General features: G+C 45.3%; 4 protein-coding genes across 4 annotated transcripts in view; 1 reads left to right on the top strand and 3 right to left on the bottom strand.

The window, feature by feature from the left end:
* Positions 1-15,504: 15,504 nt before the first annotated feature.
* Positions 15,505-18,970, top strand: lgals2b (lectin, galactoside-binding, soluble, 2b). Its single transcript, XM_062544969.1, has 4 exons — positions 15,505-15,590; positions 17,463-17,539; positions 17,802-17,973; positions 18,579-18,970. The coding sequence occupies exons 2-4, from the start codon at positions 17,463-17,465 to the stop codon at positions 18,723-18,725; spliced, it is 396 nt and encodes a 131-aa protein (XP_062400953.1). The 5' UTR covers positions 15,505-15,590; the 3' UTR covers positions 18,726-18,970.
* A 3,202-nt stretch (positions 18,971-22,172) lies between these two features.
* Positions 22,173-24,746, bottom strand: uts2r4 (urotensin-2 receptor 4). The gene has a single exon (XM_062530875.1). It carries the CDS (start codon positions 24,032-24,034, stop codon positions 22,814-22,816), a length of 1,221 nt encoding a protein of 406 aa, XP_062386859.1. The 5' UTR covers positions 24,035-24,746; the 3' UTR covers positions 22,173-22,813.
* A 690-nt stretch (positions 24,747-25,436) lies between these two features.
* On the bottom strand, positions 25,437-44,296 carry zgc:92360 (uncharacterized protein LOC436988 homolog). The gene is made up of 11 exons (XM_062544981.1): positions 43,855-44,296; positions 38,242-38,372; positions 37,300-37,391; positions 32,942-33,024; positions 32,728-32,840; positions 30,589-30,735; positions 30,218-30,301; positions 29,704-29,766; positions 28,462-28,533; positions 26,744-26,975; positions 25,437-26,142 (listed from the first exon to the last, which is right to left on the bottom strand). The coding sequence occupies exons 1-11, from the start codon at positions 43,940-43,942 to the stop codon at positions 26,114-26,116; spliced, it is 1,134 nt and encodes a 377-aa protein (XP_062400965.1). The 5' UTR covers positions 43,943-44,296; the 3' UTR covers positions 25,437-26,113.
* A 20,453-nt stretch (positions 44,297-64,749) lies between these two features.
* The window catches only part of LOC134079069 (voltage-dependent T-type calcium channel subunit alpha-1I-like), a 163,026-nt gene continuing 155,686 nt past the window's right edge, over positions 64,750-72,089 (bottom strand). Inside the window, exons 38-43 of the mRNA XM_062535242.1 lie at positions 69,421-69,555; positions 67,980-68,184; positions 67,129-67,400; positions 65,509-65,881; positions 65,188-65,445; positions 64,750-64,877 (exon numbers count right to left, since the gene is read on the bottom strand). Of these exons, the coding sequence (XP_062391226.1) occupies positions 64,750-64,877; positions 65,188-65,445; positions 65,509-65,881; positions 67,129-67,400; positions 67,980-68,184; positions 69,421-69,555 (1,371 nt within the window). The remainder of the gene's footprint in view (positions 64,878-65,187; positions 65,446-65,508; positions 65,882-67,128; positions 67,401-67,979; positions 68,185-69,420; positions 69,556-72,089) is intronic.

Here is a 72,089-nt window from a genome sequence, read left to right on the forward strand (position 1 = left end):
AAGTGAAAATATGAATTAAGTATGAAAATTAATATATTATATCTTTATTGCTATCACTGTTCATCTTCAGGTGCCCCCCAAAAACAGTGTTGGGATGTGACCTACTCATCAACCAGCATATGTGCATTATTGAATTCATCAGTGGACATTCCCTGCACTTACAAATATCCCCAAGATCACAGAATAAAGACAGCGTTCTGGTTCAACAATCAAGAATCCCACTTACAACCTAAAGACGTAAGCCTGGACAAAGTGTACAAGAATCATGTGCAGTATCTTGGAAACAAAGGGAACAATTGTACTCTGAGACTGAAAGACATCAGAGAGAGCCACTCTGGAGAATATGCCTTCAGATTTATAACACAACAGGGAGAGGGCTACTCGGGATTACCTGGAGTCACCATCATAGTGACAAGTAACTTCTTTAACCTAATTTTTAGCTATGGACACATCCTGTTTTGGGCTTCAGCGTATTTATAAGCACTTTAACCCCTTTATATCCTCTAGCTCTGCAGGTTCTGATCACTCCTACTTCAGTGAAAGAGAGAGACAAAGTCACACTTACCTGTAATACTACCTGTAGTCTGAGTAAGAACCCCACCTTCATCTGGTTTAAGAATGAGCAGCCTGTGACCCATAAACACTCAACTGGAGACAACAAGCTGCATCTAAACCCTGTCAGCAAGGAGGATGCAGGCCATTACTCCTGTGCTGTAAAAGGACATGAGAGTCTCCCTTCAAAGGCCGCGTTTCTCAACATCAAATGTAAGTACTCATGCAGAGCTGCACTCCTACATATTTTCCCACACTGTCAAAGTTCTGAAGAGGATAATCTGCAGTGTTTCTTATTTGTTGCACTGGTTGTTAATACAGTTTCTTAACTCATTGAGTGCCAACAACGTAATATTGCGTTTTTAGCTCCCATGCGTAGAGTGCCAAAATCGCAATATTGCGCTTTTCGCTTAAAAAAAAAAAAAATTACGAAACTAGACACTCTAACTCACCTTGTGTGTGATTTTTGGAAGTCTATCATGAAGAGAACTGAAGTAGATGACTATTGAAAACCCAAGAAATCCTACAATCCGGACATTTTATCTGTCATTATATCACAACGCAGCATTTGATTGATATTGCCACATGAATTGTGTCAAATCAGGCACGTCAAGTCAATACAAGGTCATTTCGTAATTTTGTGGGTTCGTCACAAGGTGGCAGTCTCAACAATGGGATAGTCTATCCAGCGTTAGTTATTAGCAGAGCCATAGATAGAGAGAGTTGCGACACTCTTTGATGTTGCCGCCACGATCAAAAGTTCCAAAAAAACCTGTGCTGAATGGCTGAATCGCAGGAGGGTGGGATGTACTTCGGATGCTGGAAGGTGTAATCAATTAACTCATTGACTAGTGACCAAGAGATTGGCTGTAAACAGTTCCAAAAGCCCCATAACGAGGAAATAGCCTGGAAAAAGCACTGCCATTTTTTCCTATGGAGGTCTATGGGAGTGTCGCCACTCTGTTTTATCTACCGCTCTGGTTATTAGGCCCTAGATCAGTGGGACCGAGTATCGAGAATCGAGGAGAGAGTTTGAGAACCACCCCAGGAGTAGCCTATAAGCTATGGCATGGCATGAGTTTTTCAAGCTGTGAAAATGAAATGATTTCTAGGTGACAAAAGCACGGATTAGTTTTTCAGCATCTGGTAAGGATAAGGACATCCTTATCTTTTAAATATTTCTTTAGTGGTAAAATGAGGTTTTGGTGATCTATTTTATGTGATTATTTAGTGAAAGGTCCTGGGCAATTATAACTCCTAGATTTTCAGCACTTGTGGATGAGGTCAGTGGAAGATCACGACAGTATATAGCCTTTGATGAGGATAGGATATCCCTCATCTTTTTAGGACCTAAAACCAACTTCTGTTTTTATCTGAGTTTAAAAGCAGGAAGTTGTTTGTCATCCATGTTTTTTTTATATCTCTTATACATGTGTCAAGTTTGGCTGATGGGGTTAATTCATCAGCCTTTATGTAATTTCCCGACTATTAACCGCGGCTTATTCATTGATATTGCAAAATGTCTCCAGCTATGAGGTTAATACAGTGGGGCAGTTAATATGGTGTTGATATGGTTTTGTTTCTTTTAACTTGCATAAAACACTGTCCTGCGGATTATACACAATGCGGCTTATATGCGGGAAAACTGCATAAAAATGGAAATTAATGCCATGTTTCCTGATTTCAGAACCAATGGAAGCATACAGTATAAAAGGAATATAACAGGGGCCCCAGTACTAAGCCTTGAGGCACTCCATATTTTACCATAGTCTGTGTAGATGGTTCATTATGGACCTGTACAAATTGTCGACGGTTAGTAAGGTATGATTTAAGTGATTGCTGAGTCTTTGATGCCTATGGGATGTTCAAGACTATGGGGTAGTAGCATGTCATGGTCTATGGTGTCAAAGGCAGCGCTGAAGTCCAGGAGGACTAATATTAATACATATCCATTATCAGCAGCAATGAGAAGGTCATTAACAACTTTAACTAAGGCTGATTCGGTACTGTGGTGAGCTCTAAAGCCAGACGGGTATAGTTCCTGGATTTTGTTCATATGTAAGAAGGCACCAATTTGTTTGGACATTATTTTTTTGAGCATTTTTGACATTAGAGATTATAAGGGAGATTATATGTAGACCTATAGTTAGCCAAGTTGTTAGGATCAAGGCTAGGTTGAGGGATGGCAGAAGCATTATACAGTGAGTAGGAATAGAGTCTAGCAGACTACAGATTTGGATGAAAACTGGCTGTAACTTGGAAAGTATTGATCTTAGCACAAACACATTTTACAGAGTGTCTCCTGGGTAACATAGGTACACATGGTATTTTTTTTCAGAATTGTTTTTGTCGCAAGTGTGTGCGCTCTGGTTGAACTGACGTGGAATGACCCACATGCGTTTTTTTCATCCTCATGTGATGAAGACATTCTGTTTTGGGTTGAGTTTATAAAACCGTATAACCCCTCTACATCCTGTAACTTCTCTATAATATATCATTCAGTCTACAACCTCTATTTATTTCCTGTAGATCTACAGGTGTTGATAACTCTAGAAGCCGTGAATGAGGGAGACAGTGTCACTCACCTGTAATAGCAGATGCATTCTGACACTGTGTATTCTCTAGATCTGCAGGTGTGGGCACATCCTGAAGCAGTGAAAGAGGGGGACAAAGTCACCCTCACCTGTAGTACTACCTGTATTCTAAGTAACAACACCACTTTCATCTGGTACAAGAATGGAGAGCCTGTGACCCATAAACATACAACCAGAGACAACAAGCTGCATCTGAACCCAGTCAGCAGTGAGGATGCAGGCAATTACTCATGTGCTGTAGAACATGAGAGTCTCTCCTCAACTGCTGTGTTTCTCAACGTCAAATGTGAGTAGAGCTACTTCTGTTCTTCCATGAGTTTCATATCAATATCAAAATGAAATGGAAAGATTTTGGTTAGCTGTGATGGGAGAAGCCAGGACAGGATTTGCAAGCATGTGAAATGGAGAACACTGTGTTTAACTGATAACTGTGTTTTAACAGACTCACCGAAGAATGTCTCTTTGGTCTATCAGTCTATCAGTCCTGAAGAAACAGAAGAGGGCAGTTCAGTGACTCTGACCTGCAGCAGTGATGCCAACCCACCAGTGCACACCTACACCTGGTATATGAAGAGTGGAGATGAATCTCTTATGAGGGGCACAGGGGAGAGTATCAGCTTCATTGTGTCCTCTGTTACCAGTGGACTTTACTACTGTGAGGCGCAGAATGAAGTAGGCTCAAGCAACTCAGAATCAGTCACAGTTGAGTTTGAAGGTGAGTTCAGCTTTTCTGTTCTATTACTCAATTTTGCTAGTCTTTTATGGTCTGCTCTAGTCCAAAGTGACTTATAGTATGAACATTGCAGTTAAAAATAATAGTTTAAAATGAAGTTGAAAAGCCTACATTAAGCATAATAGTAATAGTATTAGTAGTAGTAGAAAACATGGAGATTTCTGTGACATCGTCGCAGAGAGAGAGGGAAAATTTTATGAAAAACATCCAGATTCAAACTAAATACGATGTCAACCTCGCCCATGTATTAATATGCAGTGTTTGTAGGTGGTACCCAATGACTGAAAAGTTTTGCTGACAATCACCATTTCTTCCTGTTTTTTTATTTGTATTCCTTTTCTTCAGGCAAACAAGCTGCTGCCATGACGGTGCCAGCTGGAATCACGCTTTTTGTCATTCTAACAATCACACTAGTGCTCGTAACTCTGTGGTTGAGGTAGCTCAAATCTGTACTTTTGAAGTGCAAGTGCGCATAGAGTATTATCATTGGAAAAGTACAGAACATGTACTGTAAACACATGTGCTTCCTGCAGCGATTTTCCTGCCAGAGTGATAATTCAGTAATACTACATGAAACCGAAAACAAACTGGGCACATGGAAGTAATCTCTCTATTCATTTCATTTCAAAATAGGAAGAAGAAGAAAAATAATTTATCCTCAAGTCCATATACCATAGAGGTGAGTAGCCTGATGGTCAGATACAGGTGCTACTACCTAGGATATATCTATAAGTTAATTTACTCTTCTGACTCTTCAGGCTGTTTATGCCAACTTCACGCTAACAACCATGACCTCTGACCCAGAGCAGAGAGGGGACTCTCATGGGAATGAAAATGATGTCCATTACGCCAGCATCCAGTTCCAACCGCTCACTAAAAAACAAAAGTCTTGCTACAGAAATAGTAGACCTCAGCAGCTCAAACAAGATGAGGATGTTGTCTATGCCTCTATTATTCAACCAAGCCAATCAAATACTGCCACCTGGTGAGATTATTCTGCTACTACAAGACATTTTTTCCATTTCCTCCCTCTGATGTCACAACATTTATCTTTTCTTTTAAAGATCTCAACTTTTGATATAGCCTACTGTAACTACTACACGCATGCACCCTTGACCCACACAATGTAACACAAGCATGATTCACATTCTCTGCAGGACTGATGGTGGTTTTCCAATCTACAGTTCTGTCAACAAAATCAAAGTCAACAAAGCTGTTGGTGTCTAAGCACTACTGTGTGTATAAATTTACAGTAGCCTAATAATATCAAGACATGTACTAAAGCATCACATCATGTGTTCAATTTGCTATTTCCTACAGTGAATTCACTGCAGGTGTAAGTCACAAGTCACAACATTGTGAAACATTTTGAATTTTGAAGCGATGCTGGATGATAAACACATTTGTTTATGCTTGTTGGGCTATATATGAACCAAAGACCAAACAAAACACACCAAAGAGATTAGAGCTTATAGATAGCTGATAGAGTGGTGGTGCCTGAATTCAGGCTTGAGCTCGGCCATGCACGATGTCAAGAAAGGCTATTCTCTATATTGTCTGTGAATGTACATTGTACAGTATTCATTTCAGGCAGAGATAATATCCTGTGCCTCCCTACAGTGCTCCCCAATAAACTCCACACTGTGTTTTGTTATTGTTCTGGGGACAGGCTGGCAGTCCTGAGTAAGAAGAGGGTTTTAACTCAGAGAATGGAGGGCTAGCAGATCATGAGGAAATGTTCACTGATTGTTTCAAAAAGTGTTAGGTGTCAGAAATCGGTTAGTATCACTTTCAGTGCCTTTAATGGATAATGGTTATTATGGAGATTTTTGTAGTTGTTGTTTTTGTTGCCTATTTACTGTTGACTATATTACTATTGTATTACCGTTTTAATTTCTATTTATACAGCTTTGTTATCGAAATAAATTGTATTCTTCAGTTGATTCTATGAGAGCGTTAAGTTACATCTCACTGCATTATGGTTCACTGACGTCTGTGCTACATACAGATTATTGGCCTTTTCTCTTGCACCACTTTGGGCAAACATTCACCAAGAACAACCATGAAGTGCACAAGCCTGAGGTCTCAGTCCTAAGAGATAAAATGTGATACAGTAGATGATATAAGGAAGCACACAAGCACACCAACAGCAAACGACAGCTATAAGGAGGAGACTGGATAACACTGATTAACCTTGCAGAAGCCCCTTTTATGTGCCAAAAAAATATACCCGTTTAGAAACCAATTTTCGAAAATGACCACAATTTCTGTGTAATGACCTTCTTCTGTGTAATGGAATATTCTTACCATGCCTGTCAGGTCAGATTTAAGGGGGGGGGGGGGGGGGGGGGGGGGGGGGAAAGAATGATCCACAGCAAAAAGTTAGTCCCCAGAACAAATAATAGATTAACGAAACATGGCAGTATAAATCCTTGCAATACTGGATTGTAGGAGCTGGTAGGGAGAGGAGACAGTTGATAAGTGTTCTTAACAGTCTTCTATAATAAACTCTGGGTTTGCTAACAACTTTGTTTTACGTGTAGGGACCCTGAGCAAGCTACTGATGAGGTTTGGTGCTGTCTTTAACAATTCCTGGTTCACTTCACTCTTTGTGAAGTGTTTAGCTCTCCGCCCTTAGTAGATCCCCTGTTTGCCATTAGGGGCTATAGCGTATACCAGGCACACTCTGTAGTGGTTGATCAAGAAAAAATACGGTCTCCATGGACCACGGTTTATTTGATGTGTTTTAACGCAAAAAAAGACTCTGGGGTCAATTTTCGGTGGAGTTATGCTTTAATGCCATCACTGAACAATCTAATGTGATGTCACCACAGACGCTAAACCTCTAGTTTAATGGATATACTGACTTTAACATTATTTCAACACAGGATGGCACTGTTTGACTGTGAGAGAGGGTGTGTTTAAAAATGGCAAATTTCTAATCTTTGTAACTTCTAATCTCTGAAAATCTAGATAGCTATCAACTTGGTGTTGGTCAGGGAAACTTAATATTTCAAGCTAAATAGTACTCTTTGATATTGAAGAAATTGTTTGTCCATTGCTTTTATCCATCAATGCATACATTGTTTAATTTATCAGAACTTATTTTTGTTGCCATGTGGTTGCATCAAATACTCTTGGCCTGAGATATCCTCTAAATGCATAAAATTACTGTTGACTGATAGTAATGCCATATTTGGTCTTGGAAGTATATTACAGGCCTAACTATGTGACTTATTTATGATTTTATGACCATAATGTTCCCATGGTTAATGTTCCCTTCTGGGTCATAACATGGTCTGTGTGCTCCCAGTATAGCTACATGTTCTTTATTTTTGTGTGTAGTTTGTGGGATGGTCCTCCTGTATAATGGCAACTTTGTCTTTTGTTCATGTCGTGTATAAACAGTGAAGTCTCAGTGAGTTATCCAGCTGACAAATAACTGATGTTGGATGTTATCAGCCTTTAAATCAAGGGTCACTTTACATTTAATCCTGGAAAGTGTTTGAGTCTGTGGGACCTGTTTTCAATGTTTGCTAAAAGAAAAATGATGCTCTTTATTATCTCTTCTCACTCTAAAACTCATTGGCCTTGGCTGAAGAACATTAGAAATAACTTATTTTCATCAACTGCACAAGGTACATCCACCTGTTCTCAGAAATAAGCACCAATAATGATCAAAGATCTTGTTTATATATTTTTTTCATCTTTTTGATAATGGAATTTCCTAATTTTCTAATGACTAACAGTCTAACAGTCGTGATTGCTACAGAAAGCGGCGGCCGAGTATCTCTGCAGAAGATGCTCAGCGGTTGGCTTCTCAATCCGTCTCACTGACTTGACTCGAAAGTCAATTCCTTAGAAAAAGTCAGTTATAGCTAAAACATTTTAACATGAATCTTGCCTATGTGAAGGGGGGCAACGATTGCACAAGACCTGCTTTGACCAGGTGGAAAAATCCGGACACACAGCTCTGGCTGTTATCTCCTTCGGCCTATTGTTATGACTGATGCTCTTGAGAGGCTATGCCTCTGTGGTAAACAGGCCTAAATGTGCACTTAATCAAGTCAGCCTTTCTGGACACAGAAAGCAATGTACAATGCTATACCTTCACACACACATAGCCTAATATTATATGGCTAACATACAGTATGAACACATCAGAAGTAAAGTAAGAATAGCCTACCCTAGAATTCTACAAAATGATGATCATAAATGTGATCTCACAGGGGTAAATGGCAAGTATGAACCAGAAATTATGTCTATATTGTTGGTGATTGAACTAATGTAAACATCTGTAAAGCAATTGTTATGGCTGTATTAAGCCTACTAAATTGGAGGGTCAACCAGACCCGGGAACATCTGCTGTGTAACACAAATAATGGGTTAAATATTTGTCGACATGTGTTATTCAAACATAAAGGCAGTTAAAAATGTTTCCAACGGCAGTATAAGGCTAAAGTGCATGCTATAGGCCTATATGTGGTGCATTTCACTGTCTGATCTTAGCCTCCAGTATTATCTAGACTAGACTAGGCTACCTAAGACTACTTCGACAAAGGCAACTTGTAACCTTGACTACACTTTACAACAGTTTATGCCATGGATTTACAGTATGCTTGTGGTTTTATCTACAGTTGGGAGGCTAGATCCTGCATTAGTCTCAACTGATAAATGTAATGAATTTGCATCTTCTTTTTAAAGAGAAAATTGATTATATCAGACCAAATATCCTCTCAACTAGACTCCCTATTGGAACCATCAGTAACAAAAGGACGAGAACTCAACTTGATGTCAGAATTCAGCCTGATTGATCTGTATTTTATTTACTTGCTAATCTCAGAAAACAGTGCTTCTAGACCTCAGCACCACGGTTGATACTGTTGACCAGAGCATACTGTACTTTTAAACAGATTTAAACATTGGGTTGGCCAATTCTCGATGTCAGGTTCCTACGTCACAGCCCTCCGCCATATTGGAATGGGGGAAAGAACATCGTCTCCGCCATAGGAACCCATTCAATTTAGCGTCAAAAGGTATTAGTCAAACTTTTAATTAACGTGTCATTTTTTAACTTTGAGTCATTATCTGGAGAGACGAAGGCCTGATATATACACAAATCGATGTCAGGTTCATGGCCGCAGCCATATTGAAATGGGGGAAACAAAACATCTCCGCCATGCCGCGCCATAGGAACCCATTCATTTTTTAGTGAAGATCCACCGGTCTTCAGGTACCTCGTACAGGCATCTCGTATAATCCAAACCGACCTAATTCGATTTGTGTATATATCAGGCGTTAGTCTCTCCAGATAATGACTCAAAGTATAAAAATTACATGTTAATTAAAAGTTTGACTAATACCTTTTGACGCTAAATTGAATGGGTTCCTATGGCGGAGACGATTTTCTTTCCCCCATTCCAATATGGCGGAGGACTGTGACGTAGGAACCTGACATCGAGAATACAGTTTTAAACTGGTTCATATCTACGCTGGTAACACACAGGACACGAGTTACTTTGTTGCTATTGGTTACTGTGCCCCTAAGACAACGCCAACACCTGTGGTGTCCCCCAGGGATTGATCCTGGACCTGGGGCCTCTGTTTTTCAACCTCTATGCTGCCACTCGGACAAACAATCATGAACAATTAGATTCCTTACCACAGTTAAGCTGACTATACCCAAATTTGCCTAGCCTTATCACCAAATGACTATGGTCCCCTCGACTGTGAATGCATCAATAAAATCAACTATCAACTTGCTCCAGCTGAATAAGAAGATGGAATTAATTACATTTGGCAAGCGTAACAAAAGTATTATAGTTTACACTCTTCTTGAATCCAAAGGGCTTACAGCAAAAGACTCACAGCAAAAATTCATAATTGACAGTGATCTTAGGTTTGACAGGCATATAAAAGCCATCACTAAATCAGCTTTTTATACCTCAAAAACAAAAACAATACATTGGCCCCAACCTAGTCTCAGATCTCACATGTAGCAGCATTGACTAGCACCATAGTTTTTATATCCTCTGGAACCAACTTTCAGAACATATAGCCTACTGTAAGAGATGCTTCTGTTTTAAATCAAGACTCAAAACTGTTCTCTGTGGCTTACTCTTAGTCTTAAATATGTTTTACCACTCACTTTATTACTTCCACTCAGGGGTTTCTTTTATTCATTTTATGACATTTTATATCTTATCTTTTTGTATGTTCTTATATGTTGTACTTACTATATATATAGGCTATTTGGGTGTCATAAGAACTGTGTTGTGGTGCGTGTTCTGCTCTTCCTCATCACAGTGGCAAATATTGCAGAAATTGCAGGGCCATATACTGTAGAGCTCATAGGTTACCTTATGACACTGTGAGTGTCGCATCCCTCTCTTCTCCTCCTCGCTCTTTCTCCTGAACAGTCTGATTTCTCTCTTGTCTCCTGTGTTGTGTTTTTGAAACAACTAAACAAAACCAATAACTGACAACTGACATCATTTGACAATGTTTGGGCCATGTTTAGAAAATATCATCACACCATTAAATATGCATCATAACTTATCTTGGAGTTATCTTGGAGTACTGTATATCATCCACTGAATTCCAGAATAACAGTACAGGTAAGCATCTCATTGGTGGCCCTACTGCATCTTATTTGTATTTAACCATTAGCTTAGCTCTCCCACTCGTTTTACGAGTCAGAGGTAGCCTAGGTCTATCTGAAACTACGTGTCACCTGTCAGTGCGTTGAGTTAAGGATAACAATCTGCACTTAAATTAAACGAAACTTCATGAAAGAAAGAAATACCGGTGTCGTCTGTGGCATATACTGTACGGTCATGTGACTGCAACTAGGCTACGTAACGGTGCATTCAGGGAATGTTGTCTCGTCATCTAGTTTTACTTCATAAATTAAACGGAACTTGAAGAAAGAAATACCGAAGACATGACCTCTGTGTCCTCCATGGTACCGCTATGCTCGCGGGTTGTAAGTGGGAACCAGATAACTCCAACATCTCCTCTAGCCTTCGCTTTGTTGCCTTGATTCACTTGACAAAAAGTTTGGTATAGGCCCAGGGACGTGCACAGGGGGGTTGCTCAGGTTGCTCGGGCAACTGCCCATATGCCCTTCTCGACTCATGTTGCCCTTCCGAGGGCAAAAAAATAATACTAAATCGTAGGCTACAATGGATGCAGAATTTCACGTGGGCCTAGATTTTTTAAAAAATCGCAAAGTAAAATTAGCCTCATTCACTCCATTGGGGCACCGAGAGCGAAAGTCAGGAGAGCAAATTCTGTTTACGTAGGCTACTGTAGTTGAAGCGCTGCACGCGACCGGCACCTGGGTTGAGCCTGCATGACAGTCTATCGCGGCCCTAGACGAAAGATATTATCGCGGTTGTCTGGTGAGACCGACTGCCTCCTCAACGTTGTCGGAAAAGGTTAGTTTGTGATGTACAGTATGACAAACGAACAATAGGCCTAATCATCATGAAGTTGTATGATATTAATTACAATCTCCATAAATCCAGGCTGAGTTTGCTACGTTTAGCCTAAATAATCAGACAGCCTGCAAGCAGACAAGCAGCCAGTTGTCCCACAGCAGGCTAGCCAACTATTTTTTTGGTATTAGGAATGAGCGAGCACGTGACAATTTGGGAGGGGGCTGAGCCTATCCTCCATCTTGGAAGGGTGTATCATTGGTTGCCAGGGGCAACGCCTTCCGAAGAGTCTTCTTCTTCTTCTTCTTCTTCTGATTTTATTGGCGGTTGGCACCTTTTCTTTGTGCATTACCGCCACCACTTGACTGGAGTACGGAACAGGATTCACTACTCTACAGAGATATTCAGGATATTCAAGGATCTTTGTCTGCACTAGTATAACCCAAATAAACAAATAAATAAAACAAACAAAACAAACAAAAACAAAACAAATTAGAACAAAAAAAAAAAAATTATATCCTTTTCAGGAGGTTTGTATCTTTCAAAAAAGAAAGTAAAAAACCAAAAATATCCCCTGAGTTACTTTGCAATACTGTCTTCAGATCAAAGGACACATTATTTGCTACCAGCTGATCATTCAATCTCTGTCTTGCTTGATGGTATTTATTGCAATGGAGAATAACATGATCTACCGTTTCTGGCGTTTGACTCTGGCAATACTCACAGAGACCACTATCGTGTTTTTCTTCCGAAGAGTCGCGTTTAGAGACTCATCAAAACTGTAGTCTAGAAGTTCTAGATTCTTGTCTACAAGGACCGTACAAGGACAAGCTTATACCAAGCGCAAAGCAGCGATATTTGGAGAAGCTCTCCAGCATCCAAAGTTACTACACTATGCAAGAGTTCAAAAGCCACAAGTCGTTAAAAAGTTATGAGACTTTCTGCTGTGGTTGCCATCTACAAGCCTCGAGGGGCCGGATTCACGAAGACAAAAATACTTCCTAAGTGGTGCTTTCTTCTTATCTTTTGTCTTAAGAGCAAATTTAAGAAGATTTGATATTCATGAATAAAGTTTTCTAAAGTATTCTTGAAAACAAAGATCTTAAATGTAGGCTTAATTTTCCTCGCAACTTTAAGACAACCCCGCACCTGTCTTAAAAACGTTACAGTGTAAAGTCGGGCCTCTTATAGTCATAAATAAACACATTTACCAGTTTTAGACAGCTCGTTTGAAATATCAGCCTTTATTATGTGTACTCACGATATATGAGCCAACCATTTATTGCTAATTTTAGCTTGCTGCTATTGTTTTCGGTAGCTCAGTCCTCTGAAAACTCGCATAGACCGAAGGGTTCCTGCCAGCATTCGGCGCACGTCGACGTCAGAGTAGAACACGTTTCATTTCTTAAATATCTAAAGTCCATGGAAATGGCAGTATTATCTAGTAAAAACGGCAAATTCCAAGAAAGAAAAGCGTTTCAAAGTTAAGATAACCAGGAGTGCCTGAAGGCATGACTTTTCCTCTTAGCAACGGTTGCCACTTGTAAACAAAACTGTATGATCGCGTTTAGTGTACGAATGGTGCAGGGCATTCTTATCTAGCTAAGATCTTAAGTGGGAAAACAAAGAAGAGGTAGCCTACGGGGGCAGTTATTCACACAGCAGTGATTTCCAATCATTGTCAAGTTGTGCGGAATTAGAACCTACCGGGTTAATAACACACGACTTTAAACAATTAGGTACGCTTTGCCGCCCGGTATCAGGACCATCCTTCCAACCAGGGGAGGAGCTCGTTTAGAGGAGCTCAGCTCACGGCTGTGACAACACTTTCTCATTCCTAATAGGGAGGGAAAGTGAAAACCAGCGCCCCAAGTGGTTGCGTTCCTATCGAAGAACAGCTCCAATGTTAAAGAGTTACTTCACCCCATAACTCCACCCACTTCACATTTCTGAAAACGGCTTTCAAAATGGGCGAGACGTTCTGAAATTTGGAGAGAGAGTGCAGCACTGCTGCAACCAATCAACCATGGTGATTTCGTGTCAATCTGGGAATGAGTGATGCAGACATGGCTTATCACAGGTAGGCTAATCAGGGCAGCAGGTGTTGGGGCGTTTCAGTCCTAATTTGTAACGACCCGGTGACGTAGTGTCGGACTAGAAGTGCAGGACAACGTCATCATTCCAATAGTATTTTGGACCAACATGCCATGGCATGTTTTCAAACGGTAGTGTGCGCGAGAGAGCAATATCTCCAATACAAAATCAGACGAAATGTTACGTTTGTCGAGAAACACGATTTTTGTCAATATTAACCCTGGTAATAGTACAGTTCACCACTTATGAGTATTTTCAATCAATCAACAGCTCAAAAAACCTATTTTAGGGTGCAGTGACCCTTTAAGTCCCATAGACCGACTTTTCAAAAAAATACTACGCAGCTATACCAGCGATCTTATCCACCAAAAATATTTTTCAGTCTGCATACTGTAATAATCTACTAACTGTGAAAATATCAGACCCTATTTCGCCTTATTTAAAAAAACCGTAATTGCTCGTTTCATTTCATAAAATGGACTACAACTTCAAGTGACGTGACACCCTTCCACGACGTTACTCGCCTAGCATGGTTTGTTTATTAGCCTGTTAGCTAGTTGGTTAGTTAGTAGACAATCACACTCACTGCCAGCTCTTGTGTGAGTAGGAGCACAACACAAGTTATCCCAACATAAAGGTAATTACCACGCGGTTTACATCGCTCTCTGTTATTACAAAAATATGATTGCCAGTTAAGCAAATTGCCGTTTTGATCAGTTGGAGATGAAGCGCCCAAACTGGTGACGTCAAATGCTACTGTAGCTAGCTACTGTAGTTCGTTATCACCATTACAAACAAACTCAAAACAATTAAACTGATCCTAAAAAATAAAGTATGACCACTCGAAGCAATAGAGCTGACCTACATGTATAGCATATTGAAGGCATTTAACTAACTTCCCATCATGGGCCGAGATATATTTTTTCTAGAAGAAAATCCCATCCACTCCTGCTAGCCTCTAGGAACGCAACCACCCGGTGGCGATGAGATTACTTTCCCTCCCTATAGGCATAATAGTTCGTTTCTCACATTTCGTTTTAGCAAGAAGAATGAATGATGGAAGTAGCCTAATGCATCACATTCATTATTTCATTCAAAATGGTTGAATGCCTAAATCCTATATTTGGGGTAGGCCTATTGAAGTAAAAATGATCACTGAAAAAATTCAGGAGAGGGAGAGACAACTCAAGTAGGCAGCAAAGGGCAGCACATCAATGCAGGGTTGGCTGCGAAAAAGCCAACCAGCAGGTGAGACAGAGACAGACCATGCACTGTGATAAAGATGACACAAAGATGACACTGTGTAGGTGAATTGATTAATTAATCAGACTCATATTTTAGCCTAGTAATGACAATTTTTCATAGGCTACGTTACATCAAAGATGAGGAGCAGCCACAAGCCCCCAGACCCTAGAAAATGTGGACCAGGATGAGGCATATAGGGCAGATAGGCCAAGAGATGAGTTGTGTATTTTTTTTTTTTTTTTTTTTTTTTTTAGGGGGGGGGGGGGGGGGAGGTGCCCTTTTTTCAGGTCCGAGCAACTGCCCCTCAAAATTCCTGTGCACGTCCCTGTATAGGCCTATCAAAATGGAGGTATCAATTAACGACAATCCCCTCTGTACAGTATGCGCGCTCAAGATGCGTTGGGTTCCAGGCTAAATGGAGCAGCATAACGTTTAAATAATATTTGCATAGTGGAGAGGAGGACCCGTCGTCATTCCACATAACATGCTGTATTTTGACACTGATTAATGAAAAGCAGTTTGAAGTAAAGCCACTTATATTTATTGGCTGAATGTTGGTGGCCTCTGACGCCTCTTGGTGCCCTACGCACAGTGAGATGCGCGTGGTGGTAACGGTGGAAAGGTCAGTTTAATATAATGTAGGATAGTAGCCCTAAAACAAGGCGTATTAATACGCTCATTGTAGAGACTGATGCTATGGAAAAATGAATAAATAAAGGTAAATATAATGTCAACTGTTCATTCATTGCCGTTGGGAACAGCGTTTCCTTATGGACCACGTGAACAATCAGGTGCAGGGCGACCCATGTGGCCAGATCCTGATTGGCCAAAATCACCAAAATTCCGCCCTCTGTTACGCTCTTACGCAGGAATAAAGCTGTTAGCGTGCACGAAAAGGACTTTGGTTGGGATACCTCACTGTACAGAACCAAGGTAAGTTTGTAGGTTTTAAAATGATAATAAGGAGCGTTTTGTCATTGAATTGTGTTCGTAGAGAGAGATTACAGTTAGCCTACAGTACCACTCGTTTTCTGAATAACTGTCCGTGAGACATGCACGAGTGGATCAACATTTCTGCTGTGAAATATCTCAAATGGTTATGAGTTCATGGCAGAAAAGTAACCAGCTGACGTGGTTAGGCCTATATGTCTTGACTTTTGTTAACTTAACTGTGTACACTTTGAAAACAGCTAAACGGTGAAAAACAACGACAGTTATGTTGTATCATTAATGTATCCGGATTTGCTTAGTGTTAATGCCCAGCTGGTGGATAGGCAGGTGTAGCGGTTATTTTGATTTCCGGAAATGTAATAATGTTATGTCTGCCGCTGTTATCATAACCTACATCTATGTGCAGAGAAAGGGATAGGGAAAGAGAAATACATTTAGTCACAATCAAGCAGTCATTCTATCTAATGGCATTGATTAGGGGTGAAGCCTGTACTTGCCCATAGACAGAATAATCATGTCCATTTTAGCTTTACAGGTGTAGTTTTAGAATAGATTTAGATTGGAGTCCTGAGCTGGAATAGCCTACCTTGACATTTTATGTGTTGCCATCTCCACAGGCAGTGGATGAGGGTGATACTCCACAAACTATTACAGGTCTTACAAATCCAACAGTATGATGTCCATAAACGCAGTTCCTGACCATAATAACGTACAGATAATGGAACAACACAGCTGGGGGACTATATTATCATGACACAAAATATTTAACTTACAAATTGCCTAAATTGGCAATAGTAATATTTTGGGGGCAGGGTTCCTCAAAGTATATTGGAATTGCAGGGGGGGGGGGGGGGGTTCAAAGTATATTGTAATGGTGATTGTAAAAGATCACCTCGCCATCTTTATGGTCAACTGGTCTTGTAAATCCGCATCTCAAGTGTGCACTCGTGTCCCTCTCCCACTTCACAAACAGAGAGGACATCCCTTGACAGCGATATGTGCCGTCAGCTCAGCTGGCGTTGGGTCGATGGCGATGGGTATCGGTTGAAGTTTCAGGGTTGCGCCACGCAGGCTGCCGAACAAACAGTCTTGGCCACCCACCCATTTTTATGGTTTTACGGCCTCCCTTGTGACTCTGCCATGCCAACCCGTGTGCATCACGGTGTTTGAGAAGGCCTTCACCCAGGAGAAGTTCAATATTCAGTTACCATCTCTTCCTGTCGTTTATCTTTGTGATAACCAAAGCTGGTTGATAGTTGGGTTTATAATTAACAGAAAGGGCTGGGCAAAGACGATAACAGGGGGTCTCTGTCCTAGGGCCTCATTGTTGTAAACCCACTTCCTTCTGTGTGACCGTTTAATGTGAGAAGTTAATGTTTAGATGTATGGCTTAATTACTGTCTAATTTACCGATTTTAGATGTGCTGTTACAGGTTATAGCTGTGGGTCAAGTTTTTCTTTTCTTATCAGGCCGGTAAAGCCATAGTCATTTAATTCTATTAGGATATCCGGGTTGAAACTAATGGTATGACTTAAGCTACTTGTATTTTTTCACATTGTCTTACTTTGGGAGGTTATGGTTTTCTGTTGCGTACAATGACACCTGTTACCAGTGCTTTAAACTTTAAGTGAAGTATAAACTTTACCTAAACTACAGTCACTGAATGTTGTGTTAATGGCCGCAGGTATAGGTCTGTATTCTGGTGCTGCTTGATCTTTGGAATTTTTATAGCCAGTTGAGATACTTTCTAGATTACTGGATTGATTGCTCTGTCTGAGGAGACTCTTGAACCCCAAAAAAATGATTCTGCTGAATATTGAATGACAATGTTTTTTTTGTCTTTATTTTGACAGATGGTTGTCATTAAGGATATGTCTTTCAAAGCTGGCCAGGAGCTGAAGATCTCTGGCAAAGCCAAAAGTGCTACCTCGTAAGTTCATGAAAGGCTTTGGTAGTGTACAACTGATGAAGCTCTTCGACAATATTACAATCTAGCAATGGAAGGTGGAGATGGCTAATTGAACTGGAGTGTATCTGTCAGCCACAATGAATAAGCAGTAGCAGTAATGTTATTTATCATTGTGTGTATGTGTGTTCGTACGTACGTGTGTGTGTGTGTGTGCGTGTATGTGTGTTCATACGTGTGTGCGTGCGCGTGTGTGTGTCTGTCTCTCCTGTGTGCATATCTCTAGGTTCTGTTTGGAAGTTGGCCATAATGAAGATAGCATAGCCATGCACTTCAACCCACGTTTTGATGAGCACGGCGATGTCAACACCATCGTCTGCAACTCCAAACACGGAGACTGCTGGGACGAGGAGTTCAGGGAAACCTGCTTCCCATTCCAGCCTGACGAGGATTTCAAGGTGTGTGTGTGTGTGTGTGTGTGTGTGTGTCTCCTATGAGAGAGAGAGAGACAGTGTATCGACAGAGAAACGGAAAGTGTGCATATGTCTGTCCAGCTTTCCCTAAAAATGAGGCTGATGGCCCTTTTTCCTAATCAGGGGAGCGTTTCCCAAAACCATAGGTGCTAACCTGTTAGCCTGCTAACCTGTTAGCAACTTAGTGGGTTGGCAATGGGAAATTGCAACCAACGTTACTACTGTAACATAGCTAGCATCTATGGTTTTGGGAAACGCGCCCCTGAATGTTAGTTATAGTATATGTGTGTGGCTACATCAGCAGGGCAACATACTGGTGGTGTGTCGCCATTGTCTTGACAACTTTGCTTTGCAGGGTCTGTATTTCCCTCTAGTGGCGCAATCCTACAGTGCATTCAGCTTAGGGTGATCAGCTGGACCTTTCAGTACTCTCAAGAGCACCTACAGTTAATTTTTTTTTTTTTAGTTTATCATTTATCTTATCTGTTTACAAACATCAATTGGTGAATGTTTGTGCATGTCCATGTGCAATTTTGGAATGTAATCACAAAAACAGAAATAGTTAACGACAACCTTTCCTTCTTTTGTAGATTGTTATCAGTTTCAATAACGAAACCTTCTACGTCAATCTCCCGGATGGCAACATGATGCATTTCCCTAACCGCTTCGGCGACGACAAGTTCAAGTACCTGTGTTTCAAGGGAGACTGCAAGATCTACAGCGTCAAAATCAAATGAGGCAACCGTCTTGGCTCACCCATCTCACACCATCTCAGCAGTGACTCTCCAGTGACTGTGTGAACGTTGTTCTGTCTCTGTCTCATTGCAGCATCACCACTAAAATACGTTGTGACTGAAGTCTGACTTTTATTATATCTGTGAAATCATTGACTGTGAAAAATGTTGGCATGTGCTCATGTCTTTGCAACCTAAGTCTTAGCCTTGTTCCACTGCTCATAACCACTAATAAAACATTCACAAGATGCTTTGTCTGTGGTCATTTGAAAATTAAATTGTATTTCAAGTGGTTACAGAGTTCACTTGCAAAAACATTCTACGGTCATCTGTGAAAGTGAGGTTCTCAAGATCTCAACTTCAGCCAGCCTGCCTCTTCTAGTACAATAGAGGGGAAAAAAAAAAAAAAAAAAAAAAAATATATATATATATATACATATTTATGCTGAGTGAACTCATTGCCATTGATACAAAAACGAGTAACTTAATATCCCCTCTTGGTGGTGTTATAAATCAAATCCTGATATTTACCCTCACTTCCTGGTAGGGGAATGAAGGTATGGCGAGTGGATGAGTCTATCTCTGTATGTATGTGTGTGTGTGTGTGTGTGTGTGTCCACTCTCAATCACATAACTTACAAAAGTACTAGCCAGACTTGATTTGTATACCAAGCAGAGGGACATTGAAGCTCGTTCCTCTGCATAACCCTGATCAGGCTCAGAACAGGCCTGCAGGAGTTGTAATTGGATCTGACAGAGTTGCAATTTGTCTGCTCTGGTTTGTATAGCAAGAGAGTACCAAGATATCTCATACAGACAGGCTCTGCTACATAATACTCAGGTTTTGTTTAAAATGTTAGAAAATATGTTGGAAAAAATTGTTAACTCTCCCAGCTGTGGAAATATCCATAATATCTCTTCTGATTGACCATATCAGCCCATTCATTACCCATAGTCTAATATGGAGTTCAAATGCTATAACAACTGGAAGAATACATTTTCACTGAACTGAAAATTATGAAGTCCCTGAAGGGCGGAAATGATTTTGTAGGTGTACATTTGTTAAAGGTCCTTTTGTATTCCCTCTCAGTACTTCAGCATTCCTTTGCAAAACTTTTCACTTTGAGAGGGAACGCAAACCCATTGTGAGGGAATTCAATCCGAGCTCAAAAAATTGCCACGTCCCTTTGGGGTCTCCGTAGAAAATAACTGGCACATAAAATACAAATAAAAAATAAAAGATAATAAATTAAAATAAAAATCAAAGAACTGACTGAATTAGGTTATCATGATGATAATTGATCGTATTTCATCTCTGACCCTAGAAGCTAATGTCAAACATGAACAACAGCACAGCACACTACTGTCCTCCGGAAGCACCACAATACACAGCAGCATGAGCTTTTTTTTTTCTCTCTCTCTCTCTCTCTCTCTCTCTCTCTCTCTCCCTCTCTACCCCTCCCTCCCTCTCTCTCTCTCTCTCTCTCTCTCTCTCTCTCTCTCTCTCTGTACACACACACACACACCCTGATTACCTCCGCTGACATCACCCCCGGTGGAGCCCTGCTGTTTATTGGGCTGACCGGGCCGTGCCAAACGCCTCGCCGTGGCCAAGTTCCGTCCCCTGTGCCCCTCTCAGCAGATTCGTCACCGTGCTGTGTGTGTGCCACTGACGTGGTGCTGATCTCACCTGCGATCGCAGCGCCCAAGATGAATCACCTGCTGAGAGTCTGTGAACTCAACGCTGTCCAACTGCCAGTGGCATGCGTATAAATCCCGGGAACTACTGCGCACACAGATGGGTAAAGGGAAAGTTATAAAAGTCACTTTGAAAGCTGCACACAATCTATTCTATGCACATAAGTTTTCATGTAGCCTTTACATGAATGCTAATGCTTAACAGATAGTATGCAAGTAAACCTTTTGTCAGACTTCAGAGAGAACTTGAGGAAGTTGTGATGTGAGTTTCTTTTATGGAACTACTATGCTTCTGATATTGCTATTCTAGAAAGAATAGTGTGTGTGTGTGTGTGTGTGTGTGTGTGTGTGTGTGTGTGTGTGTGTGTGTGTGTGTTATTCACATAACAGCCACAGAATCCTGACAACCTTGGCTGTTTTCAAAAGAACGACTCAATTAGCTCATTCGTATCAGCGCACTGACGAGCCAAACCGTCCCACTCCGCTCTCACAATTCTCTGTACGTCAACACAAGCAGGAAGCGACTGTTGCCATTTGACCTCTTTGTTTGGTTAAACGATTCAAACGGTATTATTCTGTGACTAATTTAGCATGCCATTGTTTGAAGATGGCCACCGCGTAGTAGACGGCTCCGCATGAGGGCGGCACGGTCCAGTGAGTGCTGTCCAGGCCAATCTTGTTCATGTATTTTTCTCATGCGGGTGAATAATGGCTAACCCGGGGAGGAACCACATTCTTGCGAACAATTTGTGGAGCGGCGCGAAAAGGCCCGTGCCTGCCGGCCGAGGAATGTGTCAGGCTGGGGACACATTCCACACACGGAGCAGGGTTCAGCGCAGACACTTAGCCTACGCGCGCACACACACACGCACACACACACACACACACACACACACACACACACGCACACACACACACACACACGCACACACACACACACACACACACACACACACACACACGCACATACACACACACAAGCACATACGTACACACACACACGCACATACACACACACACACACACACACACGCACACGCACATACGTACACACACACACACACACGCACATACACACGCACGCACGCACGCATACACATTTACACACACAGACACACACACAGAGGAAACGACACCCTCAGGCTCCCTCAATCCTTACGGCCAAACAAAATAAAATAGATACTGTATAAAGACACACACTTGATTGTATAATAGTCTCTGGTACACTACTGGGCCCCATGGTGTAATGAAGACGTAAACATATTTTTCTTTGTGGTGTGGTATAATCATATGAGGGCATTAATTATGATAGCGTATTTCATATTCTGTGAAACAGTTTACTTACTATAACCTTTAAAACCCTTTTTTCACTGGACCTAAAACACATCAAGAAAATTGGGCAGTGTTGATGATGAAATGAAGTTAATGAAAAAAAGTGTGTTCAAGTTCATCAAAAAGCGACTGTTGTGCTACCCATCTTACAACTTTGTATAAGGAATGAAAAGTGATGCAAAGTTTAAAAAAAATCAATTCAAACTTAATGAGGACAATTGGGTCTCACAAAATCTAAAGGTCATGTTACCTAAAATATACACAAATGAATACAAGAAGATACAAAAAATGAGAATATACAGAGTAGCTTCAGCTCACACCACTCTTGAATGAAAACAGGATTACAGACCAACATCAGATGTCAAAAAAATACCTCAGCCTCTGATAACTCAAACATAAACATTACACACACACCATTCATTGTGATTTACACGTTTACTATGACGATAGTAGAAGGAATCATTAAACTCAAAAAACTAACTGCCATATATCTCAATGTGCAAAACAATGACGAGGCACTATGCGTGTAACAATTACAGTAAATGAAAAAGTAAATTAACATATAGTTCAAAAGTAAGCACTTTGTTCGGTAGAATTGCATGTCAACATGGATCACAACTCAGTGATCTGCTGGTCTCTACACTTTCCCCTCAGTGGAGCTTTTTTCAATTCATTATCATTATCATCTCATATCATTCATTATCATATCATATCATTCATTATCATTTCAGTAACATTATCTTCCAGATACACAGACACAAAACCCATGCTGGTGTACTCGGTAAAGCGGTTACACTTGGATCAGATGTCTCAGGTGACCTTCAAACACTCCAACAACACCTGTCCATTCTGAAGAGACAAGACCGCTATCCACTAAAATGGGGTCAGGTGAATATATTCACTCAACGAGGGTGCCCCCAACCACTTGTCTTTAAGAGGGAACAACCAAAATCCCATCGGAGAAACATCCTTTGAGGTTCTCAGCAGAAAAACCGAGGTGTTCAAAGTCCCGTTACTCTCATCCGGCGATTACGACGAACCCACGAAGCGACTTTTTACGGTTACAAATCCTGGGTGTCGGCGGTGGCGGGGGCCCCGATGGCGGCGGGGACGGCCGAGGCGGCCTCTGTCCGGCTGGAGGCGGTGGCCTGGCTGCGCTGCGCCAGGTAGTCCTTGTAGTTGCGCGTGAGCAGCGTGTAGAGCAGCGGGTTGACGCAGCTGTTGCCGTACGTGAGGCACGTGACGAAGAAGTTGACGTAGGTGTGGGCGGCGGGCGAGAGCACGCGCAGCGCGTCGGGCGAGAAGAGCTTGGCCAGCTGCCAGCCCCAGAAGGGCAGGAAGCACGCCCAGTAGGCCACCACGATGCTGAAGATCATGGCCACCACCTTGTGCTTGAGGCTGCGCCGCCGCTTCCGCGACGACGACGACGCCACCGAGCGATCTCGACCCCCGCCACCGCTTCCCTTGGCCAAGTTGGCCTGCGCCGCCCAGTAGCGTCGCGCCAGCCCGGCGTACAGCGCCACCATCACCAGGCCGGGCACCAGCATGCTGGTGAAGAACAGCACGGTCAGGTAGGCGCGGAAGGCCTCGGGCGACCACGTGGGGAAGCAGATGCGCTTGACCAGGCCGGCCTGGCTGGGGCGCCCCTCGCGCAGCCGGATCATCACCATCATGGGCAGCGTCAGCGCCAGCGCCAGCAGCCAGATGCCCAGCGCCGCCAGCCAGTGGGCGCGCGGGGCGGCCGCCGCCGAGCGACGGGCGCGGAAGGGCGCGGCCACCGCCCGGTAGCGCTCCAGGCTCATGGCCACCAGCACGAAGACGCTGGCGTGCATGGTCAGCAGGTCCAGGCTCAGGAGCAGGCGGCAGCCCGTCTCGCCGAAGAACCAGTTGTGGCCGAAGTAGGTGCACACCACGAACGGGATGGTGCCCAGGTAGAGCAGGTCGGCCAGCGCCAGGTTGAGGATGAAGACGTACATGGAGCCGGCGCGGCGCAGCGCGGCCGAGCGCATCACCAGCAGCGTGTAGATGTTGCCCGCCATGCCCAGCACGCACATGCTCAGTAGCGTGGCGCCCAGGAGAGAGGTCATCCACGCGCCACCGCCACCACCGCCGCCGCCACTGGCACTACCACTACCACCACCACCAGCACCACCACTACCACCAGCACCTCCACCCGCGACAACGGTGATGTTGGGCGTCTGGTTCATACTGGGAGAGTTCCTCCAGGGGAAGGTGAAAAATCCGGTGCAGCAAAGCCTGGACAACTGGGGAGCTGACGGCATTCAGCTCACACACACCTCTGGATGAACTCACTTTTTTGGAATGAATGAATGAATGTTATGAATAAATGAATAAATGAACAAATGAATGAATGAATCAGCACTGACTTGAGGCTGACTGAGTGACTGACTAACGGAGTGACTGACTGACGCGAGTCGGAAAGCAGCGACGAGGCAAACAAAAAGAGAAGAGAAAAGCCGGCCGTCTCCCCCGTCAAATCCTTTTTTAAGCCGCGCGATTCAGGGCGGATATTAGCGGGCATAACTTTGGAGTTCTTGGTTCGCTCCACACGCACAGATACCACCACTCGGCCATGGCGCCGTTCTCCCTCATGCGGTCCGGTCCGACGGAAGAGAGGGGAGGAGGGCGTGTGTCCAGGCTCCCCCCTGGCGCGAGCTCCAGCGCGACGACTGCCCTCTGCAGTGGCCCTGTGGGTGGACGACGGGTGAGCGCGTGACCACCACCCCTCCTCTGCTGCTGCTGCTGCTGCTGCGGGCTCTGTCCCTCTGGCTCCCCCTGACCGCTGCTGCTGTGCCTGGTCAGTGCGTCCATGCAGGTCCGCGCGTCGCCGGGGTGACCTGTCCAGAGGCGTCCGGTTATCTCCAGAGAGTCTTCAGCTGTTTTTTGGGGTCTCTGGTGGAGTGTGTGACAGGAGCGGCGTACTCTTCTCTTGTGTTCGTCTCTCGCTATCAACTCTCCTCTTCACTCTCTCTCTCTCTCTCTCCCTCTCTCCCTCCCTCCCTCCCTCCCTCCCTCTCTCTGTCTCTCTCTCGCTGTATCTCTCATGTAGGTGCCACGCTGCGCGGCTTGCGCAGGATTTACGAGATTCCTGTTGGCTCGTCCTGTCGGCCGTTTGAGCACCAAGGTGTAGTTTTGCACACCACGGCTCGGAGGTGCAGAACGGCACATCTCTCAACCCTGCACTACTCCACCCCACCCCACCCCACCCATCAACACCACCTCCACCCCACCCCAATAACACCACATGCACCAGCCCACAACACCCCACCCATCAACAACACCTCCACCCCACCCCATAACACCACATGCACCAGCCTACCCCCCACATCCACCCCACCCCTCAGCACAACCGCATGCACTAGCCCACTCCACCCAACACCACCCCACCCATCAACACCACCTCCTGCCTGCCTGGATCCTCATTCCTCATTACTGTAAGATAGTAGACCTGACCTGATAGACCTGACCATTTACAAATGAGAACCAGCATTTATGAATCCTCAGTTAAGAATGAACTGAAAACATTGGTTTCAAAATACTGGCTCAAAAGAAAGTCCGCTTTCACTGTTTCACATGGTTTCCATAAGACTTTTTAGTTTGTTCTTAAGCAAAAAACACCCATACTTAAAGATAAAAAATGAAGTGAAAAGGTGAAATGGAAAATACATGGCAAAGAAACTAGTCTTTTATTATAAACCGAGACTCCATGTGTGAGACCCACCAACCTGTTCTCCTCTACACATTATACTGATGGTGAGCTCTGGCACAAACAAGATACAAACAAAACCACAATAAAGGCATACAACACTAACATTAGAGGCATAATTCATAAATCATGTGAGATAATCTAACAAAAATGGCTGCTTTGTTCAAGATTTGGTTTTACTCACTAGTCACCTTCCACAACAGTGCGAAACAAAAAATAGAAAGTTGTGGACATAAAATCACCACTAGGTGGCGACCAAAGACAAATAATTGTGAAAAAATAAAAAGAAAACACATCATCTGTTACTCAGTCTATATGTTCCCAGCCATGATTTTATAAGACAAAAATCTACCACAACACAATGTATAAAACACCTTTTTGAATGACAATGGACTATAGAGTACTCTTAAAATACTTATAGTGTAATAGTGTATAGCGAGCCCTGGGCTGTTGAATATAATAACAATGACGTGTTCATGAAATAAAGCTTTCAGTAGTGTTACACCAGATTGGCTCATACACAGTTCACCCTTTGCTAGGACCCCTGAGGGTTAAAGGTCAAGGACGATGAGCTGGTTGAGTCTTGCACACAGCCGATGAAAGGAAGGGGGGGGGGGGGGGGGGTCCAGCTTCATCAGTGCTTGTACTTGTAAAGAGCCTCCACTGGTGAGAGAGAGAGCACACACACACACACACACACACACACACACACACACACGGCGTGCGTTAAAACACAATGTGATGGATCTGTAACAGCAACAGCAGCAGCAGCAGCAGCAGCGGCACAAGAGTGCGAAAGAGGGATTTGCATCTGAACTCTTCATCAAGTGTAAGACACTTTAGGCCAGCGCATCGGCTAACTGCGCGTCCAGTGTGCGTCCACTGCGCGTGCGTCCACTTACTGCTGTACTCCTGCGGGGACATCTGTGAGCTCTGAGTGTGTGTGTGTGTGTGTGTGTGTGTGTGTGTATGTGCGTGCGTCCACTTACTGCTGTACTCCTGCGGGGACATCTGTGAGCTCTGAGTGTGTGTGTGTGTGTGTGTGTGTGTGTGTGTGTGTGTGTGCGCGCGTCCACTTACTGCTGTACTCCTGCGGGGACATCTGTGAGCTCTGAGTGTGTGTGTGTGTGTGTGTGTGTGTGTGTGTGTGTATGTGCGCGCGTCCACTTACTGCTGTACTCCTGCGGGGACATCTGTGAGCTCTGAGTGTGTGTGTGTGTGTGTGTGTGTGTGTGTGTGTGTGTATGTGTGTGCGTCCACTTACTGCTGTACTCCTGCGGGGACATCTGTGAGCTCAGCACGTCGTTGAAGTGCCTCAGCCAGTCCTGCTGCTCGCTCTCCGTCTCGCAGGTGAACAGGAAGCTGCGCTCGGGCGTCACTATGGTGATGCCGTAGTACCAGGAGCCGTTGCAGTGCGTGCCGGCGGGCAGACCGGCGCTGGCGCTGTAGCCCAGGTCGCTGTTGCCAAGGAACACCTCACCTTTGGCAAAGGCATCCTGGGGGGGGGGGAGGGCACGACAGCATGTAGGTTAGACAGGCTGGGGTGTTTCAGCATGTAAGACGGGCAGAGCACATGGTCATGGTCCACTCTGGCAATGAGGAGGTCCACACTGCCCATAGCAGGTTTATGCACTGCTCAACTGTGGCCACACACACACACACACACACACACACACTGTACTAATATGGTCTGAGTCAGTGCGGAACAGTATAAGAGGAAGAATGTACTGTAATAGGTCCAGAATATAATGTGACATGTCTTCCCATATCTCCCCACATCCCACAGGAGCACAGCGATACCATTTACCTGTTGACATAATGTCTGTATTCTCTCCACCAACCAGCTGCTGTTATTTTATATCTTTAATCTCACACGTGCTACAGAAATAAAGTGACTTGACTTGACTGAGAGCTTCACACACACCACTGACAGGAACTTAATGAAGGCCATAAGACAGGGAACGCATTGGTCCCACATGCCCCATTTCCACCCCTCCTGCTCCACGACTCTTATCTTATTCTCTGTGACATGCCCCCTCTGGGGGGGGGGAGGCAGCGGCGAAGACAGAGCGGCTCTGCGTCCACTTTACCTCGAGGACAAACGACGCCGCCGTCCGTCTGTCTGTCCGCCGCCTCGAGACGCCGGGCGGCCCCTCCCTCGCGGAGCCACGATGCCGTCGGTCGGAGCGATCGACCGATCGGCCCGAATAAAGTGTGGTCATGGGAGAAGGTGCCATGGTACGGAGCTCATCCATCACAGTAGAGTCATAACACTGTCATGAGTGGGGCCCAGTTCAACGCTGATAAGCTAACTCAGCAGTCTAGCCAAATGCAGAACTAGCATTGGTGCCGCCTGCCAAGATCACAGGGAAACTAGGCCACCTCTGGGCCAATATATTCTTATCTCACTATGATCCCTTGGACTTTTAATGGTTTCTTCTTTGGCCCCCATACTACAAAACCTCCACTAAGAAATAAAAAAAACAAGGCCGACATATATTTGAGGAGCTTTTAACTTAGCTGTTCTAAGATCAGTGCAAACGACAGCCTCCGGCGGGCTTATTGCTTATTGGGCTTATTGCTTACGTTCCTGCTGACAGACACACAAAAGATGTAGCTGAACGACCTCCTTGATGAAGGTGACAATAAACTGGCTATGCTGTTTGGGAACCTCTAAGGAGCTGATAGAAAGCTCATTAAGTGGGCTGAATACTGAGAGAATACTGTTTACATTACAGCAATACATCTCATAGGATAATCAATGGCCAGAGAATGGCCACCGTTACAACTGGGTTGGTGTGAAGTTTCTGGGACTCAGCCAATAAAAGGCCTGGAGTCAGTTTATTATTTTGTGATTGTGTGTGCACACTGGACTCTCAATACTTATGGCAGTGCTGGTCCAATTCATCATTGGCACAATACCAACACTTTGTGCGTGTGTGTGTGTGTGTGTGTGTGTGTGTGTGTGTGTGTCAAACTCACCAGTGGATCTTTGAAGTACATGAGGCGTCTATGGTCCAGGGTGAACCAGCGCTTTTTAAAGCCTTCGGTTTGCTGAGAAACACACACATAGAAAAGAGAAACGACAACCCAGATGGAGAGGAGAATAGAATGGGAGAGGAGAGAAGACAAGAGGAGAGAGGAGGAGAGGGAGAGAAAGAGAGGAGGAGAGAGGAGGAGAGGGGAGCAGAGGAGAGACAACAGGAGAAAAACCTTTAAAAGAGGTAAAGTTTGCCTGTGCCTGGCCAGCCCTCAGTGATTCAGCATACTTTCACTCCCAAAAGAGAGACTGACATTTCAACAACTCCAGGAATATGTGTGATGCTCGATTGCTTTTCTCCTGTCAGGCTCTTTGCTACTAGCACTCCCATCAATCACTGTTAGGAACTCTCAAAGGTGCGTCTCTGAGATATCATCTCACAGAGAGAGGGATCTTCCAGTGAGATCTCTGTCACACCACAGTCTGCATCAAACTCCAACTCCAACTTCTGATAGTAGAACATGCTAAACTGGGTCAAACAAGACAACCGCTGGCTGTTTTTCGGTTGTATAATACAAAACACTAATTCAATATTTCAATATAACTTGAAGTCTTGAGACAAAATGCTAAACTCATCTCAAAGTTTGGATGATTTTATAGTAAATTGTAAAAAAGGCTGTCACTGCTAACAGTATCTAGCAGTATCTGTGTCTAATATCACAAGTGTTACATGATATAACTTAAAGGAGACATAGAATGGAAATCATTTTTGTTATGGTTTTGATGAATTGGGAGAGGTTGTGCATAACCAAAGAGTTATCGTGAACATGAGGCATGAGTGTGCCCTCCTTCATATAAAAATCTTGAACTCAGAAATAGCCACTAAAAAATGGACGAATTAGAACAAAGCCTACTTGTGATGTCAAACATTGCAAAGCCATTGAAGTTCAATCGTGGTTGCCAAAGAGGGCGCCATTTAGTCAAAAGGACCATTTCAATACCAAGCCTAAAGATAAGGTTTTAATTGGGCTTAAAAATTGCCATTTTTTTTATAAATCAAAGTTGAACGTATACTATTTTAACACCAGAGAACACAGTACAGTACTCAATTCATCAATGCAATGTCCTCTTTAACATGGGGCATGCCGCTCTATAAGAGACCATACGAGAGAGTAGACAGAGATAAGTTGAGACGGAAATGAGACTGAAAGGAGACGACGGTGAGCCGTGTAGTGCCGTCTTACCCTGGGGCCTGTCTTCTCCATGTAACCCTCCTTCAGAAAGTTCCGGGTCAGCTTTGGCCTTAGCTGAGTAAACACAGAAGGCCCATTGTTAGTCTCGCCACGCGAGGAATGGAATTTGACTCTGGACTAATCTATATAATTGAATATATGTCCGTTAAATACTCATTTCCTGACGGGGTGGTCTGGTTCTGAGGTCCATTGTTTTAGCGCGTACGTTAATTATAACTTTATAGGTTTGGATAATTGGAGGGACTTGAGCTGGGAAATGGGAACGGAGAGAATTAGCATAAAACAGGTTAGGGGTGTGTGTGTGTGTGTGTGTGTGTGTGTGTGTGTGTGTGTGTGTGTGTGTGTGTGTGTGTGTGTGTGTGTGTGTGTGTGTGAGAGAGAAAGAAAGAGAGACTATGTGGGAGACACACAGAGAGATTCATTATGTGCAAAAGTTTTAGTCTGTGTGTGTGTGTGTGTGTGTGTGTGTGTGTGTGTGTGTGTGTGTGTGTGTGTGTTGTCATACCTCAGCATCTGTGGCTCCAGGGAAAGCCACACTTAAGTAGTGAAGCTGCACAGCTCGAATAGAATTAAACCAGTCAACTATCTCCTACAGGCACAACCACAGCAGAAAGAGTTAAAACAGAGTTTAATCCTCACATGTAGCAGGCAATTGTAATGCACTTAGCCATTTCATTCCATGCTCCCATTTGTACTCACACACACACACACACACACACACACACACACACACACACAAACACACACTCACACACACACTCACACGCACGCACGCACGCACGCACGCACGCACGCACACACTCACACACACACTCACACACACACACACACACACACACACACACACACACACACAGTCGCACATACTGTACACACCTTGCCGTTCTCGTGGTAGACAAAGATATTGCGAGTGCTGTAGTCTTTCAGGTATGTGATCTGCAGGCCGTTGGGGTTGCCGATCTTCTCTGGCTGGAAAGAGGCGTTCATGTTGTCCACCTTGAGCACTGCCTTGGGTTCTTTAGCCTGAGGGTGTGGAGAGATGTAAAGGAAAAGACATTTTATGGCTATTTTATGTTGTGCTGTGCTGCGTCTTATTTGGAGCTTAGGGGATGCCAGAGGAACAAGTATCACCTGTGTCATTATGAGGTGTGTGTGTGTGTGTGTGTGTGTGTGTATGTGTGCGTGCGTGTGCGTGTGCCTGTGCGTGTGAGTGTACATTTTAGGTGTTCAGTAATGGTGTTTTGCACTTTCTACATGTTCAGTAAATATCTGCAGACAAGCCGTTTGAGTTGTGGTCTTAAGCACAGTTGTGTCACAAGGCTTTCCTTCTAAAGGATAACCTGACATAACTTTAGAAGAAGTTCTAAAGGATAACCTAACATAACTTTAAAATGTATGTAAGGATAACTTAACATAACTTTAGAATGTATATAAGGATAACCTGACATAACTTTAGAATGTATATAAGGATAACCTGACATAACTTGTCTGTCAACTTTCGGTAGCCTCACCCCTACCAGCTGCTCACATATTGCTGCAACAGGTGGCAGTGATTAAATAAACAAAGACAAATAAACAAACCATATGCGTAAGTGTACCTGGGAGTGTGTTAGATATTATTTAAACGCGTACATAACTAGCTCTGAGTTCTGCCATTTCCAGTTGGCAAAACATGTCATTGAAAATAATTCCTGACAGTATGACAGAGTCACAACACAGCACAGTAAATGGCACTGCTGTCCTGTACAGTAGCCTGTGCTTTCATTCTGCACCTCACCAACTCAGAGCTGGTGCCACTTCCCACTCCAATGTTCCAATATCCAGTGGCAGTCGAACTAGCAAATAAAGGGCCGGGGAAACTGTTACCGAAGGAGGGGTGGCTGAGTAAGCATTTTGTGGCGCTTATTCCTCCATATCCACTAAATCAGTTACTCGCTTTCACTGAGGCAACACCTGCAGCACAACAACAAAAAAAAGCTCCTCGTAGCGCCTTAAAAGGTCATTTATCAGGATACAGGCTTCAAACTGAACTGGAGGTCTGAGAGAGGAGGGGAGGGGGGGGGTGGAGGAGGAGGAGGAGGAGGGGTGGTAGCTTATTTCCAACCGCCGCCCCACACCCGCTTAAATTACTTTGATGGTACAATCCGGGATTTGCCGCACCACGAGCCGATTTCCTTCTCCCCCGCAGGCTAAGGCTGGTGTTTGGCGCTCGTCGCAGGCACCTGGACGGAGAACTTCATTTTGTGAGGAACGATTATGCTGCCGCAAGAGCGGCTTTAGCTGAGCTCTTCAAGGTGGCTAGCTACCGCCTCAAAACCAGGAGAGAGACGAGCTGCTTGAGGCGGCGGCTCCGTGGCATGCGGGGCCTCTCTCTGCCAGAGCAGCGGGGGAGTCGTGCGCGGACACGCCAAGGCCTGCAGGCGGGAGGAACGCCAGGGAGACAGGAATCTCACCGGAATCTCAGGACACAGAGGCCAGGGGTGTGTGTGTGTGTGTGTGTGTGTCTGTGTGTGTGTGTGTGTGTGTGTGTGTGTGTGTGTGTGTGTGATTTGAACGGCTGTTACGTAATGATAAAGTACCCTGCCTTACCCTACCCTACCCTACCCTTGTGGACAACACCACAAGCTTTAGAGAGCTTTAGAGAGAGAGAGAGAGAGGTCAGCCCAGAAACCACTGTTGTGTTTACTTTACACTGGAAGACAATATGGCATGTGGGGACCATGGTTTGCACACATTTTTGCTTGTGCATACTTGTGTAGGCTCACTGTGCATACTTCTCTACTTGCAGAGTGCTGTAACCATACACCACATTTTTTAACCGCAATTTCAGATTTGAGCTGCCTCTAATCTAATCTGCAACATCTCTTCCATGAAAACTGTAGGAGTTGTGTACTATAAAAAGCATACTGAGTGAAACATTGAGTGAGCGTTTGCAAAACATTTCAGCAAAGGTTCAGATGTGAAGCATATACCCACATGCTAACATAATATTTACACATTTGCAAAGAGACTCACATCATATTTTGTGTAGTACTTGATTGATCCTTCCCTCTCAGAGAGAACGAATCGTCGGCTGAGGAACTGGCCGTTGTCCCGCCCCCTCTTCATCATCATGCCATCCCGGATTGCTGTTTGTCAGTCAGACATGTCAATCAGTGCAAGAGGAGGTGACCTTTGGTTGATTAAGTATTCTCTGCAACACACCAGGGGACAGTCAACAGCCACTCACCCTCCTCGTAGGTCAGCTTCTTCCCAGCCTCCGTGAACTCTCTCCTCTCGTACTTGGCTCTGATCCATTGCTCCCTCAAGACCCTGTAGTCACACACACACACACACACACACACACACACACACACACACACACACACACACACACACACACACACACACACGCACACACACGCACACACACACACGCACACACACGCACGCACACACACGCACACACACACACGCACACACACACACAGAGACACACACACACACACACACACACACACACACACACACACACACACACACACACACACACACACACACATACACACACACACACCCAACATACATACAGCCATGTAACATATCGACAGCAATAAATATGCAAGGCACATTTTTAAAAGATAGAGGCAAGAAAAAAAAGAACATACTGTAACAGTAATTCAATTCATTAGCCAGACACTGTTAAATTATATCTTAATGTTCAGGAATTCTTCAAATCCTCAGCACAGATGGTTCATTCCATAGATTCCGTCCCTAGACTCCTTACACTCCTTGCAATTTAATAAGCTGTGCGTTTAGTTCTATAAAAAAAAAGCTATAGAAAAAGATGTGGAGGGCAAGAACCACATACAAATTAAGAGCGAGGCGGAATATAGGCTAGGTTTTTTGGGGGGGGAATCTCTGTGTCCTCACCCAGCAAGGTAAGACTGATTTACAAAATGGCTTCTCGGAGCTCATAATGTGAGCGCCCAGCAAATCCAATCATTTTTCATACAGTGTCAACCGGCTCTCATTAGAATACAGCCGCTGCCCAATTTGGGCCCGATAGAGTGTCTTCAGACCTCGAGTGAAGGCGGCGAGTGAACGTGCACTAGCAGAGCCAGACGAATAACACAGTTACAGTTAAAGCCAACACACACACACACACACAAACACACACACACACACACACACACACACACACACACACACACACACACACACACACACACACAGACACACACACACACACACAAACCCCGAAGCACTTCTAGGACAGCTTTACTATAGCCTCTCACAGGAAGTGCTCTCCAAAAAAACGACCGCCATTGAACCAAACGCTGAACAGGGCTGTTGGACAAACGACAAGACACATGCCAACTGACTGACAGCTCCCTCCCTCCCTCCCTCCCACCCTTCCTCCTTCCTTCCCTGGTGGCGCGTGTAGCTCTGTGCACTGTGCTGAGATCAGTGGAGCACCACACTCGCTGGACTCGGTGTGACACTGCAAGCCCACCAGCGTCCAGGTCTCTCCCCGCTGTAAGCGCTCCCTAATTGGGCCCTTTGTTGCTACTAAGAGGAGCCCTAACAAGCCATCTGTCTTGGCTGCTTCCCCAGAGGGAGCCTGCGGAGGGAGGGTGGGGTCAGGCTCTATAGTCATCCCTGCCTGCTCTGTGCTCGCGTCCTGCCTGATCCTTTTCTTCCACTCCTTTCTTCCTCTTTTTTTCCCTCCGGGAACCGTGTGAGTTGAAAAATATGTCCTTTTAGCATGGCTCTTGGAAGTGCTGATGGCTCTCATATCTCATATCCAAGGAGACAAGCGACAGACAGATGGATAGACACGCACAGACAAAACGACGGACAGAAACATGGACAAACAGAAACAGACAGATATACATAGACAGACAGGTAGAGACGGAGAGAGAGACAGAGAGAGAGAGAGAGAGAGAAAGTGGACAAAAAAGCGTAATAACCACATTACAATAAACTAAAATAGTGGGATATACTGTATGCAAAAAGGGAGGGGTTGCCAAATCTCAACAGAGATAGACAGGTAGAGAGAAAGAGAGAGAAAGATAGGCCGACAGAGAGAGAGAGAGAGAGAGAGTGGACAAAAAAGCGTAATAACCACATCACAATAAACTCAAATAATGGGATATATGCAAAAACGAGATGGGGTGCCAAAGCTCAACAACTCTTGGAGGAGAAAGACAGTCATCAAGAAAGCGCCGCCAGAAGGAGCCCTGTAATTGCAGAGGGGTAGCGACCTCCCGAGGTCCACTTGAGAGGAGCGGAGAGGAGTGGAGAGGAGCGGAGAGGAGTGGAGCGAGGAGGGGAGAGGAGGGGAGTGGGAGGGGAGTGGGAGGAGGACCAGAGGAGTCCACTGCCAAACGCACCGCGCTGGAGAGGCCATTATCATTCGGCTAAGTGCGCGAAGGCCACGGCTCTCATTAACGGCGCCCGGTAAACACTCAAGCTCTCCCAGGAGAGCACATGCGCGCACACACACACACACACACACACACACGCACACAAGCACACACACACACACACACGCACACACACACAAACACACCGCAGAGGGGTCAGGTCAACGGTACCCCTTTGCCACACGCATACACACAGCAATCAGCCGCCACTATACTTCTATAAAAGAAGTGTGTGTGTGTGTGTGTGTGTGTGTGTGTCAAAGACTATGTCTAGACAGAAATAAGAAGCAACACAATGAAGACTCTTGATGACACGGCACGAGATGGTTGATTGGGGGACACGCCAAGGCAAACATGAGTGGCAAGGCAAGTTATGAATCAACATGCAATGTGCTTCGTCATCTCTAACTATCCCTGACACACACACACACACACACACACACACACACACACACACACACACAGAACAATTCTAAAGAAGTGATGCGTGCAAATCCCCACTTATTCCCTTTACCTGCACCATAGTCATGGGTACGTCCTTCACCAACCAGCCCTACTCTCACCTGAACCTGAGCTGTGGGTACATCCTACACCAGCCCTACTCTCACCTGTGCCATGATGCTGACATAATACTGTAGCATACCTAGCATACCTGTAGACTAGTCAAATTATGTTCAAAACATGAACATGATGTTTTAACCAAAGATTAGATATTGTAACTAAAGTCAAATCACATCCTCATTCTTTTGACTTGTATGTAGCTTTGGTTCAAAATGCTTCAGCCAAATGCAATGAAATGTAACATACGTGGAGGCCAGATCATTCTGCACTGTCATGCACAGTGTGTACCATGTGCACAGCACTGTCATTATCATGCATATGGAAGGGTAATGTGAGTCCAGGCTGACTAATATGTTGCACAACATAACAGATGATCTGCAGATGCGCTCTACTCTACATAACATGCCGCTACTGGGGGGAGTTCTTCTTAGTACTCATTCTGACTGAGAGAAATAACTGAAGGCCCCTTAGTGTGTGTATTGTGACCTAGATTACTGAAACATGTTTATAACCTCATTTTATCACACACACATGTAAGTGTACACACACACACACACACACACACACACACACACACACACACACACACACACACACACACGCACACATAGAGAACAGCATATATCCACTGATGCACACCATGGGGGGTGAGAAAAGGAAGACTGCTGGGGGAAACTATTCATCTCACTCCTGTCTTGAGGAGCTAGCACACACACATACAGAACATACAGACAGACAGAGAGACAGAGAGACAGAGAGAGTGTGAGAAAGAGACTGCAAGAAACAGACACACAGACAGAGAAAGAGAAAGGTTATTGTAATTGTTGTATTTGTGCTTTGGCAACACCGCACCTACAGTCATACTTGACTTGAATTTAATTGAGAGAGAGAGAGAGAGAACAGAGACAGACAGACAGACACAGACACAGACACAGACACAGACACAGACACAGACACAGACACAGACACAGACACAGACACAGACAGAGACAGAGACAGAGACAGAAACAGAGACAGTAACCAAGAGACAGTAACCAAGAGATGAATAATATGCCCTCTGACCAACAGAGTTACATTTGGGCCAAAGAGGAAGTGAAGAGCACGCACAGACCTTTTTTTTATTCCACCCACCACACAACGCACGACTCCATCTACTATACATACCTCTACCAGTTCACCCAGGGGTCAGTGCAGAGAGACACTATTCTAGTTCCCTATTCAGGCCATCAGACTTCAACTACAGTATGAGCTATGGACAGCAGGCCTGCTCAAAGCTAGCATGCAGACCTCATTACTCCTCATGGGTTGTCCCTAAGCTAATCCCCAGATATGGACTGAATGCAGTCATATATATATACGAATGTCGGGACAGTAGCATTTGGTACAGTGAAGGAATGTTTCGAGTGGATAATGATTTTTTTTTAAATGTTCAGAAGAACACTGACAGTGTTTCCTAGAAGTGGATAATTAGGGTTCAAACGGTAAAAGCTCCTTCAAAAACACATAGTCCAAAGTGTTTTGAAGTCATTTTGCATCTGCGCCTCACCCTTTGTCTCAGGTGCTAATACACATCATCATCATCATCATCATCACGGCGGCACTGAGAGTGGGGACTTACTGGCAGTCTTTGTGAGTGGGCTTGTAGTAGTAGATCGGCACCGCTGCCTCGTACCGGCTCTTGGCCACGGCGTTCCCATTCTCTGCCATGAACTGAGGAAAAAGAGAATAATATTATTATTAATAATAATAATAGTAGTAGTCTAATGATAATAATAATAATAATAATAATAATATGTTATTGATGTTGTTATTATTATTACTATTATTAATAAATTATAATAATAACAACAACTTTAATTTATTCGCCTTTGAGTAATAAACAAACAAACACGCAAACAATACAACAAAGAGATGGAGTACAAAGAGACCGTTATATGTTACTGTTATCGGTAATGTAGCAAAATAGACCAGAAATCAGCAGGCCAGTGCATTCCAACTATTCAACACTATTCAATAATAGTTCTGAGGCTTAGACTTTGGCGGTCTGTGGCATATGCAGAAATTATATTGATAGTATTTTGGATAGTATTAAGTAAGTAGTCCCAGATGCAAGCAGTAGATACTGTATACAGTAATATCCAGTGTTCAGAGAAATTCCATTACTCTGATATTCTGCTATACAATATACAGTCACATAACCGTTATGAAGACAGGAAATTATTTGGGAATTCATCAGTTTTTCCACTCAATACTAACACAGTACAGAGCGACAAAAAGAAAAATGACAAGAAAAAAGGTCAGCTTCCTGTCACTTAAGCTTGGATTCTGAGACAAGTTGAACATGACAGGGATTGAAAAAGATGGTTCTACACAAAACCAAGTCAGAGGAATATAATCCTGAAAATGCGAAATGTCCCTCTACACCCTGGGGTGGTCGAAAAAGACACTCTCGGGATGTGAAGTGAGCTCAAAATGTCTACCTCAGAAAAAGACACTCTCGGGATGTGAAGTGAGCTCAAAATGTCTACCTCAGAAAATGGCTGCCGTCTGTACTACTCACCTGCACTTCCGAGTCTTCCCAGCGGGACAGCGTGAGCGACTTGACTTTCCCGATGTCCGGAATGTTCCGGTGGATGCCAGAGCAGCCCAGGCAGATGAAGACGCCCAGCGAACAGGAGCCCCATTCTGGACCTGGGCAGCGCGGGAGAAATAAAAAACAAAATAATTTCTAGATTAGTGATGAGGATCATTTACTCAGACAGAGACTAAGAGATGCAGCCGTCCACTTCTGAAGCAATGCGTTGACTTGAAATGTTGAAGGCTTGGTCCAAGCCACTGCAAGATGGCTACAAATGTCTGAGTTCTCTCTCTCTCTCTCTCTCTCTCTCTCTCTCTCTCTCTCTCTCTCTCTCAACTGCTCAAACAAACACTTAGAGATGCAGTTCACAAATCATGAGAAGGGTGATTGATTGATACTTTAGCTCAACAGCCTTTCACACTTCTGAAGTGATGTACTGACTTGAAATGTTGATGGCTTGATCCAAGCCACTGCAAGACAATCCACAAATGACCTATTTGAGTGGAGCAACATGCCCCGATGAAGGCCCCAGCCGCTACGCGTGGGCATTTTTAGGTCCTTGTTGGACATGTCTGTTTCAAAATAAAGACATTTTAAACCATCTGGAGTGCCTTGGTCGTGGAGGATTTTTTTCTCCTTTTCTACACAATGACCTATTTGAGTGTTCCAATAAAAATAAATAGATAGCTAAAGGATTAAGATGCTGGATAAATGGATGAATGAATGAATGAATGAATGAATGAATCCATCTTATCTTTTTTCTGTTTTCAACTCAACAACGCAAGACTAAAAGGCCTTCATAGCCAATCAACACAGCATGGGGGGTTTAAACTAATTCCATCTGACGTCATGCTTGTTATTATTTATGTGTTATGGCACAACATTGTTAAACTGAATGAACCCCTATAATTTGGTGCAAACAGCTAAATAAGCACACGCGCAGTCTCCCTGCAGGTGTGTGGCGGAAGTCACCTCACGGAGTTACACAGCGGGGACAGAGACAGCTGTGGCAAACAAACCGACAAGCCGCTGGAAGAAATCTGATCGCCGCCGCTCGACAGACCTGCACGGCAAAAGAGGAAGGGAAACTATGCTCCGTCGTCACTATGTATTTTCCTGCCTCACGCCGCAAGAGTTTATAATTAAGAAGAAGAGGGAAGTGTTTTGACTTAACACCCTCTGCGAGAACTGTAGACCTTTTAGACATTTGCAGGTGATTAGAATGTTGCCCATTAAAGGCTCCACATGACACTGTCATAATGAACTCCCACCCATTTGAATGGCAGTCAATGTAAGTTCTAGATCTTCACAGTAGAATTCTGGAATTACTTGTACAAATATTTTAGTCTTCAAAGATGTTTATATTGTACAGCAAATATCTAGCCCCAGAGGTCAAATCTGAAGTGCCTCCACGTCTGAAATTAAACCTTAGGGGGTGAAGATTATATGGTGAAACTTTCATGCTTTAGTCATAAAATGCACAATACTTCTCATTATGTGAGCTTAACTGCTCCACTATTTGCGAGGTCAAAACTAGGAGAGGAAATTAGCAGTTGTTATTAGTCCTCATCTGGTGGGCAAAGTAAGCAGGGCTGATGTAGGCTAACGTGATCTTCTCAGTGTGGAAAGAATGCTACCGAGCTGGAAGTTTCCACGAGACATATGGAATCCAAGAGCCCTGTCTGTGGTACATATGATATGCTAGCATGTCTCAGAGAAATGTGGGGGTTGGAGCAGCCTTCACTCAGTCTATCATTTGTATTTGTGAGTGCTGACCCACACTGATAGCTGATAAGAAAAGAGAAAAAGGCCACACGTTGCATACAAATATGGACTACAGTAAATGCGATAAACATTTGCACCTCCTTTCTTATCATGCTATCATGTCTGTCGTAATAATGTCTTTGACCCATGTCTACCTGACCAGATGGCTCAATCGTAAGTTCTGTTCATGAAGCTTATCTGGTTGAACAACTACTGCTGGCAACAACACTATGGGCTGGGTTCACTAACCAGGTGAAAGGCCTAATGCTAAAACAAAGAAACATTGCCATGCATCACTTAACATAAAAGACCTACCACTTCAATGAATGTCATTTTACCCTGCAGAGCAAAGTACATCTCAACTGTCAAAGTACATCTCATCTGTCAAATAAGAGCTCTGATAGCCATCAACTTTTGAAAGCATGCCACCTCTCAACTGATAGTTGCTCTCACACCTCGACTTGGACTAGTGTCAGGCTCATTGGGTGAAACTGTAGTGGTGGTGTTGCTCAAAGAGCCACCTGACTTCACTGCAGTCAGTAAATTACTCTGTTTATTTTTAAGATAGACACTGAAGAAGGTTATTTTTCATTAGAATTGGGAAGCTTTTGTAGTAAAATAAAAAATCTAATAAGAAAAACTAAAAATATATATATAATATGATGTTCACAGACACACACAAATTAAGAAAATATGGACTTATATGGTTCTTCGTCTCAAGGCCTCAGTTATTCAGCTGCTTGTGCTATTTTCACTGTGGTATGTTGAGTGCATCTCCATCCACAGCACACAAGAGCTAATGAAGATCATAACACAGAGATAAGGGTGTCTGGAGACTAGTCTAGAGAGAGAGGGGGAGAAAAAGAGACAGAGGGTGCCTCTCAACATCTCTCCTCGATCCTCGATCCTCAAGGGGCGTTCCCACTGATCTATAACTAAAACTGGATAGACTATCCCATTGTTGCCACCCCATCATTCTTTATGTAGATCAGTGAGGATCGAGGCCCAAGGAGGGAGGATGTATAAAAGCCGAATGAGAGGCACCCATAGACTACGTTAACATACGACTATACTGCACATTCATATGCTTTCTATTACCTCTGCCAAGGAGGTTATGTTTTCATTGGGGTTTGTTTGTTTGTCTGTTTGTTTGTTCGCAAGATAACTCAAAAAGTTATGGATGGATTTCGATGACATTTTCAGGGATGGTCTGAAATGACCTAAGGAAGAAACTGATCCATATCACCATCTGGATCCAGGAGGCAATTATGTTTTTCGCTTGGTGGAGGTCTGCGCTCTCTGAGTGCTTTTGTAGTTTTCTAGTTATTTCTGATTGTGCACATAGACTTTTAACAGTATGGGTGACACAGTATGGTGATGTAGGTGTCCAACCCACAGGTCTATTTATGACTGTGCATATACTGTAGGCCTTTAACAGTATGGGTGATGCTGTCAGGCTGTCATACCCATAAGCGAGCACTTCACTCTACAGTACTCCCAGGGCCACGGCGGAGACACACACACACACACACACACACACACACATACACGCACACACACACACACACACACACACACACACACACACACACACACACACACACACACACTCATGCTGGGTGAGCACTGAGGATGTGAGTCTGAGAAGAGGGGGTGTTGAGTGAGTGACGGTGAGAAGAATGCGTGACAGCACGCCGCGAGCCCCGACACGCACACGGCTCCTGAGCAGTCGCCGTGAGATCTTCTTCTTCCATCTTCTCATCTCATCCCACGGGTGCCTCGCATTGCAATCCTGAGTCAGAGACTGAGTTCTAACCTATGATTTTCAAACACATTTGGCCTTCTCTTACCCTTCTCATGTGTCTCCCTGGCCACAGACACAGACACAGAGACACAGAGACACAGAGACACACACACACACACACACACACACATACACACACACACACAGCTCACACACACACACACACACAGCTCACACACACACACACACACACACACACACACACACACACACACACACACACACACACACACACACACACACACACACACACACACACACACACACACACACACACACACACACACACAAGAATTCTATGTGAAGGAGCGCCATTGTTTGCACAGGTCTGACACACCCACCCACTGCCAGCCAGGCAGGTAGAGTACAACCTGAAGTCTGAAGTCTGCCCTTGGCCTGGGTACAAAGGTCCAATGTGGCGTATGAAGCCGCTATCTAACGATATCTAATCACATGAACAAAGACCTTTAGTTGATATAATAACTTTATGAGACTAGCAGTGCTGTGCGGGCTGCATTTTGAATAGCTGGTAAAAACAATAAAGAGTAAAGTGCGTGGGGGCCACACACAGACATGACTGGTTCACTGCATGTGTGTCAATAGCGATAAGTTCAGTCTTTGGTTCCTATGTAATCCGACTAGGCCACTCTGCAAAGGTTGTTTGCTTACTGCCATCCAGCTGGCAAGCAGTGAGAGGCAAGAAGCTAAAAAACAAGTGAGCAATGCGGAATGCAGCGAACATAAGTATAGTCTTAGAATTGTTTAAGTGCATTTTTTTAAAATATATTATCCTTACTTTTACAGTCACCTCCCCAGAAGGGTCTACTCTGCTGCTGTCATAAAAGTGCTAGTCTCTGTTGTGAAATAATGTGTCGTGCAACACAAGGAAATACACATTTTGAACTCATAATTTCCTGGTTGCAACACTTGACTCATATCTTTTGCAGATCCTTTATCATCCATCCAAGAACACAAAGTGCTGAAACGCTATTCATCTCTAGACCGTATAGATTAAGACTTATGGGGACGTATGTAATTTGTAAAAAAGATGAATATTTACCCCTTTTTAATAGTCTAATCACAACTTTTAATTTGGCAGCTCCTTGACAAATATCCCAGGCAACCAAAGCGTAATCCTCTAGCAACATGTGCATTAATTCAATTATGCTAATTACTCCATTGTGTTCCAGGTTAATGGCTGTCAAAATCAGCTTTTACGGGTGCTTCAGCAGGATTTCAAGATGGGAAGTATTAAGAGTAATGATAATGCATGGGATTAATCTAATCATCACGCCATATGTTCAATATTATGTTCAAACATAATTCATGACCTTGAATAATTATTAGAGAGGGGGGAGAGAGAGAGAGAGAGAGAGAGAGAGAGAGAGAGAGAGAGAGAGAGAGAAAAGAGAGAGAGATTATTTTCAAGATGTTCAATCAACAAAACAAACACCATTGTCTAGTGCATTTGAATAGGCCTACACAACCTATACTAGTAGTCTGTGTTAGTATTAGTAGTAGGCCTACAGTGGTCAAAGGCAACCCTGTCTGCTCACGCAAATGATGCAATAGTGGAAGAGTAGGAAGATTACTTTTCTGAGACACACCCCTTGACTTGTAGTTTTAGAGCCCTCTGCTTTCTAAACATGCCTGCACTTGCAGCTTACATCTGCATCCCTCTAAAGGGCCCAAGCATGCCATTCTATACCATTCCCATTTGCACTCATGCTAAATGTTGAAGCTATTGCTTCATGCCATGGTCAATGTCATCAGTACAGTTCTATTCTACCGTTGTCACTGATGGCACCAAAACGTGTTATTTTAGCTACAAGACATCACATCTTTTACATTTAAAAAGCAGTCCAATCAAATTGAAACATTCGCCAAAGACATGACGGGGGGCACGCAACGGGTGTAGGTGTAGCCTACAACACCTTGTCTTATTTTGCCATTTTTGAGAGCTCTCTATTTGTAACTTTGTCCTACTTGTCACCTTTAGTTCTAGGAGCGACTCTCGCTGAACTCACCGGGCACACCGCAGTCAGCGCAGGCCTGATTCCCTGGCTTTTGGAGAAGCTCCCTGAGCGCGCGGATGCCTCTGTCGTTGCCTGACATCTCAAGCCCTCCGGTGGGTCACCAGGTTACCAAATGCCAAGTTGGTGTCAGGAGAACCGGCGACGACTGGATTTCCCTCACCATACGGCTGGGTCCGCAAACTCCCGGTAGCAAGTGTTTTTTTTTTTTTTTTTTACAAGTCGGCTAATAGCCTACTCGTTCCAACATACAAAAAAAGTTCCGCTTCAAATCCTGTTGGTGACGGTTATTTCTTCTCACTTTAAGCAGCTTTTGAAGGGCATTCACTATTCTGTTTCAGTTTCAAGACTTTAAACGCAACTTGGTCCATTTACACGCGAAGTTCCCAGATCCGCTCCGTCTCCAAGAAAAAGGGCGTGTTTGACCAGGGATAAACATTCGGAAGTGAGACGTTCGGTTTTGTTCTAACTTGCTGTTCCGCAAATATGCGGCGAGAACGTGTGCTTCCAGCGCGCCTCCGCTGTCGCAAAAGTGGAAACAGCAGTTGCAGTGATACAGGGAACTAACTGTACAATATGGTGATTCACTGTTTCCTGAAATATTTACAACCCGTGACGGTGTATATTAATGTAAAAACGAAACAAGGGATGTTGGCATTTGTTTCACACACACGCAGATGTTTAAGTTGTGTTTCAGTGAACACACCGGTGGTCAGCCATTTGATCAGTCTTCCAAACTCACCTGTGTGTTGGTCCTCATGTGCACACTCTTGACCACTCTTGGCCATTAGGTGGCAGCAAAGTAAGTGCGTCAGCGTAATGTGACCAAAACGGCAGTTACAGTGTGGGCCAACGTGTCGCTTAACTTAATTCATTGATTCATAACTCTCTGTTCAGATCAGTTTATTGTACACAAAACATGAAAAATATAAAAATATCACAATCAAGAGAATAGTTTAGCTATTCTTTGACAACACTGAGCTACTGCTGCCAAAGCACCCTCATAAATCAAAGCAACTCGGTTTGAGGTGTCAAAACTTGACCAAAAAAGAAATCAATAACCTAGTCTAATATTTTTGTCATTTGAATAAATTGCATTGCACTGCACTGCACTGCGGAAATGCAGTATATGGGATATGAAACGGCATTGTACTTAAGAAATACTGCAGTTATTTATTTATTTGGAAGGGCTATTTATGAAAAACTGCATAACAGAAAGTATTTTTGAGTCAAGCAGACCCTGAAGTCCACTAATTGCCTACTCAGAATGATGGGAAGATTTGTAGAATAATACTCGAATAGTCTCACACAGAGCCATATAGATACTGTACATGTATCTATATGGCTCTGGTCTCACAGGGCTTGGGCCCCGCTGCTCTCTAAGATAAAATGTATGTTACAAAACAGCACTGCTCTTTCGGGAGCCATTATTAGGGTAGCTTACTGTCTTTCTCCAGATAGATTTGCCTCCTGAACCTCAGACACAGCAGCAGGTCTCACACATCTTTTGTTGGGGGGGAAGCATTTAAAGGGAGATTTGAAAAGAGGTGCAATGAAATGTCACCTTGGTGGCAGCATTGCTCTCTTGTGAGCAAGTGCAGTTATCGTTGGGCTGAAAACTGTCTCATAAGTGAGATAGATTGTTCTTATTTAACACCTGAAAGAGCCTGCTTCCGTCTCCATATTGTTTTTTGACACCCAAAGCACAGGCTATGTCGTGCTCATTGTTGCACTGCCTTGAGGTAATTTGTCAACAGTCAGGGTGGTTCGCTATAACAGAGCCATGGATAAAGCCAGCTTTAAAGCACACCACAGGTGCAAGGGCTTCAGTTTAGCCTTTGTTTGTCGGTTAAAAGAAACTTTCACTCCTGTAATGACCTCTATTCAGAAGTTATGCCAAATAAATAAATAAATTCACATAAATAAATAAATAAATAAATAACACAGCGTCGACACCACACACTGCACCCTGGAATTATCACAATAGTGCGGTCTCCATAGCAACTCCAAAAGATTTTCTCTCTCTCACCATTGAAGTAGTAGCCTAACCTGCTGTGTGTGAGAGGCAGGATACAAAGAAAGGAAAAACACTCACATGCAATTAGCTCCTTTCCCAGTGTCTTCCTCACAGAAAAAGAAACATGGACACATTTTGTGGGTAATGATGAGAAAGCAGGACAGAGGGAAAGAGAGAGAGAGAAATAAGGAGGTAGAGAGAGAGAAAAGGATGGAGAGGGGGCAGGAGAGAGAGAGAGAGAGAGAGAGAGAGAGAGGAGGGGGGACTCGTCCAGATGATTGTGCTTCATGTCAGTCATACAGTAAGTTCAGGATAAGTAGCCCAGACGAATTGACCTGAAAAAAAAAAGACGGCCCACATCAACACCCCCTCCAACATATCATCTATATGCAAATGGTAGGTGGCATTTTGAAGCTTGTTGGCTTTGACAGCGATTAAATGGCACTGACTTTCTCTATTAGTGCTTGTTGTCCTTGAGGTTGTTCTGACAAATCGCTTTTCGCTCCCGCTGTTCGTACGTCCTTTTACCTGCTCCTCCAGAGTTGGCCATCTCAGGTGCGAAAGTGGTGAGTGGTTTCAGATTAACACAGCATCAAAGAGAGAGAGAGAGAGAGAGTCTTTCTTTCTTTTTTATCCTGGAGGTAAGGGATTCCATTTTCTCCACAAGATACATGTCATGGTCTGATATTTGGGCATGAAATTGATGTGATTTGTTAGTTTGTGTGTCACTGGCTGAGTTATCTGAGAGACTATTAATACATCTGGGAACTGAACAGCTGCTGCCTTTAGATGATTTAATATCCTGGTGGTGATTTTTCATGGCTATAGGCACAGAAGGTGGCACTAGGTATGGTGCTAGACTACCGTTTCCTGACTGACACGACAACAAAACCAAGTTTGTACATGCTGCATTGACTAATTGTATGTACACGTGTATGTTAATGGCATGCATGAAATGTGTTTAATGTCAAATGACATTGCGCATGATGTAAACATCAGGGTGATGGTGTTGGTGTTGGTGCTGGAGACGCATGGTCTAACACAGGTATGGTGTGTGTGTGTGTGTGTGTGTGTGTGTGTGTGTGTTTTGAGTGAGGGGGGGGGGGGGGGGGGGGCTACTGATTGACACCCTTTTTTTGTGGGAGTCATTTTTTGACAGTGCATATCAGCAGTGCACAGCGTGATCCATGACCTTTCAGCACAAACAAGATCGTTAGTGCTCCAGCTCGGCCACCGTGCTGTTGCAGCTATTCCAATACAGACACATACAGTACAGTGCGGCCGTATTTTCTCTCTATTCATCTGTTTCTCTCTCTCCCTCTCTCCCTCTGTCACCAGTTGCAGTGCCTGGGAGTTAAGTCTCTATGCATGTTAATAAATTCTACACTGACATCCTCAATTGCACTGGATAATTTACGGTAAACTATCAGATGAGATACATCACCGTGCCCCACCATGGAACACATGGGTCAGTTCTACTAATTCATGCCAGATATAAAAACCCTGTATTGGTTAAAGTGATTTACTATGATGCTTTATGCAGCAGCCATAATGGAGCTCTGAAGTGATTCAAACCTTTTATGCAGATGCTTCATTGAAAATGCATTTGGGAGCTGAACACTGAGCATTTTAGGGGAACACTAGAGACGGATTCTGCTGAATAGAATTCAGCAACTGGTTGTTGGAGGTGAGATTTCGGTCACGATATAGACTATGCATGAAGCATGGGTTAAAAACAGTTAAATGTTCACACTCAATTCTAAACATGACTAAATGACACGGGCTTCAATGAGCTCTACTTAGAGTGCACTGGTGATAAATTACATGCAAATGTAACGTGAACAAAAGCAACAACTAAAAGTTTGATGATTATTTTAGTTCAAATAAACATTTGTTTACTTCAAAAGGCTGTGTTATTTTTGGCCTATAAGGTAAGTTTGACATTGATTTGACTCTGGAGACTACTTTGATGAGGATTTTCATGGCATCTTCAGAATACAACATCCAAGTTTCACTGAGAGTAATTCTTGTTGCACAATGTCGCTTTCTTGAAAGAGAAGGCCTGCCGGCAGGCATACACTGTATCTAAATTAAACAGTGAGTTGTAGTGTTCATTTGTGTTCTACTGCGGTTCTTACTAAATTGCCCACCACTAAAATGACTCGACAAGTGCAGTGTGGCATTAAAACACAACGCAATTTTCGCCTCTCATACACAATCTGTCCCCAGCCGTTTATGTTCATGGCAAGTTTGTAATAGTAATCCCAAAACATTTAAGTCATGACTCTCTCTCTCTCTCGACAAATAGGGGAAGGACTCAGCCATCAAAAGACCGGTCAAGTTGCCAACTTTGATTTTGGAAGTTAAATTGGATTAAATTGTAGTTCATTATCGGCTGCTGCATATGGGCGAGACAGAGTAGCTAGGCAGACAGAAGCGACAGCAATCTGCCACTGTGATGAAATCTGCAGTCAATCCTTGAGGCAGGCAAACTAGCAGGGAAGATAACAACCCCAAACAACCACAATCAGTCCTGTGCAACAACGCCTACATACCTGCACACCTTGGGCCAGCGGTTCCCAAACTGTGTTACGGGTACCACTGGTGGTACGCAGTAGCCTACTCTGGGAGTCTCCAAGATGTTTTATCTCATGAGGACAAAATACTCACTTCAAATGATACAAAATAGGCTATATTTAATGAAAAAACATTAAATGTAAACTAGTTCTTTCTTGAAAAAAAAAACAAATTGGCCTACGCTACTGTATTTTAATGCTAGTCATAATGGTGGTACTTGAAGAGTCAATTGTTCTCAGAGGTACTCATTGTGTAAAGTTTGAGAATCACTGCCTTAGGCTACAGTACACAGCAGCACATGGCAATACGGCATGTTATGTAACGTTTATAACAGTGTTGATAAATACTGTATGTGGAGAACGTTGTGTGGTCACGATGTTGTTCTCTCTGTTTATCTCTGTTATTCTTCAACATAGGATGATTTACATGACGTGTGCGATAGCCTTCCTTCAATCTCACCACCTCTTCTCCTGGAGAGCTTCATCAATGTCTTCTAATCTCCTCCCCCTTCAAGATGGAAGATGCCGTGTATTCTGGTACACAACAACAGAGACTGACAATGTGCAGAAAAGGGAAGGAATCGACTGGGGGGAGAGAGGGAGGTCATTTAGCCCAAAGCACTTTCATGCTGTCTGCAGGTCGAAGTCTGCTGCCTGCCTGCCACTGTCCTATTGTCTCGCCGCACTTTTGAATAGAAGGCAAGGGGCAAAAGAGGGGATAGAGACACATATGAGGAGAGAGAGAGAGTTAGTTAAACGGAGGTGAAGATAAACGGCAGAGCCTAATGCACACATGCTCGTTCATCAGTGCTTGTCACGCGTATACGTGAGGCTCCGGGCGCCAGCCCTCCACGAGCACCTGTACGCACGTACGCCCTCCGCTCTGACAAACATGCAACAATTATCTCCGTCCTTGGGGAAGGTCGAGCGGCACGGGGCGACATCCCTCACTCCGCCACGCAGCACCCGTCATGCCACGCTCGGATCCTACGAGACGTGCTCAGTCCGTCATTGTCTGTACTTTCCACTCCAGAGTAAACAAATAGCTCTGAACGCGCCGCTGACCTCTTCCTATTTCCTCCGGAATTGCTCAAATAGACGGAATACACACGTCACGGCCTCCGAAATGAAGCACGTATGGAGACGGCACGCACGCACGCACGCACGCACGCACGCACGCACGCACGCACGCACGCACGCACGCACGCACGCACGCACGCACGCACACACACACACACACACACACACACACACACACACACACACACACACACACACACACACACACACACACACACACACACACACACACACACACACACACACACACACACACACACACACACACACACACACAGAGCATACGGTAGGCCCGTTCGACCACCTGCTGGGGTTGCCGACATTGTTTGGAAATCTATTTTAAGCAGCAGATTGTCTGTAATGACAGTGTTTATGAGTCAGTATTAATGGGAATCACGATGTTAGGCTTCTTAATAGGCTTTTGGAATCAGCGAGGAAGGCTGGTGAAGAAGATGACTGACAATCAGATGATCAAACATTCTAATCCAGAGAGATTAACGAGAGTGCAGAGGAAAAAATGGGCAAAGATGAATGAAGATATGCTATGCAACACTGTCTGCTATCTACTCTAGAATGGCTATGGCATAGTTCAATTTGTCACAGGTTATCCGTCATTAACACCATACAGTACACCTGAGATGGGCCCCAAGACTCCCTATTACTGTACTGTGGTGAATGGTTCCATCACAGAAGACTAGGCAGCTGTCTGGGGGAAGTGAATATCTTTCAGACACTTGAACATGTATTTAAGTGCCTTAATGGCCTCAAGGGAAGTGATCTGTTGGCTTTTCAACATCGTCCACATACAGTAGTTCTTCAGCACCTTTTGTCAGTGCCGTGTAACCAGTGACCATCTTTTTTCTCCAGATATGCTTAGTAAGTGTGACATCGTTCTGGACAATGAGTGTGAATTTGGTGTGAATTGGGCTTCAGGACAGGGCTTCCCAGAGAGTTGCACCCTTAGACCAGTGACAGACTGCAGCTAGTTTGGGGAAGCTGCAAAGACACTATTACTCTGCTGCAATGCACCAAAGTTGGAAGATACAGTGTCAGTCACACTGCAGTGTACAGTTATACAGTTGTTCATCTTCAAGTCCTGAAGTGGCACAAGGCTGATCAAGTAAGTAAGTAGCCATACAGTAGGCCTTTAGCACACTCACACGCTGGTGGGTCCAGTCTTGTTGTGGCTTGTGCACTTGACCAGCTTCTGGTCACCTGGCTCCTCTGTGAAGGCACCTGTGTGAAGGAGGTGTCAAGATGAGATCTTCAACATAATCAGCAGTGCTGTTGTAGAAAGTTTAGAGCAGACAACCTCTGTGATGGCTGTTAACCATGGCTAGATCCTACATTTCCTTTCAGACACACACACACACACACACACACACAGGCGCGCACATACACACACACACGCACACACAACCGCATTCACAACAATTACAGGCTTTCCATCTATGTAGAGGCAAACTTCAGCAAATCTAAAGGAGCTTGAATGGCGTGTACACACGGGGCCCTAAAGTTGCTGTCTTCACTGCTCACAATAGCCTACTGTTTTTTGGGAGTGTGTTTTGTTTCACTCTGGAGCCTGGTGGTGTCTCGGAGCGCATGTCAACGCAGCCAGCTGCCAGGTCTGGGGAGAAAAATCCTATCAGACGAGAAGCGGGCACACAGCCGCCTGCCAACTGTGCGCCAACGGGGCACTGTGTGTGTGTGTGTGTGTGTGTGTGTGTGTGTTTGTGTGTGTGTTTGTGTGTGTACACGCCGCGCCACTATGAGGGGAGAGGACAAATACAGTCTGCTACGAGTGCCACTCAAGATTTCTTTTGTTTGTGTGTGTGTGTGTTTGGGGATATTCTGTAAAACAGTCCCCAAAAAATGCAGTTGGCATTTAAAAAAATGTTTTCAATGACTAAACTAAGTGGAATTAGGTGGACTTAGTTTGGCTAAGGGCAGATTCCCTTTCTGTCCTTGTTTGTAACATCATCATAAGATCCTTTAAAATCTGAACTTCTAGGATCTTACACAAATGAATGCACAGAGCAGACCTTTGTTTTCCCCACCCTGAATAATGAGTGGCAGCAATCAGTTGACCGTTCAGTTGGTAATTATTGTGTCCAGGGTCTCACCATAAAGTCCTGGCCAATCTCGTCCCCATTAGTCACCTCACCTATCGATGCCCCCATCACCCCCAGAGAGCTCTGACCATGGGGGGAGAGCTGCGCTGGTAAGAGCTCGCATTTGATCCTGACCTCGGAACCCCCGGCCAGGTAACACAACACCTGCAGCGTGTCATTATTTATTCAGCGGGCGAGGAGCACATCTTAGACCACCTGTGGCAGCAGAAAACCTCTCCATGTTTTTTTAATCGCGCTTCCAAAAAAAAACAGTTTTTAAAAAGTTACTGTGAGTGCCGCGGCACTGCCTGGCATTTCAATGCGATATTTAACCGCTAGAGTCTTCTGTTAAAGGGCACCGCCAGGGAAACAGATGTGTGCCATCGGCAGCCCTTTGTTTGTTTTTGCTGGGTGAAGGAGAATAATTTTGGTCAACGAGAGCAGTCTGAACAACTCTGATTTAAATGCCATTGTGCTGGATATGTTTGAATACCAGCTCTGATTGCCTCTAACTGTTTTTTTTTCACCTCTCTCTCCCTCTAGTTGAAAGGAGCCTTTTAACTCACACTGCATAGTGGCAGCAAACATAACACCTAAAGTGTTAAAGCAGTGAAGATTTCTGCCACGAGACATTAGATTTATTCCACATGAAAGTTTCTACAAATATCACTCCAAGAAACCACCCTGTGCACCCATGGATAAATGGGGCTCTAATGCTCTAATGCCCGCGGCGTGATTTACGGTTCTCCAGTTCTGCGGTTCCGGCTCTAAAGCACCGCTTGATGAGGGGTGGACAACAAGACATGGCAGAGACAGAGAGCCGCGGAGCGCCGCTGAAGAACGCCTAATCACATGACCAACCTTCGCGGCGGGAAATATCCAGTGGCCTTATCTGGGAAGGACAGGCCAACATTACGCAATAATGCTGTTCCCATGACACTAACACCCCCCCCCCCCCCCCCTTCACACACACCACCCCCCCTCTGCAATTAAGTCGCCCCATCATGGAGAAGACATATTGCCATTCACTGGTGGGTCTGATATTGAAATGGGGGGGGGGGGGGGGGGGGGGGGGGTGGAGCAGGATTGCAAATGTCAGATTTAGATTAACCCTGCAATTTATATCAAATGAAGAAGAGGGAAGAGATACATGGCTGTGGTGTGTGTGTGTGTGTGTGTGTGTGTGTGTGTGTGTGTGTGTGTGTGTGTGTGTGTGTGTGTGTGTGGGGGGGGGTAGTGTTGAGGTTGGGCAGCTGGATCCATGGTAGGGTTTGCATTTGGTATGCATAGAGCAGGACTACAAATTACACAAGGCAGTGGAAGGGTCGCCAGTGTGTAATAAGCATGTGTGTGTGTGTGTGTGTGTGTGGGGGGGGGGGGGGTCCTCTCATGCACAACTCATCTCTAGTGTTAATATGGGGGTGGAGGGGGGTTAGTTGGTGTCTCTGTGTGTAAACATGCCTGCAGATACCTTTTGGATGTACCGGATGGTGAGCAGATGCCTTGTGTGTGTGCGTGTGTGTTGGTAGTGATACAATTACCATGGCAGCCATCCTATTATCCTTGTCAGCTTCACACATGTAGGATTCCCAGCCTCACCATCATCCTCCTACGCATCATTAACAACACGCTCATCATCATCATCACCATCCTCCTCCTCCTCCTCTTCTTCACCGTCGTTATCTCCTACCGATACTTGGTCACTGCCACCTTCCTCAGCATCATCCTGGCGGTCATCTTCTATAGGCTTTTGCTGCTGAGATGGACAGTATCCAGACATAAAGTGCTATCATTAAAATATAATTCAATTCCTCTCAACACCATGCTCTTGGGCAAACATCTGCCAAAACTGACTGGCTGTTTTCAAGGGATGCAAGCAGGTCATAATTCATTTTTTTCCCCTGTCATACAGATAGTGAATATTAGAAATAAGCACCCGTATAAGAAATAAAATATCTCTGTGGACAGCTTGAGGCTCTTTCTCGTGGGAAGAGATTAAATGCACGGTGACACATTTTTTTCCCCCCAAAACAATAACAAAGACGGCCGGCGTGATGTTTTTCATAAATATGTTCAATGTCATCTTTCTTTTATTATTATTTCATACAATACCATTTACAATGAACTCTTGACTGGGTACTGCAGCAAGTACGACCAGGGCGAAGGTGGGGAAAGAAAAAAAAAACATGAAATATTTCAGAACGCGTTTGAACTTCTTCATTACTCCCGCAACACAGCAATCTTGCCTAAACTCGGAGGAAATCACTATCCTCATATTACCTGCAGGCTGTCTATTATGTACACAAACATTTTACAAAGAACTTTCTGGAATTCTTTCATCTCTGTCATACCTGTCTAGTTATTGCACAACTTCTACATTTTGGTTTCACAGAGAAGAACCTGGTAACACAGGAACAGACATCCAAAATGTTGAAAAGACTGTACAAAGCGAAGAGTAAAAATAAATCATTTACATATCAAATGAAGCAAATCTTCATAGACATTTCAAATATAGACATCTCTGTATTTGTGCATGATCATTTGTTTTTGGAGACAAGCAAAGAAAAAAAAATGCATACAACTGTGGATACAGGGGTAAATAACCTGACGATGTTGGCAGTTGCCCTATTCCAACCCTTCAGTCCAAACCCAGACCACACCCTCTTTGTGCAGTCAGCTATGTACTGTACGTATACCAAACCTGGCAACCAACAAGGAAAAATGAATTGTTTTTTGTCTTCCTCAGAGACGGTATAATATCCTCGGTAGCTTATAATGTCTGTTCATGGCTGAGTTGCCGCATATGCCCAAGTGAGACAGTTGCAAATATGGTGTGTAGCCCTTTCATGGAAAAGAAACGTTGTAGGCCTCATGGCTTTCCTCTTTGTCCTTCACATTGCTTGCAACATATGTGTATGTGTGTGATCTGGCGTAGGGAGATGGGCTAACATATGGATACATCGTGATCTTGGTTGTATTCCTGGTATTGATTTTCAATAAATAAATAAATTATGGCGATTTGCTTTCTGTGACTTTTCAGACTCGGTAAGATTCTTTTTCAAACGAATGTACATTTGTGCATGTCACTAAGATTTAACAAAAGTTGTCACCTCCAGGTAAACTCACGTCCTAAATTTGCTCACCTGAGGCCATAAGAATACTACAGTGAACTCAAAAATGGATAATCTACAATCGGAGCATGCTTTGGTACTTGGTAAATGCTACAGATGTGATTTAAAGAACAGTACTGTAAAGTATGGAGAGGAAAATATAAATATGTAGCTGTAGGGAGCGAGGGAGTAAACATGCATTGTGGATCTGGATCTAGGTCAATCTGACAGCCCAAAACAATCTATCTAATCATGGTGTGTGTGTGTGAGTGTGTGTGTGTGTGTGTGTGTTTGAGTGACAGAGAGAAAGATAGAGAAAAAAAGAGTGTGTGTGTGTGTGTGTGTGTGTGTGAGAGAGAGAAACAGAGTGTGTGTGTGTGTGTGCTTGTGTGTGCATTCACGTGTGCATTTTCAAACACAGTCATTAAGAGGGAACAGACTGCAAGACAAAGCTTGTTCATTGTAATGCAATGCTAATGCAATAGCATCATTTCTATTAGCTCGTTGCAAATTGCCTTTGAGAGGGATGATTGGATTCCGCCATTCAAAGTCAACAGAGTTGAAGCTCTCTTTCCTCCCCGCTGAAGCTGCTCTACTAATTCCCCTCTACACTCAAAAACCCAATCAATACAAATCTAATTTAAGGATGTGTCTGACCTTTATTTGTTAAATAAGTACACTGCCTAGGAGGAAGGGTGGGGTGTGTGCGTGTGTGGGGGGGGCAGTTTTTCCTCTTCTTGAAGACTGTCTGGAGCTACGTCTTTAGACACAGCTGCTGTGCAAAACTAAACCAAGAGTGCCTCTTTTGGAGAGGGAGCGTATTAAGATGAACGGGTTTACTACAAATGAACGACATTTCAGGTGGGCCAAATGGCATTCCGCGATACAGTATATACAATCAAAGAATCCAATATTTGCTTTTGTGACCTTAGACATAAGCACTCATCCTAAACACATATGCCCACGTTTGGAGGGCAAGATACAAATACAAACATACTCATGCTATGTCAACAATGCCATGACACTACCTCATCTCATCCCTGTGTGTATGTGTGTGTGTGTGTGTGTGTGTGTGTGTGTTCCAATGATCCCGTATGAATGGTTTCTCTCTTTAAACCCTCCGCACCTTATAAGCACTCATTCTAAACACGTTTGGAGGGCAAAATACAAATACAAACCTACTCATGCTTTGTCAACAATGCCATGACACTACCTCATTTCCTCCCTGTGTGTGTGTGTGTGTGTGTGTGTGTGTGTGTTCCAATACTGAGTCCTGTATGGGTGGTTTCTCTCCCTACCCTCCGCACTGCCCGGGACCTCTGCCCACTGGCGCGTGCCCAGGGCTCCGTCAGCAGATGTCTCTGGAAGCTAATTAACCTGCCGCTGCCAGCCCAAGGCGGCAGATGTTGTGACAGAAGCCCCTGAGCAGGCAGCCAGCTGACACACGGGAGCTCGATGAGGAGCCACCCACAAAAAAAAAAAAAAAAAAAAAGCTTCAGCTGATCTGGAATCAGTGGTGTGCTCACGGGTGTATGTGTGTGTGCTTATGTGGAGGCACTCGCACTGATGGAGAGAAGGCCCACGCGGCAGAGCAGACCTCCACTGGGTAAATAGGCAAAGAGCCGGAGCTGTAGTCAGTCAGTGTAATTACCGCGCATAAAACTCCTGTTGGAAGTAGTTTGAGTGTCAAGTTACTGTAGGTCTCGGTTTCATTTTCCTTCATCTTTTTTAATTTCCTGTCAGACATTTATTTCTATTTATTTCCCTGTGACAAGAGAGCCTCACAGCTTAATGAATACAGACTTCTAGAATAATGACCCTTTCCAGATGCCATATAGTCTGAAGAAAACAGCTTTCAATCTTACTTAATAACCTGACAGCAATTCAACGGATGCAAATACACGTTTGTCGGGCAGTGGACGCATCAGTCAGGGTGTCTGAGGGGCATCGGCATATTCACGTGCATAAGAGGGCGACGGCGAGGGCATCCATTGTGGTGCAGGGGGCACGCGGAGGCAGCCAATCCCAAAGAGGCCTGACGGGGGTGAGGTGAGGTGTGGAGCGGAGACGAGAGATGATGATAGGGCACCCACGATCTGACAAAACACCAGACGCTCCCCTTCCCACTTCATCACGGCTCTATCTGATAGGCACACATCGCACACACACTCACACACACACACATACACACACACACACACTCAAACACACACACACATCTATGTACACACACTCAAACACACACACACACACACACATATGCCTATGTACACATACACACACTCAAAACACACATACACACACACCTTCGCAAACACACCTTCGCATTCCGTCTCCTTTGCCAAGCAGAACAGATTGAGGATGTCACCCACAGCCGAGGAGCTCATCTAGGTTCTGTCAAAGTTGTATATCACAGGAAATCACACCAAATGGCAGCCCGTCACACACACACACACACACACACACACACTGTGACACACACACACAAACAAACAAACACACGCACAAACACACAAACTGTAGCGGTGATAAGAGAATTGATTTGAATGCCTTAAACACACTTCACAGGGCCGAAGAAGGGTCCAATTATGGAGCAGAACATTGTTGTCGAAAACACATTGCCGTAATTCAACTGTTAAATGAAACAACAAACCTTTCTGCTCGTTTCGTCAGACTGTTTGCACCCGTAGCAGCAAAAGAGGCGTTGTTCCTTTTTGGGTGTAGAGGGGGTGTTTAAGACCTCATTAGCTTCATCAAGACCGTCAGGAATGGAGAGAGAATAGAGAGAGAGAGAGAGAGAGAGAGAGCAGTAAGAATCGGAGAAAGAGAGAAACAGAACGCTAATGTGAAGGGGATGGGAGGAAAAACAAATTGCCGGGTCTCATCCGAGCGCCAAAAAATCTACACTCGCAATAATTTCAGCGAGGAGAACAAGGAGCGCCTTGGCCCGGTGACCTCATTTCCTTCAGGAGGGCCGCGCGGAGGGAAGGGCCGAGATGGATGGCGTTGTCCTTTATGGCTGGAAACAAACCGGCTCTAAAAGGGCCCCCGACAATCTCTCCATCCCAAACATCATTAACCCCCACTGTAATTACAGAGGACAGACAGTGGGGGAGGGGTGGGGGAGGTGGCGGACAAATTTAATTCACTGAGACCCCGTCGGTCCCTCTGCCTCAACCCCTCTTCACGCCCGAGACACACTCGTGCATATTGATAAGCACTTGTGCTGGGGGGAAAAAAATGTCTGAGGACAAATAAGGAGACTATACAAACACAGTTATTCTGTTTTCTCTCTCTCTCTCTCTCTCTTTTGGCTGGACTCGCCACATTCCATAGAGGCGATACAGCGATGCACTCGACTGGCCCTTGAAAGGCCACGGGGATCGGATCACCTCACAGCCACTGGAGAGGGAACAGGCTGGGGGGACGTCTGAAGGACACGCTCTCTGTGGTACTCGTGTGGAGCGAGGGCTAATCTTACACATAACCGCCACCTTGAAACGTCTACAAAAAATAGATAAGGAACAAAAAAAAGAGTTCATGGGTTCATGGCTGCTACTTATTACTTCCAGTAATCCATGTGGGTCTGATGCTGCAGGCGTTCTATAACCAACGGCATAGCAGTCTGACCTGTGTTCGTTTAACTCTTAATGTGTTACCATGAACGCTTCACTAGTCAACACGATGAAAGCGCTTGGTAGGATTAAAAAAGCATATATTAAGTTCATGACCATATATTATATAAAAACCCTGACTGCAAATAATGATGAAGTCAAACACTAACTACAAAGATGCCCCTGGGGGGTAAATTAAATCATTCACAATTTCTAGCTTGCAAATCACATCCTTAGACCTTAGTCAATGATTCACCATTTTAACTTTAGAGCAGAATTATTATTCTAACCTTTTAGTCAAGTTGCTTTCCCTAGTAAAATGACCTTATAACAATGATCTCCATGTGTAACATATGCTATGCATACAGGATAATTGCTCATTAATATTGATGCCATTAAAAGTTAGTTAAACGTTAGGAATAACAGACTTTAGGTTAGGTAAAGACGTGAACCACATATAAACAGCGTGAGACCTCGGTTTGGAGTTCATGCCTCGTCTGATACTACTCCAGATCGAGGGGGAAATAAACGGAGACATTTGGCAGAGGCAATAAGTGCGGCACCGTGCAAACGTGAGGCAGCTATCAGGGCCCGTTTGGGGAGAAATGAAGATGGATTCGGCCATTTGTGATCCCTCCGACAGGCCTCCGAGGCATCGCCCTGATGCGTCTTCACCGCCTCATCTGGATTATGATGGTCTTAAATGACTTGGGCGGTTAGGGGAACGGCTGGCGATCTGTCTGAATCACCCATCGCCGCAGAGAGCCCAGCTGTTTGCCGTGATGCACCCCGGGTGCAGATACGCCGAGGCAGTTTGGACAAATGCCACGCTCTGCAGAAGGGGTCATTCTGGGTGATGACCTCAGAGGGACGACATTAAACCTTCCGCTACAGACCGACGCGTGCGTCACATTCCCAAATGCACTGCGCTGGAGACGTGAACCAGGTGGCGGCAGCGACGGAGGAGGAGGAGGAGGTGTCAGAACGGAAGAAAAGTGCGGTGACATTTACAAAAGGCGACCCGAAAGTCTCCCGGACGCCGCGGGCCACCATCGACCTCTCGTCATTATCAGTCGCGGGACATGTCCGCACACGGCCATATGGGACCGCCGTCCCTGTTTGCCAAGACGCCGGCTGATATTTGACCGAGCGCCATCCTAACGGGAGTCCTGGATCAATACCGAGGGGGCCAAGCTGCGTCCATTTGCATCTGACCCTGGCTAACAACGGCTCTCCGTTTGTGTTCTTTGCCAGCATTTGCACTTCTGAAATGCAAAATGTGAACTTTCCCCCAAGCTTCTGGAGATGGCCGGGGTGCGTGTGTGTGTGTGTGTGGGGGGGGGGGGGGGGGGGGGGCATTTGAGATAGATGCTTACATTTTTTATTTTATGTATCTTTCTCTTGCTATTGGATTTGAGAGGCCCCCACATCTCTGACTACCTCTTGGTGGTGGCATGAGCCAAAAATCTAAGCACAAACAAATATCAGGCTGCCAAAAAAAATAAAAAAAACCTCCCACATTAACATTCCAAGACGGCACAGAGAATAGCTGGGGGCCCAGCCTGAGCCAATGGATGCACGCTGACTGGGGCTAATTAACTCGCTTTTCTGTATTCAGCTCCAACACAATTACAATTTTAAATTAGAATTTCAAATTAAACGGGCAGTTTCTATCTTGTCTTTACAGTCCAAAAAAGACACCAGAGCTTCGGCTCGGCTATGCTCGCTATAATGGGTATCTATGCCACACTACGCTTCCTCTTCCTCTCGTGGGATATTAAAACATTTGCTTTTGTAATTCGCTGCAAACCCGAGCTAGATTCCCCCCAATCCTGTAGTGGCATTTGCAAACCCTTTAAAAGGCTTTGGGGCACGGTGAGTAGTGATGTGATAAGGCTTGTTCTCCACCATGCCTTTTTTTCTGTAACGGCAACATCGCGACAGTTGTCAAAAATATATTCCCTGCACTGAAGGACATATTGAAATGCGCTTGCACACAGCCGCACAGATGCACATTGGCACACACTCACTCACGCCCCTTTGGATTGGCTGGTTAAGTGACTGGCGGAGCGACTCTGGCCTTGGCCCGAGACAGATGAATATCAGATAACTGAATCCTGAGCTGAGCCAGGGTGACAGATCCGTCCCTCTGAGCTGAGCGGCGTGGCAGACGAGAGAGAGAGAGAGAGAGAGAGAGAGAGAGAGAGAGAGAGAGAGAGAGAGAGAGAGAGAGAGAGAGAGAGAGAGGGGGAGGGAGAGAGAGAGAGAGAGAGAGGGGGGGAGGGAGAGAGAGAGAGAGAGAGAGAGAGAGGGGGAGGGAGAGAGAGAGAGAGAGAGAGGAAGGGAGAGAGAGAGAAAGAGAGAGAGGAGGAGGGAGAGAGGGAGAGAGAGAGAGAAAGAGAGGGAGGGAGAGAGAAAGTGAGAGAGACAGAGAGACACGAGAGCCCTTCCTGTTAGTGTTACGCTGTGTTAGCTCACTGAAAAGGCAAAGGGGCAGCGCACTGCAGGCACTCGGCACGTCAAATGGGGTCAAACACATCAAAACAGATAATTCTGACACCGAGGCACCCTGTCACTGGAAAATCAACCATGATGAGCGCAACAGTTGGTGTTTGACACACTGTGTTCGAGCAAGTAAAAAGAGCAATACTAGACACACACACACACACACACACACATATGGTAACCTCGCCACCTGCTCAACCAAAGTTGTCACGAACCTTGAGACCTTTATGATGCTTCAGACAACAGGACCATGCGGCTACAGCCACAGGCAGCTAAAGGCCCGTTGCCCCCCTTGCAGTGGCTGACACGACCACACACAGGTCCCGCTCACAGAGACTCAGAGAGAGGGCTGCAGATGACCAGGGCCAGCTGTACACAGATGCCCATCGCCGTCCTCCACACCGTGCTCACACACACACACACACACACACACACACACACACCTCAGGATGAGCAAATAATTAATGAAGAAATGGTCAAAACCACGGTCCAGCTGGCCGGCAGATGTCGAGCCTGGCTCTCGGTCAGGTCACCAGATGCTGGTGTGGGGTTGTGGCCGGTCCTCCTCCCTCTCCACCCTCTCCACACCTCCACCCTCTCCTCACGCATGTGTTTCTCCCTCCCAGTCATGTGTTCCTGTCTCTTTCAGGGGGCTTCCTGGCGGCCCCGGTACATGTTGTGTTTTCGTCTGGTGCACAATGCCCACCCCCCTCCCTCCCCCTCAAAGCCAATCAGCATCAATTGGAACAGGAGGGCCCAGAGGCGCCGCTGAAAGGAGCAGCCCATCTCTCTTTCTCTCTCTTCCTCCCTCCCTTCACTATCCCTCTCTTCCTCATTCCCTCTTCCCTCCTTCTCCTCCTGTGCAGATGCTGCCAGCTGAAACGTGGACTTCCATCCCTGTGGCGCCTCGGCTGCCTAGGAGAACCCCAGGTGTGTTCTTACAGCTAATGCCCACCTGTCACCCAGCTCCCGTTACCATGGACACAATTCAAACAGGCCAACGAGCCACACTGGGAGAGGCTGTTTGTTTTGGAACGGAGGGGACCATCAGAACCAGGAAGAGAAGTGGGCTCTGGGAAGTGTTGCTTTGGAAACAAATGAGTAGGAGTGACCTGATTAGTTTATACACCCAGAGGGAAATGAATACATTCAGACTGTTGCGGTAGGTGGAAATAAGGTTGGTTGCTTGTAGTAATCAGAGATCACCTGCCTCAATATCAATGTGCAAGGGGAAATGTCAACAACACAAGACTGGCACAAGAGTTTCTAATGTTTTCCAGCTTTTCCAAAATAAAGAAAGACTCCGGTAGGATGTGGGTGTGTCCCTGTAAGTGTATGTGGGGAGAGAGAGAGTCTGGTGTGAGAACATAGAATGCTGGAGTGTGAGGCATCATGTCACGGCCTGTTAACTGAACTTAAACTTAAACCTCACTGCGTATACATAGCAGGGAGAGGGAGAGGGAGAGGGAGAGGGAAGGAGTCCATGTTTAGGCTCGCTTGACTGCATCTAACAAGTATGTTCACAAGAACACATATGTTGGCTGAGGCTCAACACCTATTAGAACATTCTGGAAAGATCAACCCTGATATGAACATGTACAGTATGTAGTCAGCGCGCACGCACGCACTGAGATGTTTATCAGACAGAGCCTGGCAGATTGTCTTTGCCTTGGAAGAGAATTCTTGGTATCTGCATCAAAATACTTGCTGCATCTTAATCTCCCTTAGAAACTTAACAGCTCAAAACTCCCTTCCCTCTCTCTCTCCACATCAAAATCGAACATTTGGAAGCCGCCACTAACTCGCCCCATCTTAGATCAGCGGCGACGTTTGAAATGAGAAACACAGCTCCAGCATAAAGTGCAACGGATTGCACTACAAACAAAACCCAACATAAACAAAGATACCCGCGACAAAAGCAATCGGTTACTCAAGAAGGAATTACGCAAGCTAAGGCGATCACACTTCACCCATCTTGTGTGGAAGAATAACGCATCTCATTTTTTTTTGTTATTGGGTAGAGTGGTGGTGGTGGTGGTGGTGTGAAACGTTTGTGACAGATCGTCGCAAACAGCGCCAAGCTCCGTCAAGATTACCGTCGCTTCAAATCCGCCTACCATTGCTCTCTCTCTTGATGGCGGGCGTGGGAATTGGATTAAACATCAAATCCTCACCGGAGTTGACACGCTCTTTATGTTCGCGTGGCACAGGAAAAAGGGGAGGCTTGTCACACGGCGTGAGAGAAACAGCTACTTATCCCGGCGAACTAAAATACTGCTGACACAGCGGTTCGACTGCTCGCCAGATATTGATAGAGGCCCCACGGCTGCCATGTTCTCATGCATTCTCCTATTATAGATATTAAGCAGATTGTGTCCTATTGTGTCAGTAGGCCTCATAGTTCCCCAAGTACAAAGCTGTGCTGCCCACTGCATAAGCTACTAAAAACAGTGTCTTTTTGCCGAAGACTTAGACATCCTGTAACCACAGTTCAAAACATTGCTAATACCAAATTGAGTTTTCGTTTTTTTCTCATTTTAATCATTTCTTTTCTTTAAAATGAAATAAATGAAGACCAACATGCAACTCGCAGCAACTCCTTCTGGATTTTGTTGCAGTGCTTGCTTGTAGACCCTCTAATGGGTTGTCTGAGGAGTCTTTTATAACTATATGTTCACATATCCCGAAAACACTCAACTTTACAGCACCAAGTCCACCATTGTTATACCATTATGAGTACTTCACAACATCAGAACAATGAGGAGTGAATGCTCTTCATAATCACCTCTTCTCCCTCTAACCAGTACAGTGAAACTCTGAGAATGCTAATGGTTGAAATATTGGCTTTGTCAAACTAATCAATATAGTGGAAACTAACCTCTGCTGAGAGAGAGAGAGAGTGGGTGTATGTGTATGTGTGTGTGTGTGTGTGTGTTAGTTTGTGTGTGGGAGAGACAAAGAGAGAGACAGAAAGATAGAGAGAATGAATGATATACGTGTACATTGTATTCAGAAGTCGTTACACAGACGCATAAAGGAAACAGAAGATGTCGTTATGGAGGACTGAAAACAGGGGAACCATTTTGTGGCAGTTCACTGCTGGTTGTCTGTTCTAAGCAGAACTGTTTTTCTTCTACAGTCACAAGAATGAGATAATCTAGATCAGTTGACTCTGCATCCGCCTCCCTCTGATCTCCAACACTAATAGCCTACATCTACGGTCCTGGTCTCTTTTTTTCCCTACATTAATTACTTTATAAGCTCAGACATGCTTTTGTGCACACTTTCCCCCTCCATCCATACATACACACACACACACACACACACACACAGTAAGTCTAACATCTAAGGTCATATAAAATGGAGGTGACAGGAAACAGGGTTTGCTTGTCACCCTCTCAAAGATGACAAAGTGTTGAAAAGGTCATTCGTTGCTACCTTAATCGTGGGTAATAGAAAACGTACAGTACAAATCTCATCAAGAAAGACCGTATGCGTTTTTTTTGTAGTTTTTTTTTAACAAATGTCTTTTTTTTGTGTGCGTGTCAAAGTGTACGGTGAGAACAGAACCAAGAATTCTTTCTGTGAAAAAAAAACAAAAACAAACAACCACCCTCATGGGTTCATCTCCACCTTCCTGCAGCTAGAATCTCTCCACATTTGTACCCTGATCCTGAAAAATCCGGCCTCAGTTAGTGATGCTGCAATGACTTCAGTTTGTCCTCTCTCTTTCCTTGTAGTTGCAAATACAAAGAGATCAGCATGACGGCCATCTTGACTTCCTGCACCCCAGATAATTCCACTGAATGCATGGATCTCTACAGCCATAGCGCAGTAAGGAGGAGTGGGGGGGGGGGGGGGGGGGGGGGGGCACTCCTAGTAGTTCTGGCGTTCTCCATTCGGTCTCCCGTGAGCCCCTGCAACATTTCCCAAGTCTGTGAGCAGCAGCAGTAGCAACAGCAGCAGCAACAGCAGCAGCATGGTGGCCATTCGCTGAGACGGTACTGGAAAGCACAGGGAACGTGCCACGGGTCAGAGTCGAGGGGGGGGTGAAGTTCGCGGAACGTTCCGGAATAGAGCAGGAGCACAAGCGGAGAAAAAGGGGCTCAAAGAGAAATAGGAGAGGAGAGAGAGAGAGAGAGAGAGAGAGAGAGAGAGAGAGAGATAGAGAGAGGGAGGGAGGGAGGGAGGGAGGGAGGGAGAAGGGGGTGAGGTTTCATCTGTTATTCCGAGAGCCGGAGTCCATGGTCTGGCTGCTGCTTCTCACCCCCAAGCACCCTGCTGGTGGCACCCCCCGGTCCACAACCAGCCCACCCGTGCCCCTCTCCTCCACCTGTCCCGTCCATGGGGCAGACAGGTACCCCTGGGCGTCCATGCCGTACAGCTGCCTGGAGTCTTTGCCCCCCCGGGCCGACGCGGCGCTCCCGCCCTGTTCCAGGCTCCCCGTGCTGTTGCACTTCTTGGCCAGCGGGGGCCCCTGCGAGCCAGCGCAGAGCAGCGACGAGAGCGACAGGCTGCTGAGCGCCTCCGACAAGTGTTCGCTGTTGGCGCCCGCCTGGCCGGAGCCGCAGTCTCCCGTGCCAGCGCCACCCGCCATCGCCATCGGCATCGTCGCCGTGCCCAAACGCGTCACGCCCGCGTCGTTGTCCGAGGGGTCCGGGGAGTCCTGCCGCGGGCAGCCGGGGCTACTGCTGCCGCCCCCACAGCTGCTCTGGCTCCGCTGGTGGCCCCTGGTGGCCTGGAGGGGGACGGCGCCAGACGGCTTGGCGCCGCACCGCTGCCGGCGGGGGGAAGGGGTGGCGGGCGGCGGGGGGATGCGGCAGAGTAGAGGCTGAGCCAAGGCCAGGTCCCGGCCCCGTGACGATGAGGAGGAGGACGATGACGGCGGGGGTGGTGGTGGTGGTGGTGGTGGTGGGGAGATGCTGAAGCTGAGCCCTTCCTCAAGGGTGGTCTGCAGGCTGCCCTCGGAGCTGCCCGTGGCCAAGGAGGAGTCACTGTGGGACTGGTGCTGAAAACACAGAGAGAGAAAGTGAGAAAGAGAGAGAAAAAGAAAGAAGAAGAAAATAAATTGTAGTGTATTATCATTACTCTGTTTTATTTGTGTCTTTCCCCCTCCTCCCCTCCCCTTTTGATGTGTTCGACCCAAATTGCTTTGGCAATACTGTGCAACGTTATGGTCATGCTGATAACACTCATTTGAATTTGAGAGAGAGAGAGAGAGAGAGAGAGAGAGAGAGAGAGAGAGATAGATAGGGAGAGAGCAGGAAGGAGGGAAGAGAGAGAAGGAGAAAAATAGAGAGGTTATATGAATGGAGAGACCTAAAAGTGAGAGGACCAGTCCAGAAAGTGAGAGAGAGGTTAAAAAAAAAAGCTATGAGACAGACCAGATGGCTTTTAGCTTTTAAGAGCCACTTTGTCCTAAGAGGTGTAAGGGGTCAGTGAACAACATGCCCAGCTGCGCCCTGAACCACATAAAGTGGCCTCTCCACACATTCCGAACCTCGGTAATGGAGTGTGCCTGGGCGACTTCAACCACACTGGTCTCAGGCCTGTCACTCAGTACCGGGTTCTCAAGGTTAGAACTCGCTAGAACTCACAAATGTCATCACACGATTTAGCACTTGCCTGGAAAACCACATCACTCACTAATATGAAGTGTTTATTGTTGTTGTCAGTGCTGGTGTTGAGACATGTGTCTCCAACCTGCAATCAGCTACAGCTATGCTGCCTTCAAAATTTGGCAAAACGAAGGTATCTTAGAAGGCAGCATTTTTTATTCAGACATGCCACGATGCCTCGCTCCCCTGTTAGATATATATATATTTTTTAACATATATATATATATATATTTGGGGCTTTTATTTTGCCTTTATTTGTAGAGGACAGTGAAGGGTGAGACAGGAAGAAAGTGGGAGAGAGAGATGGGGTGGGACTGGGAAATGACCGCAGGCCGGACTCGAACCTGGGTCCCCGTGGGCACTCGGACCCGTATGTGGTATGAGCGCTGTAGCCTGCTGTGCCACAGCGCTCCCACATTAGATATCTTTTAAGGCGGCATTTTTTCCCGTTTTCAGACAGACCCCATGAACCCTGGACTATGAATAACTCAACTCAAACGACTCAACTTATTACTCAAGGTCTAAAGGCTCTGTCTCTGTATGTACAGTAAAGTCATTAAAAGTAATGTAAACGTTAACTCAACTCATGAGCTGAGTCTTATTGCTGGACAGTGGACACATTCGGTCACTCACTCACCTGCGGGCCGCCGATTCTGCTGTTGGCCCCCGGGGACCTGAGGGAGGCCCAGGAGGCCGGCGAGGTCAACCAGGCGCCTGTTCGGTCCACCGGAACGCCCATCGCCGCCGCCGCCGCCGCCGGACTCCCCTGGGCCACGGCGGAGGCTGGGTGGAAGAACTCGGCGGGGAGATGGAACAGAGGAGAGGCACCTCTGCTGCTGTCCCCTCCGCCAACCCCACCGCCACCGCCAGCGCCCGCACCGCCAATGTGGCTGCCAAGCTGCCCACCATCTGCCAGGGAGATATGGAGGTCAGGTGGCTGAATGGATGATCGGTCGGTCAATTGGCTCTGGAAATGGGGCTCACGGCAAACGCCTCCACACTTAAGATACTCTAATGTTTCTTGATGGATATTTCATCAGAGTGTAACTAGACTGTGACAGGGTAATAAAGAAGCAGCTCTCTCTGACCACACGTCTGTGGATAGAGTGTTAAAAAACAGTTCAATAATGAATGACACCTTGGGTGTTTTTAATGTACCTCGAGTCCCCAGGGTGTGGGGTGGGTGAGGAGAGCGGTGACAGAAACACTACAGTGATGAGCGAACTGGAGACAGAAACCACAGTTATAAGACGGATGGAGCAGGAGAGATGAATTGAGGGAGGGAGGTGGGGGTGGGGTGGTGGCTACGTCTCTGTTCTTGAAAATCCAGAAAAAGAAAAGAAGTCGCACATAAAAGCTGAACATAAACCGAAATATAATATGAGCCAGAGACAGAAAAAAAATGGGAGACAAAACGTTTCGGGTCCAGCCCATCATCAGCATTCTATTCCCAAAAGTCTTTGTTCTTCACAGGTGTTGACGGTTTACCTCGGCCGTGCGTTGGGGTGTGCTGGTGCTGCTGCTGCTGCAGCAGGAGGCGCTGGGCCGGACTCTGAGGGCCCGGGCCCACGTCCACGAGCTCCGTCTCCTCCCCCTCCTCCCTCGGGGGACTGTGGGGCTGCGAGCCCCCGCAGCGGGCCTGGATGCTCCGGAGCTCCTCGGAGCTGTGGGAGTCACTGCTCCCCCTCTCCTCCTGAGCGCCGCACAAAAGGACAGCAGCGTTAGCGCTAGCACTAGCACGACCCGCGCTTCAGCCTCACACTGGGATTGAACCTGCTGCTACCGTGAGGGGGCTGGGCTGGGCTAGCCGCAGGCACGCTAGCCTGAGCATTACTGATAGCTGTTTATGCACATCATCTGAGACATCAGGGAAGGAAGGTTGCTCACCCTACCAGTCTGTGCCCAGTGGCTTCCGTTACACTAGCGCTAAATCACATTAGCATTCAGACAGCTGGCTTGTGTGTGCATGTGTGTGTGTGCGTGTGTGTTTATGTAAATTACAGTAGGGGTTCTGTCTGTGGTTTAAGCCAAGGTTACATTAGCATTCAGAAGGGTTTTAGCCTCTGCTTGCCTGCTGTGGCAGCCTGCAATGATGTAGCCGTAGCCTGATGTTGTAAGCCTAATTAGCATTCCGCCAAGGTTAGTCTCCATGCTAATCCACACACGGGGCCTCTCAGGGAATGTCTTGCAATGCTATTAAGTTTAAGGCTTTGGTGGAACATGACAGAGGTAGCTTTATGCTAGGTTATGTCAAGGCAGTCCTCCCCCATCCCTGAGAGAAATGATTTTTTTTTCTCCCCTCGTCAACGTCCATTTCTAAGAGAAATGTCTAAATTCAGTTTTTTTCCCCCCTCTACCACCTTCTACCATTTCTTTCTGCTCATTTTTTAGTAGGCTTACTATAAGCCAAATCTCCCACAGGTACAAGGCATTTGATTAAAACACACTGACTCATACACTCCCTCACCCGACTGATTTCATTATGAGGTTGATATAGGTATGGTCATGGTGATATTGCTAATTAATAAAATCAATAAGCCAGGTGGATTCATTCAGCCTATTACGGGGCTCATGATCTTCAGTAGGATATGCAGGCAGCGAGCTGCACTTGATCAAATCACAAGCGGAGTTGAAGTGGGAACATTGATTATGCAATCAATAAATTAGGCGTGCAAATGGAGATTAATTAGCTGTTTACAGATTACAGTACAATGAAGTGTGGGATACCCATATCTATAAAAGGTCCCTGCTGTAATGATTGACAACAGCTGCATATAAGTGTGTGTGTGTGTGTGTCTGAATATGCAAAGGGTCTGTGTCTGAGAAGTGTGTGTATGAGAGCGTCTGTTGTGAATGAGTGTCTGTTTGCCTCCTTATTTGTGTGTGTGTGTGTGTGTGTGTGTGGGTGTGTCCATCGGGGCCTCCGAACCTTGCTGTCCCTGACGAGCAGCTGGTACACGCTGTGGTCATCCAGGCTGAGGTCATCAGGCAGCGCCAGCGAAGAAGACTTGTCAGACAGCTGCTCTGACATCAGAGACGCCTGCTCCACTTCCGCCAACTGGATCTGTACGCGTGCGTGTGTGTGTGTGTGTGTGTGTGTGTGTGTGTGTGTGTGTGTGTGCGAGAGAGAGCAAGTGTGTGTGAGCATGTGTGTGTGTGTGAGCATGTGCGTATATGTGCACAGTATGTGTGTTTGTGTTTACATGTGTGTGTGCGTGTGTGTGTTTTCGTGTGCGTGGAAAAGAAGAACAGGAACACATAGTCTGATTACACAGTGGAGAAACTGAGGAACCGAAGAGCACGGTTCTAAATTACACAGCGGGGTCTCACGAGGGCAACTGAACCTCATGACTGACAGCTGAAGACATTTTTTTTTTCTAGAGTGAGGTCCACATTTCAAAGTAATTGCCAGAGGATATCAGTTCTGCCTCGAGAGGGGTATTTAAAAGAAAAAGTGCCGATCCAAAGACGAGTTGAGAACGAGTGCTGGAGGCAGAGCTGGTGAAAAGATGGAGACTGAAAACGAGAGCGCAAGAGTGAGATTCAGGAGAGGAAGAGACCGAAACGGAGCTGACGAGAGAGAGAGAGAGATGTGGATAGACAGACACACAGCGCCGGATTAAGACCTAAAGACTAAAATGGAGCACAACACGCACAACCTTCCCAGCACTCCCCTGTGCACCTCGGAATACTAACACAATCCGTCTCCTCCGTCAGACACCTCCGCTCACCCCGAGGAGGAGGCGCGGTTGTGCGTGACACACACACAGTTCAAAGTTGCTGCTGTGGAGCGAAAGCAGCGTGTTTTGTAGCGTGTAGAGAGAGATGGAGAGAGATGGAGAGAGAGATAGAAGGAGAGAGATGGAGAGAGATGGAGAGAGAAGGAGAGAGAGATAGAAGGAGAGAGATGGAGAGAGATGGAGAGAGAAGGAGAGAGATGGAGAGAGATGGAGAGATGGAGAGAGGAGAGAGATGGAGAGAGATAGAGAGAGAGATGGAGAGAGATGGAGAGAGGAGAGAGAAGGAGAGAGGTGGAGAGAGATGGAGAGAGAGATGGAGAGAGGAGAGAGAAGGAGAGAGATGGAGAGAGAGATGGAGAGAGAGATGGAGAGAGATGGAGAGAGAGATGGAGAGAGAAGGAGAGAGGTGGAGAGAGATGGAGAGAGAGATGGAGAGAGGAGAGAGAAGGAGAGAGATGGAGAGAGAGATGGAGAGAGAGATGGAGAGAGAGATGGAGAGAGATGGGAACATCTGCTGGGACTTGGCATCGGGAGTCCTACAGCGCAGCGCTCTACCAGTTCTCTTAGTCATGCTGCTGATCACGATGATGTGAGCGCTCGCTCACACACACGCACTCGCACACAGGCATACACACAAACGCGCACACGTGAGCTTAGATGTACATGCACACCCACCCACACAAGCTCGATCACACAAAGAAAAATCACAAGGCTAGCAAGTCATTTCTCATACACACACACACACACAATCACAATCATACTTGCTTGTAGCAAATCATCATGCATTATGCTCATGCATCTCAATGGTGTAGTAGGGCATTTGGGGATTGGAAGCAGCTGGAGACTTGGCCATCTCTATATCTCTCCCTCTCTTTCTCTCCCTCCCTCTCTTTCTCTCCCTCCCTCTCTCTCTCTCTCTCTGCCTGACCCAGTGTGAGCGGGTGCTGAGCCGAGATGGGCTCTGAGAACAAAGCCAGCCGCTGCTGAGACACAAACGGTGCTCCTGACACACTGGGGGCCTTTTCCTAGGCTCCTCTTACCCAGCGTGCTGCCCGGTGTGTGAAAGAAACAGGCACTCTCCGGGACGGCCTAAAACCACGGATTAGGATGGCTAGAGACCGGCACAGTGGAGACACAAACGCTGTTTCTGACGCACCTTTTCTGTGCCCCTTTGCCCGACAGATGGCCTAGCGTGGAAAAAGAAACAGGCACTCTCCAGGACGGCCTAAAAACGTGAATAAGGGTGTATAGAGACAGAGGCTGGTTTGATTTTAATCAGCGTCTCAAATCCAGTGGCGCCCAAACACAGACTTAACAGGAAATGTGCGACAAAATCGTAACTGCTTGGCATTTTCCACAAGCCTCTGAGGGTATGAAATGATAAATAAATGCTTTCTCAGATGGCTGTTTAAAAGTGACACTCGGATAAGCGACGGAGATGCGTATCTCCAGGGCTCATCAGAACAGGAGGAAACCTCAGAAGTGATTTATCAACATGCAGTCAAGATGGGATGGATCCATCTTTCAGGCAAAGCCTCTGCTTACAATGGGTCTAGACTGCTATTACGGAATAATTTACACAAAACACGCCAAATGTGAGAATCGCTCCAGGGCCAACATGCTGTGCTTGGATGATGGATGTTTTGTTATCTCAAGCACATTATTATTATTATTTGCATGATCTTTTTGTAAAAAAAAATATTTTTTATTATTTCTATTATTACCAATGTTTTGCCTGAGACAAACAAATCCCAAGACTGAAAGGAAAAGGACAAACACAACCGAAAACACTCCTGGACAATCTGTCTAATCGGCCCTGAAAGTTTCTCTAGTAGTTCAGTGGGCTTCAGCACCAAGG

This window comes from Sardina pilchardus, chromosome 1 (assembly GCF_963854185.1).
Source record: "Sardina pilchardus chromosome 1, fSarPil1.1, whole genome shotgun sequence".
NCBI classification, from domain to species: Eukaryota; Metazoa; Chordata; class Actinopteri; order Clupeiformes; family Clupeidae; genus Sardina; species Sardina pilchardus.

Coding starts and splice junctions, on each gene's coding strand:
- uts2r4 (XM_062530875.1), bottom strand. CDS start 24,034: ATGCCGTCAGCTCCCCAGTTGTCCAGGCTTTGCTGCACCGGATTTTTC.
- zgc:92360 (XM_062544981.1), bottom strand. CDS start 43,942: ATGTCAGGCAACGACAGAGGCATCCGCGCGCTCAGGGAGCTTCTCCAA. Junction 28,534..29,703: donor TGGAGAAGACAGGCCCCAGG/GTAAGACGGCAC, acceptor TGTGTTTCTCAG/CAAACCGAAGGCTTTAAAAA. Junction 26,976..28,461: donor TGTACTTCAAAGATCCACTG/GTGAGTTTGACA, acceptor CCCCCCCCCCAG/GATGCCTTTGCCAAAGGTGA.
- lgals2b (XM_062544969.1), top strand. CDS start 17,463: ATGGTTGTCATTAAGGATATGTCTTTCAAAGCTGGCCAGGAGCTGAAG. Junction 17,540..17,801: donor AAAGCCAAAAGTGCTACCTC/GTAAGTTCATGA, acceptor GCATATCTCTAG/GTTCTGTTTGGAAGTTGGCC. Junction 17,974..18,578: donor AGCCTGACGAGGATTTCAAG/GTGTGTGTGTGT, acceptor CTTCTTTTGTAG/ATTGTTATCAGTTTCAATAA.